This window comes from Cebidichthys violaceus, unplaced genomic scaffold (genome assembly GCF_023349555.1).
Source record: "Cebidichthys violaceus isolate CVI_PGR_0920_01 unplaced genomic scaffold, fCebVio1.0.p SCAF_10, whole genome shotgun sequence".
NCBI classification, from domain to species: Eukaryota; Metazoa; Chordata; class Actinopteri; order Perciformes; family Stichaeidae; genus Cebidichthys; species Cebidichthys violaceus.
This window is the reverse complement of record NW_027176263.1, coordinates 13,510,097-13,579,327: the sequence shown is the minus strand read 5'-3', so window position 1 is coordinate 13,579,327 and position 69,231 is coordinate 13,510,097. Positions and strand designations below refer to the sequence as shown.

The window sequence follows — 69,231 nt, the reverse complement described above, 5'->3', positions numbered from 1 at the left end:
ACCAGCAGCAAACTGTGTGCACCCAACAGAAAGTTCTCGCTCTCCCAGGAGATGATTAACGCACCAAACTTTTCTCTGACAACTATCAGTGAAAGAAATACAAACATTTTCAGAAGCTCTTTTGAACCTGTGGATTCAATTCAGCTGTAACTTCCAGTCACTAAGAATAGAGTTATTTACACTTAGGCCCTGAACAGGCCGTCCCTCATTCCTTTGTTGTGTGAGTTGAAATATTTATTTTTCTGGGGTTCGAAATCTTTACAGATACAGTACGAGGTGGCTTGGGTTTAAACATTTTAGTTGTTGCTGGCAGCTCATTATTTGCTGGCATGCACTTTGCCTTCAGTTGAATAGCCTGAAGTGTATAGTGCATTTGCAACCTCTCTAAATAATGTATGTTGGTACGGACTGGTGGTCTTACAATCTCTGTTTTCTTTCAGACGTCTACGTTTCAAACTTCTTTTTTTTTGACAAAAAGATAATCAGAGGGAGGGAGAGTGTGTGAGAGGGATGAAGAAGAACTGAGAATAGAGACAGTCGGGGAGGAAGTAAATAAACTTACAAAGAGGTGCCATAAAGTTCCACTCTGTCACACAAATGCTGCCGAGGTGGCAGAACTTGCTCAAATGCAAACGCTACCCAAACAAGATTCTAGGGACGGCAAAATGAAACTGTGCTGTGGAGCTGACACTGGCTCAGAGTGATTTGTTCTTTGCTAATGATGTTTAGATCGTTTGCATATGAGCTCCAGTCTGCTGAAAGGGATAGTTTGGATTTTCTTTTTTAAGTGGGGTTGACTGAGGTTCTTATCCACAGTCAGTGTATGAAATGCAGTAGAAGGCAGTTGGCATGCCCCCAGTTTGAAGGGCAGCAGCAAAACTTATTTTCGACATCTTAAAGAAACCAATACTAGTTTAAGTGTATGCCATATTTAGAATATTTTCACTGCTTTACCTTTCCGTCAGACAACCCTTTGTGACGGGAACTGAAGCTCTCTCCAAGGCCACAGAACTCCATTGACAAAAACAGTAATTATACCTTGTTGAACACAGCAGTTGCTGGTCTACCGCTGCCTTAGGGCTGTCTTACGTGAATGTAAAGCATACACAGTACTGATAAAGATTATTTTTGAGATGGGCCGTTCTTTTAGGTGTCTGAAATACGTTTTGCTGCTGCCCCTATCCACAGCAGTTGCTGTTCTCCTGTGCTGGTACTCCTCCTGTCTGTTTCTCTAAACTGGGGGGGGGGGGGTGCAGACCGCCATCTACTGAAGATATTACACTTACTATTGATAAATACCTCATACAACCCCACTTCAAAAAAAAAGAAATCCCAATTATTCCTTTAAGGTCAGAGATAAGTTGTTTTCAAAGCCTCTTCATATGCCGTTCACCGATATTCCCGCAGACATCAACACGCAGTATATTCAGGATGTTACCATGGAAACAAAAACATACTCTGCATGGACCAGCAGTAAATTTTACATTTGCCTCAGTACATTTTAGCGTTTAATTGGTGTATTTGTCAAACAAAACAAGCACATTGGGAGTGCACTTGCTAATATTGTTCTACTAAAAGAATGTTAATATGTGGTGGTGAGAAACCACCCCCAACTGCAATTTTTCAGCAGCTTATGAAATGTGCACTGTATGGTAGTATGTCAAATCTACACTATAATAGCTCAGTATAATTATTTTTTTATTTGTATATCTAGTGGTTTTTGTATTGTCTGTGCAATAGCTGGGAGAGGAAGCCTTGACAGAATGCAACTCTGGATATTTAATTTTCTTTTCAAGATGATCTCTTTACACACCTCGCCATCCTTCCCTCCATCTGGCTGTAGCAAACACTGAAGTGTGTGCCAATGTGCTGTTCTTCAAATAAACCTGCACTGCATTCTGCACTGGATTTGCAGTTTAGTATGTGAATATTTGCATTTTAATCGCACTGATGAACACTCTCATGCCTGCACGTTAAACTTGCATAATTTATTCACAGCTTTGTTGAACGTCCAATTCCGATTGGTCAGTTACTGCAGCAAAAAAAAAATCTCTTAATCAAAAACAATTCATAAACACCAACATTTTTTGTCAAATGTTTTGATTTCTTTTGAAAGTAGCCACATAATAAGCGGAATGACGTACAGTGAGCAGATCAGTAATATGAAATTAAATTTGGTTGGGTTTTTTGCTTGGCTGCTGTGAACACAACATTGACAATTTTATTTTGTAACACATCCTGTAGTTACGGAGCAAGATTCTCATTATTTGGTGTCTTTTTTTTCTGGCCCTCTGGTAAATGTAAGTTAAATTTTTATATCGTCTTTTATCTCCGTTTTTGGCCTCCACCGACTACTTGGGGAAATCTCCACCTATTTAGCTGATAAATCCTACGAGGTGTTTGCACGCTAGTTGCTAACTATGTCTGTGTTCAGTGGGCTTTCAGAGCTTTTCTTATTTCTGCATGCTCTGGACAAAAATCATGCTTAGAGAGTGAACAATAGTCCTAGAACTGCATCCGGCTGTTGTCTGCGAAGAAATAATTACAGTAGCTTACCCCCTGCCTCCGGTCTTCATGCTAAGCCATGCTAATCTCCTCCTGGCTCTAGTTCTGTACTTCACATAAAGACATGAAAGTAGTACTGATCTTCTCCTCTTAACTCTTGGCAAGAAAGCGAAAAAAAATAAGTTTGAACTATTTCTTAAAGAGATGTCTGCAAAATGTGCAGCAGGAAAACAACAACAACTCTCAAACTACTTGTGAGTACTGGTGACTTTTTTTTGATGCCTGCCCTTGGGTCATTTGTAACTGAGCAGCTTCGGGTGAAGTGAATATGTTTGGAGCAGAGAAAAACAAACTGAAGGTGTGAGTACTCAAAGTGGGATGGTCTCCAGTGAGCTTGGATGACTCACGGAACACATTTTAGAACTTCAGCACGATTCCATTGCAAATGTAATGTTCGCTCTTGTCTTTTTATAGCGTGTTGCTTACCTCAATCTCTGCAAGGTTAAGAAGTATTTGGTTTGTCAAACTACATTACGTCATTGTTATGACTTGATGGATTTTGTATTTGTTGCAATTTGGGTTTGAAGATACAAATTCCAGTCAATCAAGTTAACAAGCTGACAGACTGACAGATGATGCAACCTCAAGGCTATTTTGACAGGAAATCAGACACAAATGAGGAAGATGAAAGAGTTTTTTTTCCCCTTCCCCACGTAGATGTGTCTATTAGTAGCGAATCTTCATATTTGACGCTTGCCATGCTGAATATTCCTGGATTTTCTTTCTGCTCGATAAGCAGTGCCAAGCTTTTCCTGGGTATATGTGAGTAACACAAAGGTAGAGGAAGATAGAGATAGAGAGCGCAGTTCAACAGTGGGATCAAATGGGGAAAATATTTAAAGAGAAGAAGGATGTCATAAGGAGGGGAAGAAAACAGGGAAAAAAAGTGTTGTGGGAACCAATTATGCTTAATGTGCTTCTACCTGCTCCGCTGACGGTTACATTGGTTGTGCTAGCGTCTTCTTTTACAAAGTAAGATCCCCTTCTTATGTCGCTGTTTAAAATTACCCATCTTTAAAAACAAAATAAGAAAGCATGTACTTTTAATGACTCAAGATCCCTTCTGGCTATGCAGAATAAATGACATGTGACATTATTAAGCCGGAAAGTGATCGTTTATCTTTGCTCTGTAATTACCTTCTCAGCTAATGGCACACCATTGCGACATGCATGGCTGGGAACACGAGACACAAAAACAATTTCATGTAGACATGGCAAAATAAAATGAAAGGATGGAAACCTCAGGTGGAATGACAAGGCGGCCTAGCTTCCTCTGACAGCTGTTCCTGTGAAAGGAAACGCGAGGAACACCACTAACAGTTTACCCCAGACACCTCGGTCCCCTTTGGCGTCGGCATCTGTCTAATGAGGGTGCACGGGGAGTTCCTGTGAAGCCAGACATAACGGCGCTTTGATATCAGGAGGTTTGCAACTTTTCAAGGAGACACGGTGCGCAATGAGGATGAAAAAGCTTGAACGCTGAAGCGTCTGGGACGTCTAAAACTGTCTGTAAGTGTAATGTAATACTACCAATCTGTATCCAGATGCTTCATCTCTTATTCAATACATACAAATCTAAGTGAGGCTTTGCATGGAGAGCACCTTGACTGCGTGCTTCTAGTCGATATTTCTTTGTCTATTTTCCACGGTACAAGCCAAGCAGTTGGCTCCAACCAATGACTCTATATGGTGTGACTGAGAGCTTAGTGAGGGAACTTGTGGTCTTACTCCATTTAAGATAATCAATATTGCAACACCTCTTCGGTGTGCACTGGATATCTTTTCTAGTGATTATAGCCATTGTATGACATGGGGCAGGTTTAGCATGTTCGCAATGCAGGGAGAAAGTTTAAAGCCCTGGCTCTTGGCAATAATAAAATGTATAAGATTAATAGTTTTTTCACTGTAATAACAAAGTAAATAAAATATTCTAAAATGTAATAATATTAATAAGTAGCCGCTGCTGTATGTGTAATTCCAAATAGCCTACAGCCATAGCAAATAATGAAACGGTGGCCCCCAGGACTTAAAAGTCCCACCCATCCTAGATAAGAGACATCCAGACTGTAAGAGACGAAACATCAAGTAAAGACGTTTGTTCTAGTAATTTCTTGTATTTCATTATCTGCCTCTCTGTATTTGTTTTGTGTTTCTTTGTAGTTGTTTGATTGACCTTCCAACAAGAAATGTTAACTGTTACCTCACACAGAGGTTTCGGTCTGGCGGCCTGGGCCTAGTTAGCCTGATTAGTTATCTATCGATCATACTATTAATGGACCACTGTGTAGTTAAGGGGGCAGGAAAGCAATATGATATTGAGTTTGATTTCTTTAGAGTTTAATCACCTGAAAAAAAGAATTTGTGTTTTCGTTACCGTAGAGCGAGTCTTTTATCTATACACAGAGTGGGTGTTCTTCATAGAGCTGGCCGCCATGTTTGTACAGTAGCCCAGAGTGGACAAACCAAACACTGGCTCTTGGTTGGGCTATCTGCATCTTCTGTTTTTTCACGTTTTTTTGTCATGTCTTTAATCTCACCGCTAGGTGCGGCCAGACACACTGGCCCTTTAAGCAAACTACTTATTACCTTCTGGCTTTGCTAGGGGGGGACTTGGGGAGGCCATTCAGATTCTGAACACACACCTGTATATGTCTACAGCTGTATGGAGGCCGAAAGTGTTCAATTGTATAAATAATCACATTAATACATTGTGTCAAATATATGTAAGAAAGTCAAATATATTATATATATATATATATATATATATATATATATATATATATATATATATATATATATATATATATATATATATATATATATATATATATATATATATATATTAAAAAAAAGTGAATTTTGTTATTATATATTTATTACCCGTATTTATCCTAAGAGTTTTATGGAGTTGCTTTTTGTATTTAATAATGTGAATTTTCATTTAAAATGTTCAAATATGCCCTTTTTAAAAGGAGCGTTTCATAATGGCACGTATGGTGACATGCTACTTAATTAGCCATCTAAGTAGCTAGTCGGGGTTGTGAGCTAGGTGTATTCAGCATCACAGCAAAGAGACGGTGTTTACAGGAGCAGCCAACGTTTACCGGTTCATTCAGAGTCACATTTTGAATCTAAAGATGTCCTTCAGAGAATGACACACAACACTGAAGAGCAAAAAGACAGCAAGTCTTTCTCTGTGCGCTCTCAAGCCAACATGAGCTAGCTAACACGGCTAACACCGGGTTCCATACGGCTGTAGTCCCTGCTGCTCACGAAGAGAAATATTTGTTGTCCATGGTTCTGAATTATTGCAAATTACAGGGCCAAGGTAAATTTGAGAAATTATGATGCTTTAATGGTACACAAATTGGTGCCATATAGATCCTCAAGGGCAGCAGATCCCATGGCGCTTCAAAGCCCATGAGCTTCTGCTCTGGAAATAAATTGTGGATGAGTGATTTCTGAGGCTTTGCATCGAAATCCATCACGCAAATTGGGGAGGGCAAGGTCACCTTGCAACTGATTGAAACTGCTTTTGTTAAATAGATTAATAGTTCAAAGTAAGGATTGTGGTTGATGGAGTGTTGCATTATGTATGGCCATGCTAATATCCCTAGCAAGCTCCCCTGGCTCTGTGGTCGAATGTTAAAGGCGGCTAAACGTGGCAACCAAAACGCTCCAAAGACGTACTTCTACGCCGCACTTGGAGAAATATCTTCTTCTCTGCATATGCAGCAGCTCGTAACTCCCTGAAAATGAATAACTGATTGCGCTCTTGACCCTTTGAGAGCTCAAGAGATCACTGTGCAAATGGATGAATGCTTTGGTTTCAGGGTGCGCCTTTCATCTGGATTCCACTGGTGACCCAGGTCTAAGTGATGGAACTCGGAGAACACAGCCCCACATAAATCATGCATAAAACATGCGCATGGCCATGTAACCCCGGGTGAAATGCAGCAGCAGATGAATGAGGGCTCAGGTGGACGTGGCATATACCAGGATTCAAATGAGACAGGAAAAGATATAAAGGGGAGATTCATCACCTGTCGTTGGAATAAAAGGTTGAGAGCACCATGGCCTTCAAGTTCACAGCCTCATCTTTTTCACCTGTCCATTCCTCTTTGCATAAATGGGTATGGATCCCCTGGTGGATCTTCAAGGATCTTCAGAAGATATTAAGCATGTAACATGAGACGAGGACGGCAAGATATGGCAGGTGTCATCGTCTCTGGACGTGAATTTTTATTTCTTTTTGGACTGGCGGGATGGATGAATGGATAGACTGGCTTTAAAAAAAACAGTAACAAGATCTCAATAGTCACACGACCATACTGTATTCTTCTATTTTACAAATTAAGTTGTATCAGTTACATGTTTAGCTCCAAACAACAAAATGACATTTACTATTTGTGTGGGTAACAGTTGTGAACAGTTAGCAAAAAAAATATGTTTTATTTCAGTAATATGTAGAATATGTAGGAGGTGGAATTGTGGGAAAGAAAAATAAATCAAATATTACAGTAAAAATCTGAAAAATATAGGTATGGTATTGTTACAGAAATGTGTTATTTCTGCTTTTCTACTTTGTTACTCAATTTGTGACCACTGAGATTTATCATGTGACCCTTTTGTGGACCCCCATCCCCAAGGTTGGGAGCCACTTTCTTAAGAGATAAACTGGCTAATATCTGTTAGTGGTACACATTTTGTGCCATGTTAAGTAATTATATCATTAATATAATGTGTCATAAAAATAATATAACAAAAATGATAGTAAAAAATATATCTTCATATCTTTCCCTAGAGGTTTTTTTTTCCTTACCAGTGTTTGTGGCACAGTAATACTCAAAATAGAGACAGGGAACACTGGCTGACAGACAGGGAGGCGGGGCCAAATATGAGCTGCCAGGACACATCGCATTGACCTTTCGATGTTTTTAGCACCCCTGTGCAACTGTGAGGGTGAATGACAAGAAAAAAACAACAACAGTGTGAATGAGGTCATTACAATGTCCTCTGACTGTAAAACTCTTTCTGATCAAAATACTTTTTTTAAAATGTATTTTTATTTCCAACTCTCATTCAATAAATTACACTGTATGTACATTGCACATCCTGTAGTTTAAACACTGGATGTCGACTAAATCAAGTGAAATTATCGCTGTCTTAACCTCATGACACAGAAACCAGTAATTTACCTATTCTGCCTTTTCTGTTTGTTACATCTGGATATTAGACCGATTTACATCTTACGTTTACATTGCTATGGTTATCTTTTAAGTGCCATGGACAAACATTATTTACAGATTCACACATAACATCATAATGTATTTTAAGTGGGCACTTAGTCCATGTGTTCAAGTTAGAAAGTGTTGAATTAACGTAATCGTTTTTGTAATATGTGGGCACACCAAAAAAGTTGAAAAAAAACGTTAAACTGTTTGTTGTATATTTGTTTGGACAGAAATGTAGTTTTCTATGGCTCTTAGGGGTTTGTGGTCTAGAAAACATACATTTACTATAGTTTGGCCTCTGGCTCCTTATATTTTCAATACATGGCCCACAATAAAAAAGTTTGGCCAACTCTGATTTAACTTAATTAATAGAATGCCTCCAGGGTATCTATGCCTCATTGAAATGCATGCTGCCGCTCCATTCTAATACCTCGATGATCCCCATGATGAACTCTTGGTTTTCTCCTCTTCCACGCTAAGGCCAGGGATCAGCTAGAGAGCATGCAGCCTCCCTGGAAGGGAAAGCTTAATAGATCCAGGGGCAGAGGTTATTTATCTGCACTTTAAGCATGCTTCAACTGAATGGCCCGAGCCCCTCTCTATGCAACCACATCGGCACCGAGTGGCAACGGTTACGGGCACACGTGAGCTAAGATCGGATCAGCTGCTGCCTGACTGACCGCCCTTCGCGCCCCTTGAGGTGTTTTGGGCGAGAGTGTTCCCAGCGCAAAGAGCTGAGGCCCGGGGAGGGTTGTCGAGCTCCATCCATCAGAGGGGAACACCTTGGCACAAAGCTCCTCCATCCTGACTTGTAGCCCCGAAGCGTCCTTTCAGAGCGACCCGTGTTTGTCGCTCTGTGAAGCTGATTAGAAAGTGTAATAGCTTCAAGTGCTGCTGTGAAGCGTTCAAAAGGCTTTTAATGTCACGTGATTTCGTCAAGGTACCAAAATAGAGACATAATGATAATACACTTCATGTGTAGTGTGCCAATATGCATCATTCCCCTGTATGATCTCTTTGATTGCTGCGCGTATTCACTAAATGTCTCTTTGTCTCGTGTGAAGAGGTTCTAAAAAGCTCCTCCGTGGTTATAGTTGGGGCACAAAACCCTCATGCTGTAATGGAAGAGCAATTGATGCAAAGCCGACATCGTCACCATCACGACGGACATGTCGGACATTCATCTCGGGCAGCTTTGGAGACTCCAAATCAGCTGCGAGTCCACGGCGTGCGTCATTGCGCAGCGGCGCGTCCAGCCCACAGTGGTTAATGGGAATCTGCTGACGGAGCACTACCAGTTGTTCGCGCGGGCACGTGTATGCGCGGATCAGCAGGTAGCCGTCTCCGACAAAAACTAGATGGAAAATCACGTTTGCGACCACACCGATCTGACGGGAAATTGTCTTACGGCATACGGACTGTTATTTCCAGGATGCGCTGACAGCTGTGACGTGCTCACGGCGATCCGCAGTTCCAGGTAAAGTTCGGATTCTAACTCCATCACCCTGGCTGACTTTCCTTTTCTTTGTATTTTGTTTTACACGGTGGATGGCACCTGCTCGCGTTTGCTGCGCCTCGAATTTTGGAGAGGAGACGTTCGTTGTCTTCTCGTGCGCCTTTTCTCACCAGCGCGCTTTTCAATAGCGAATACAGGCTGGACAGGAAAAAAGTCTGACGATTCCAACTTTGAAGTATGGGGTGATACTTTTTTTAATTATTATTATTAATAAATCCAGAAATATTCTAAAATCCTTTCGAAAAAGGTTCGTGCGTAGTCATGAATTGGTGTTACTTAACAGCCAAACATGGTTTGCCCGTGTGAGTGTGTGTGTGTGTGTGTGTGTGTGTGTGTGTGTGTGTGTGTGTGTGTGTGTGTGTGTGTGTGTGTGTCTGTGTCTGTGTCTGTGTCCTCTCTCCTAAATTCTGCTGCTTTCAATTAAGTCTGCCTGTGTGAGCTGTTGTTGGTGCAGCAGCGCATACATGATGCTCACTCTCTCGATGTGAACGAGGGCGAGAGGGTTAACACGTCTTTGCTTAACACTTTATTCTGTGATTGATTTCCCCACAGGGCCATTCATTATTTATTTTTATTTATTTTGGGGAGGGGGGGGGGGGGGGGGGGGGGTTGAGCTCAGTTTATAATAGGAGCAACATTGAGCTATTTGAATGTTGCAGCCTTTAATTGGGCACAGGGGTGATTTTCTTAAGGATGACAGTTATTAAGGTGATGGTCAGGGCTGAGTTTAATGGAGACCCTCAGGCTGATGCGGAGACATGCATGCAGAATGAATCGGGGTTAAACCACACAGCCTGCAGACATCCACAAGCCAGTCTAACCTCTTTTAGGTAGCTCTTATCAATGGTGACGTCTACTGTGGCCAATCTTCAGCCAGCGGCTCTCCATCAGATATAGACAGTTAAGCTGTCAAGTCGACACATATACACACACACCAATGCTCCCAGGGATGCCTGCGTTCCACTGTGATAAAAAAAAAAAACCTAATCAAAATCACGACCGATGCTCCGTGATGCCTCGAGACGAGTCTCTCCCCCCCCTCCGTATCTTCTCAAACTAGATTTACCTCAGTGACGGCGCCTGCAATCAGCACAATGGGCACAGATTGTGAAGGCACGCTTAATTGGTGCAGATTTTTTTTTTTTGTTCACTCGCTGGGTATAAACTGCCAGCTGCCCATTCATATGTGTGGATAGGCCGGCTGGCGCACAAGAAGAAAGGCAGAGGAGAGAGATTTACATGTGTGGAGATAAAGGAGAAGGCTCTCTGTTATCATCAAAACGTCAGAGCCCTCTCTTCCCATCAGATGGACAACATGGAAGAATAAAAAAAAAAAAAGACTAAAGTAAAAAAGAGTAAATTGACTGGAGTGGCTGGTGCCTCATTGGACATGTGACAGCGTTGTCCTCCTCGTTAGTTGTCTCTCTCTGTATTGATTTTCCTTCCTCTTTGTTTGCTTCTTCTACCTGCTTATTGACTGCTTTCTGTGGTCTTTCGAGCTTTAATGGGAGCGTTGCCTTGTTCCACTGGAAGAACCATCCATTTGGAGCACGTCCCTTACGGCAGGTGGCAGACCTTGTGACCCCACTTTCTGATATGTTTAATTCATCAACTCAAAGCACTTCTAGACTCAGGTTAGTTTGCGGTGCAGGTGCATCGGGCCAGCAGTCGCGTCGCTTTCTTGGTTTTTGTCTCACCGGATCTTGCCTAGACTCAGTGGCACAGTGTCATGTGTCATGGCTAATATAATCTGATGGCCCGAGTCCTTCTGGTACTGTCCATTCTCGAGCTGTCACAGTGTCCAGATGTGTCTTCAGATCAACTGGTTCCCCTCAGGCTTTTCTTTTTTTTCTTCTTTTTTCCAAGGATTGCTAGTAATTACATGTGAAATGTGGCCAAAGCCCAGAGGTGTGGTCTAGAAGGAACAGATACGCTCAAGCACTTTTGTACATTTCAACCAAGGTTTTGATTTCCAGAATACACGATGAAGAAGGGCGTCTTCGCTGATTGGAGTGCCGTCTTTCCTTTCTTAACTTTGTCGTTTTTTAACTTTGTCTCTAAAGTTTTGTCCGTCATGTTATACTACAATACCCATGAGCCTTGGACGCTGTTTCTATAAAAAGAAAAAAAAGACAGATTTACTGTAGCAAACCTGTTTCCTACAAAATTACATTCCCGTACAACTAAAATGCATTCGCAATTATGTTTCGAGGGAAACTATTTTTGTCCCACATTACGTTTGCAGTTTTAAACATAACATTAACGGTTTAAATTGAAACAAAACAAAAGAAAAACACAATTTAACTACTTGGTTAGATTTAGTAAAATCCTCATGGTTTGGTGTACGATATGTATGTTTGTTGCGCTATGTAAGTTACAGACATAAATTAAAATAAATAATATATATATATATATATATATATATATATATATATATATAAACCTTATATGCAGATTGCTGTCGTAAATCTCAACATTGTAACCTTTAGCTCCACCTCGCCCTCTTACCGAAATGCGCCGTGGTAGTGGTAGTTAACCTCTCTCCCAAAGAGTTTAGGTACACAAGCGTGTTCCTTTTGATTTTTTAATCAAAGAATCAGACATTTTCTAATGTAGATGTTGATCTTTCTGCTGATGATTAAACCAGGAGAGTTTCACTGTCCATTCGAGCTACGGAAATGTGTCAACTGTTATGTAACAAAAAACAGAAACAGAAAAATGAATGGGACTTTTACTTCCGGAACCAAGGGCGCTCAAAGAAACAAGTTTGCGAAGTGTTCATTAGTGCGCTTTTCATGTGGACCCTTAACCTCCTGGCTGTAGCTATTTACCACACGAACATCAGAGCTGTAACATTCTTCCAATCACTCTTGGCAAGAAGGCAAATACCACCAAGGGTATTTCTCAAAAACTATTCCTTTAAACACAATCCCTACTTTATCATTATAACCTCCATTTTTATGACTTTTCCATCTCGTCCGATCCCTCCTCCCCATCGTCCTCAACACTGCTGTAATTGCACGCCTGCAGATCTCCTCCCCGTACAGTATGTTTGAGGGGCAACACTGCTGACTCATCCCAATAATAATGCAGAGTGATGGACACCAGAGACATGTCTGAGATGATGAGAAGTAGAAGTCACTCAGAGCACTGCATCAAGACTTCTAAACCTACAGATGAAACGGGAGGAGAGGCCTCCGCCTTGACAAAGTCCACAGGGCCCCTAATGTTTCTGAGAGACATTGCCTTGGTGTGTTAGAAAGGGAGAGGAAGAGACCGAGCAAGGAAGAAAAAGAGACTGAGAGGGTCTCTGTCGGGAGTGCTGAGGAGTACTCAGAGTAAAGTCACTTTTACATAATAAGAAATGTCGGTTAGACATGTGGCAAGAACCTTAAAGACTCAACATTTAAAACCTCACTAAGATCATTTGATGACAGACATGAAGATATTCTATGAAGATAGTCTACAAGACAGTGAAATACTCCATTACTCTATTCCATCACTCTCACATTAGCGATTATTTTTTACTCCGATGTACTTGTGGAATTTTGAAGGAAATCTAATAGAATTGAACTGGATTGAAGTTTGAGTGCTAGGAAGAATGCTTTAATATCATGTGTGTATGAAGCATACTGGCTGAAATGTCATCAGACGTGTATGTTTCTAGGTTCTTCTTCGAGGAGCTAAAGCTGTTAGAGCAGAGATGGGGCTGGGCCGATGCTGGTAGAGGAGACCAGATAATAATGTGCTCAAAATATATCCAAAGCAATCACTTGTTAAGTCAGAGACGGCTCCTATACAGGAGCACTGTTGTCAGATTGATGCTCAGCATCAGCTAATTGCCTCAGTTGAGCTGTCAAAATCAGCATAGGAAATATATTTTCTGTTTTTCTGTTTTTAAATGATGTATTTTACTATTGCACTATGTTTATTGTCACGCACAAATCACCAAGCCAAATTCCTTGTATGTGTACAATAAACCGTTTCTGATTCAGTTGGATTTGTGCATCCCAAGGGATTTGTGAAACCCGGGACTGAAGGTGACAAACAAGGCCAATAGAAAAATATGTAGCCAGGAACACAATTTCCTAATTAGTAGGCTACTTATAGATGATTCATAACATTTACGTTCTGCCATTTTATTAAATGCCTGAATTCAAATTGTAAATGTATACACTCATTTTGATTAAAAATAAATAAGAACCCACTCCAATGTTTTTGCTTTAATAAATCTGTAATAAGGCCTTTTTTAACAGCGAAACTTTTGATTTGTCACAGCAAGAATATAGTACCTGTGGAGCTAATAACATTAATGGTGTCCCTGTAAAGCTAGTGAGGCAGCGTCCTCAACAGCAGGGCCAAACTGTAGTGGACTGCAGGCATCATTAATTCAACCCATTACACCTGTGCCTCTCCAGCTATAACATGTCAAACTGTCTGCTGTGAAAAAGACCTGTCACAGCTATGCAGCACTACTGCTACTCACCTAAAGTAAACTACTTAGTGCATTTTATGCAGCTATTAGGAAAAGGGGGAAGAGGGAAGCTATATTTACTTATTGGGTAATTCTTTAATTTTTTTTTTTATCATGGTAAACTAACGTTAGCTGAAATATTTCGGCAAACAAATGCAGCTGCGTTGTAACATCACTAGCTTTTAGCTGTACAAATAACGTTAGCATGTAGCATACAAGGATGGCTAGCTAACCAGACACCATGTTTGTAGCAGGAAATTATTTTCTTTTTTCTGTTTTGGTGGCTTTTAGCTGGTTACACTTTGGTTACTTAGCCAAAATTATCCATGCCGCATTTTGGCTTGTATTTCATCAAAACCATGAAATGAACGGCAACAAAAAGCTTTTCCTGCATGGAACGCCACTACAACATGAAAAAAGAAATTCATTAGTATCTCATCTAAGTATGGCGTCTGGTTAGCTAGCCATCACTTATTTGTTTACACACGTAAACAATGGTGTTTGCTAACTTATCTTGAAAATGAAAGGAAAAATGAGAATAACTGGGGGAAGGAGTGGGTTTGGGTATTGGCTAGCAGCTCGGAGGCCACAAAGGTTACATGCTACTGACTCATTCACTATGCCAAGATAAGTACCTTGAAGAGCGACTAAAGGAGAGAAAAGCCAGAGAATTAGATGGAATGACTCAGTTCTGCCTGACACATCTTTTTATATTTCCTACTGCCCTTTTCAAGTCAGCTTAAAATCAAACTGCCAACGGTCGGAGTCACAGCTGAAAGACAGGCTTCACTTTTGAGGGCTGTTACCCGTCCTCCCACGTTGGAGTGTTCTTCATCATGATGGTCACCGAGCTCAGGCTGATGCCAGATCAGATTTAAGAGAAAAACATGGGCTGAAGAGTGGAGATGTCTGTGCGTTATTTGGAGCACTGCCTAACCTTGGGGCGCTGATAAATCCCTGCGTCATCTCCTAAAATAACAAGTAAGCAAATATTTTGGTGCTTTGAAGATTAAGGTTAAAACAGCCGTAGTCCAGAGCCAGCTTTTTATGTGCACGGTTTCTCATCCAAATGTGTTTACAAAGGGGCTGTGGTCCGAGGTTGTGTACTGCGAATGTGAAATAAGACCAGGAAGGCTTGTCTGAAATCTGTGCATAATTTATTTACTTTCTTTATAGATCAAAACATGATCCACAGACAGTGACAGATGCATTCAATTACACATGGTAGAGACAAAACCAAAAATAAATGATGGTTTTGTTTTTTTCTCATTTACTGTCCACCAGATCTTCTCACGGAGTAACTGGGGCATATACACAAACAATCATATGTCTAATCATTTTTATGATGACAGTCACAAACTTTGTGACAAGTGAAGCTTTGAGGAGGGAATTTTGTCATTATTTTTGTCTTCCCATTTACTTGTACACAGAGTCCAGATCTCAAGCTGGTTGTATGGATTCTGTTAATTTGCGTATTTTCCCCCATGCAGTTTTCCATATTCTTGCTCTGGAGTTGAAGCTAATTTGGATCAATATGTGACGGGCGATGCTGCCATCTATGCACCGAAGCATTCAAATTGTCGGTTTGCAGGTTGCTTTTCACTGCAAAAAGCACGCCTCTAGCAGCAGATCAAAATAATCCACATTGCCTACTGTACATATCATTGCATCTTTTTCAATGGGTTTGTATTTTTAAATCTTATACCATTGTTTTAGACTAGAAACCTTTTACTCTATCAAAACTATTGTCTATATACGAGGCAGGCAAGCATTTGCATTGAATGAATCTGCGTAACCAAGTAGTTTTGTCAGCTAAACCAAGTAGTTTTTTGTTTTGTTTCAATTTACAATGTTCACCACTTGTTACAAACTGTTTAAAACTGCAACCAGTATCCGGGAGAAAATAGGTAGTTGAGAGTGCAGTTTAGGTGTATGGGAGCGTCATTACAGGAGACTGGGTTGCCAGGTTATGCACTGTAATGCACTGACTGAATTGCTTCCATGCAAGTGGGTGTCATTGAGTCCTTTTTAATGCTTTACCAGGCTACATGTATAATCATTTACAATGGCAGTCTACAGTGGGGGTCCATTTTCCAAAAGTAACACATTCATATTTATTTTTTTGACATCCTTCATCGAGCTTTGATCACTCAGAAGTGATGCACTCTGGGGCGGAAGTGGAGCGCCGCGCTCAGTCATTTGCTCAGTCTTTGTGTGAGTGGTAGGTCAGCGAGGAAACCGACGCAGTGGAAATATGATGATTGACCTTTTTTTTTCTTTTTCTTTTTTTCTTGCTGATGTACAGCATTGCAAACATATTGCTTCAGCAGCAGCTGTGAATTTGAAAGGAGTTCAAATGAGTTCACATAACTTTTCTGGACTAACATGCACGGCACGTAGCCTACGTGCTTCCTCACATGAGTGATTATATCCAATGCTAAGCTCTCACAAGGGGAAAAAATAAAGATATATAAATTGTACGCTAATGCTAAACTTTGTCATAACTGAAGGCATTTGACCAAGAAACTGAAGGGGACGACAGATGCCTGACTTCCTGTTCATTTCTTAGTTTTAGTGCTCCTTATCTGCTGCTTTTGTGGTTTTATCAATATATATATATATATATATATTATATAATAAATGTTATATAATGCACAGCTGTTGAATGAGCTTATCTGCAGCGTTTGAAATCTTTAACCATTCGTGCTGCACTTCTTCAGGGATGTTATTAACTGCAGTCTGTTTGACTGTGACAAAGTTGGCAGCAAAAGGCACAAACAGAATGTTGCTCAGTACGAATCCTAATTGTAGCTGTGTGCAGAGCCGTAGCCCTGACAATTAATGTCAGGAAATGTAGTTCTGACTACAGAGCTGGAAAAACAAAACAACGTACTGTGTGGTTTGCATCTGTCCAAAGCAGCTTAGACTATACGATGATTACATAAAGATATTATAGGCTTGGTGGATAAGTCCATTGTCAGTTGTCAGTGATGATGCCATGTCTTAGAACCACACACTGCGTATTATGTAACCACAGAGGCACCGTGACCACCAACGGGTCTTACTGTATATCAAGCCCACGCCACTGTAAAGTCACTTTTATTACGCCACAGCCACAGAAGTTCGCTTTCAACTTCACATTAAATATTTTCGCAGCCCAGCTTGCCGTCCACATTAGTCGGGTCTCATTCTGGTCTCTGAAGGTTTTCTGTCCGCTTTCATCTTAAAAAATGGGAGAGAGAGAGAGAGAGAGAGAGAGAGAGAGAGAGAGAGAGAGAGAGAGAGAGAGCGAGAGAGAGAGAGAGAGAGAGAGAGACACAAGATAACTCTCTTTGAAGGAAATGTAATATGCTTTATTACTTTTGGAGCTTGCAGTGCCAGACTTTTGGTGAAGTCTGTAATAAGAGGTCATTGTGCTGCTGAGAGAACAGTCAGTACTCGAGCTAAAACAACCAAACAAGGAGCAGCGATAACACCATCGTTACCTGGCTGGCAACATCAATATTTGTGGAACTGTAGAAATACAGGGGGGGCCACAGGCCATCTGTGATGTGTGCCAACCGATTCAGGTTGAAAAGGGGGGAAGATGTAGGAGTCACTGGTACTATCTTACATCCATGCTGAAGTGCATCAAACCATCTTAGGTTTCAAAAGGAGCAAAATCCATATTTCCTGAATCTACCATCGTCTCTAAATTTTCACGTTGTTGTTGTCCTCAGTGTGCTTTTTTTTTTTCCATCGCAGATAAACTCCACCTGGTCGTCTCCACTCCACCGGCAGCCATGGCTCTCTCTGTATCTGGAGGGACCGTGTTCGCCATCCTCCTCATTAGCAGGTGAGAGAGCATGCAGAATTACAACCGCTGGGCGCTGCAGACACACAGCTGTCTCAACAGGCGGGGTGCATAATCAAGTCACGTCACATTCTAATTTGCAGCAAACACCTACACTTTGCAGGGACGAGATGGAGAGGCGCCCTCTATCTCGTCTTATCTTGGTCGTATCATTTTCTCCTCAGCCATCAATACTCGGTAACAATTCCCCACGCGTCAGACTAGAAAGCATTGAAATGTCATCGCCACATTGAAGGGCGCCGCTGAGCGGAGCAGTTGGAGCAGGATCCAGCACCACATGTATCAGTCGTCGAATGCAATTGGTGTTATAATCCCCACAGAGGCCGCACGGCAAGAATGATGGGAATGTTTTTGGTGCACATTTGTCTGTCACCGTGAAAGAGGAGCCTCTCCTCTTCTCGCAGTTTATTTTTCAAAGCATCGAACACACTTTGCACATTTCAGATAAGGCGAACCCTCGGGGTCTCGCTGAATCCTGCTGTAAGATATTCTCTGTATAGCCTGGCTCTTTTTCTTCTTTTTTTTCTTTCTTTTTTTGCACAATCAGCTGTGGAATTAGCAGGGTGCATGCCGCACTGGTATATGACGTTTACACTATTATGCATGCTTTTAGTGTAAACGTCATATGCCGGACTTCTTTTCAAAGATCCGAGGCGGATTACTTTAGCTTTTTAGCTTTTTTTTTTTTTTTTTTGATCGGGGTCCCCCAGCAACCCAATACATTGGTATTTTTTAAAAGCGCTGATTAAAACAGAAAACAAGGATATGATATATACAAATTGATTGACTCTGTCACGAGAAGTTGGAATCATAGAATAAAGCACCTGAAAGATATGACAGCTGCAGTTGGTTAAAAAAAAAAAAAAAGTTCCTATGTGGATGGGATAAGATTATAGATCTGTTGGAGATTTAGTCGATGTGGTGTCATAAACAAACCTTAATGTGGATTTGGCAAACTGCATAACAAGAACATTTAAAAATGGCGCTTGCTTAACCCTGGTAGTTGCTATTTAAGGAGAAAATCCTGTATGACCTCTAATTCTGTTTTCATTTCCAGATCTATACATTATTACCACAAATACACCAATGTAATAAATCAAAATCCTGTCTTCTTTTTTTAATCCGGTGTGTTTAGTAAACTAATCGTGTGTAATGTAATGATGGAAATCCAATGATTGCAAATGGTAACAAACAACACAGTGTGAAATTGATATGAGCTGCGTGATATGAAGACCCTGGGAAAGTAGATTTATCATGGCCTGGAGCCCATCAGCACACCCTGTCAGCATGAGGTGTTCAGCTCCGGAGGCTTGATAGCCTTGGTGATTTAGTGATTAGGAAAACGCCGCTCGCCCTCTGCCAGTGGAATACAAATGGGCTACAGCCATTTTCACCAGCATACGCGGTGACATTATTGACCGAGCGGCTTTATGAAGACGACCCATGACCTCGACAATGCTGAAACTGCCAGGACCCTCACCTCGCAGCAAGCGAAAGCTCGTAAAGGGTCAAGAGAGTCGCACATTAATCCAGCAGAAAAGACTCACGGGGACATAAAATGCCCCGCTTGGACTCGGTGGAAAGACTGATGTCCCGCTTTATGTTGAGGATACAGTATACCAACAATGCAGCAGAATTAAATAATGACACAATGACAAGTGCTTCAGTGTCAATCCAGAACCACCTCCTCCTCCTCCTCTCGTGGTCCTGTGGCGCTCAGTGAAAACCCTGGAAGCATCGGAGGCAAAATACAAAAAAATAAATAGATTCATTTTCATATGAGGCAGTCAGCCATAATATATATTTACTGATTGTTGTCTAAACATTGCAATCGTGCAGCCAACACACATTTATTTTTGTCCGTGTTGACTCTCCTGCTCTAAACTTAGCTAGATGTTCACATTGAGGCTGGTGTCTTTTGCAAGACAGCTAAAAATAAAAAGGTGAGAGAAAGATGCAGAGAGACTTGTGGGACGAAATGTGGCTTTTGTAATATCTAATGCGCCTTTGCTTTGTTACTGTTGCTACGCCTGTCGAGCTTGTTTTTCCTGTGAAGTTCTTGCACATCTTTTATGCAGTTTACAAGGTTGCAGATTCACCGCTCTCAATCCTTTGCCATTTTCTAAACAATTGGTAGAACAGAGATGGACACAGGAAACAAGGATCAGGTTCAAAAGCAAAGTCTTTACTGAGAAACCGGGAGGTGAAACACAGGGGAACAGTCGAAACAAAGCAAACGAGCAAGTCATCTATAAACCCAGGCAGCAGCGTCAAAGGATTGATTTCTATTTTAATCTCTCTCAATAGAAGCTTAGTAACATAAAGTTACCACATAGGACTGCATCTAGGAAGCGATGGTTTGACAGCACCGGTTACAGAAAGCATGGATAACATGAAGCCTATTACAGGCAGATTAAAGGCTTACAGTATGCTTTTTTCTTGCCTTTACTGGAGAGACACTACTTAGTCCTGTATAGAAATCTATTCCATGTCAGCTTTGAAAAAAAAAAAAAGTTTTATTGATTGTCAGTGGAGAGATTAGCATACCCCTGTGCTCAGATGGTTACGTGACTGAATTATCTCAAAAGGCAACATGAGGAGAACTAATTGGCTTGAGAGTTTACTATACCCTGCACTTTGTTTTTCCTGTGTCAAAAATGGAATACGTAGTATTTTTAGTGTCGCTTATTAAGATGATTTTTATCACGCCTCTGATGAGTTGGGTGTGGAATAAAAGGAAATTTGGGTTAGGGGGAAGCATATTATTTTCACCAATAATAAAGAATCAGACAATGTCTCTGCAAGCAGTTTGAAGCTATGTTGAACTGTGAGCCTCCGAGAGATTGTACAAAAAAAAAAAAAAAAAAAATGAGATTGGACTCCAACATGTGCGTTGGCACGTTGATTTGGAAGAATGATGCTCAATTTGACTCTGTCTGACAAGTTAATGCTTGAGGCTGCTCACGCTGATGTCACTTGTCAAGGGTTACCAAAATATAACACCACTGACGTGTCGGAGGCGATCCCACGGCCCATTTAATGCCTGACTGAAAGCCAAAACACACATAACATCTGACTTCAGCTCTCATTCTAAAGTGGGTTAAAACCTCAGCCACGGTTGTTGCCGTTATTGCAGCTGTTGTCATAGAAACGCTAGACAGCCGATGTTGCTGTATCCAACGGTGATTTAACTAAAAGCTTCCAGGTTTGTGAGAAAATAGAGCTGTTTCTGACAGTTGAAGAACTTCCTAGACCGGTCAAAGAAGAAGTCTCTAATAACGAATATTTGAGCTTTTTTACTCAAAAAAAAAAGAATCTCCTCAGAGTTAAATAAGGAGGCAATTGAGGTTCTTTTTAATTTCACAAGATCCTCTTTTGTCTTTCCTACAGCGACTGTAAGAAATTCCCTTTTCCTCGCCTATTTTGAAATCCATCATTTATCATTTTCTGCAGCAGAGCGAACTGAAAACCAGTTTTTCATGTTCATTAAGTTTAATTGTAGCTCCCCTATCTGGAGCAATATCTCGTCTCTGTTGGGTTTCTCTGCCATTTCCATTTTCACAGCGGCTTGTCATGATACCATTGTCACTTTTATTTTTTTCCCCGCTGCGAGACATTTTCTCGTTAGAGACCTGATTATTCTACACTGTTCAACTTTCTCAACCACAGGGCTGCGCGTGTTTATTGGCCTCTTTATTTCTGTGAGAGCAACTCATAACAGTTTACAGGGGAACAATACAAACACTTAGCCAGCGCTCCGATCTGTGAAAGAATAGGGAAAATACATTTTGTTGTTTCTTGATAGGGTTGAACATATTCCTCTGTCTTCTTTAACAAATTATATTAATGCATGAGGAGTTGGTTTCACTCCCTGTTGCAGATGACAAATGTGACAGATGTTTTTGGGGCACAAGATTTGAAGTCTAACATTCTAGCCATAAAAGTAATTAGAATTTTCTGAATTTAATTGGCGTACATAATCCTTTTTCGGACTTTGTTTTCCCTGGCCACTGGTTCCCCGTCCATCTCAGTATCCCCAGGAATTATGTTCATATTGGACAACTCAGCACCTCACAATTGTAATATGTTCAGTGCCAATGTAGGAAATGGTGTGCCCATAGTCATTTTGAAAGTCAGGTTGGCGAGTAGTGTTTCGAACTTTCTCGTTGGAGACCGGAGTTTGCAGCTGCAATAATTGTTTGCTTATTTTCAACCTACCCCAATTGTTGCTAAACTTAATTTGCCGCAATCACCACCTTTCTCTAACCATAACCATACTATTGCCCTGTGCAGATACTGTAGGAAGAAGGAATGAAGCAATCATTGGCATTGAAGATACAAAAAATAAACCCTCATTCGGACTCAACTTTTTCTTATCCTCATCCTGAAACTCTCTTACTTTCGTCTTTGAGGTTTGGTTCGAAGTGTTCCAATTTGAATGCTCTCTCAACCAGACAAATGCGTCATGAATTGCATGTTTCAGCCGGAGGAATGCCGCCCGTTCATGAGGAGATGCGTGCTCTTGAGATTTCATCATTACCATAATCCACGACCTTGAAATCGCCATTAAGTGTTGAGTGATTTTGAAGTTAAGTTAGTGATGTTTATGACGTCTTTCCTGTACTTAAGTGATTTTTTTTATTTCAAGCCCTACCACGAGACCTGTCCTAAACCTCACTAAGTGGTTTTAGAATCACAGAAATATTAGACATATACATATTAAAGCCTACAGTGGGTGATGTCACGCTGTCAGGTGTACCACAGCGACCTGCACGACAGTTTTCTCTCACTCTGAGCTTTACGTTCTTGTGGGGAAATATGCCATTCAAAATTAAATGTAAAAGTATATTGGGAAGTCACATTTCCATGTTGCATTTAAACTCCAAATTCAGTCAGATTATAGCATTGTGATTTGAAATCAAACAGGCGTTTTTCCATTTTCTGCAGATTGCCTTAAATCACTCATAAGTGACACTTAAACTGTATGAGCGGCTCTTGCGTGTCATTGAATGTAATTTCTGGATTTATCTGCAGAATTGTTGTGATTGGGGTCGCCTGGTCCCCTCTTTCCTTTTTACATTCGCTTATTGCATTTAACATATGCTTGCTAGCTGGAATTGAATACAAGAGTACCCTGGTTAGTAACCTTCATCTCTGACCTATAACTGGATGCATGCAACCATACCAGAGCCTGGATGTGTTTGTTTTTTTTCTTTTCTTTTTGTAAATTTAGATAAGCGAGTCAATACCTATGGTAAAGTTTAATGAAGTAAGCCCGAACAGTATATACAGTATCTGTGCATGAGCTCCTCCAAAGCTCCGAGGTCCATTTCATATTACAAGACTACAGAGCCGGAGCCGTGGATAAGGCTCTTATTACCACGATAACGCTTTGTAGTGTCATTTTAATTAATACTAACCCAGATCTTATTTTGATTTTCCTTTGAGCTCTTAAAATCTCACAGCTCGTGTAAAAGAAGATTTAATAAAGAAAGCACAAGCTCGCCCCAAAGAGGGGTGTTAGCGGAGAGCTAAACTCAAGATCATAGAGGTTTGCTTTGTACCTCCTTCACCAACAGAGCCTCTAAGGGTGAAAAGCTAAAACGATGAGTGTCATTTGTTCAGTTGTCGCATACACCACAGCTTTACAGGCTGATGATCCCAGGATATAGTTCAGGAGTAAAACAGCAATTGAATCGTTATCTGAGGGCACACAGGAAGTTCAAGCTGTGGAATTTCATTCCCGGTTCACTCAAAATTGAATAATCAGTCTGAGCAATGTTCTTGCTATGGTCTCAAAGAACTCGTTGAATTTACTCATTGAACACAACACCCAAAATGACCTCAATAACGCAGCTTTATTAAAATGTCATGTAATTACTGTTATTACATTTTTAAACTTACTGTGACACATTAACAAAATAAGTATCTACTGTCCAACACTGTTGTGTATAAACTTTGTGAGAATGGACAAATGTCCTACAAAACAAACCACCAACTCTTGAGAAAGTTTGGGAAAATGATTTTATCAAAAAAGGCTTGAGCTTCTCAAAGTTCAAATATCCTCAACTTTATTCAAAGTCTTATTGCAGTATTTCAAAACATAGCACTGTCTCCACAGTGTCCGTGTTGCTCTCTGTCACTTGTATCCCGCTGTACAGTACCTTTGAACATTTTACCCTGATGGCATCACGGATGTGAGTTTTCCCTCTAGTTTCCATTGTCTGCAGGTTTATATTCCAACAAAGCCTTTCTCTGGCTGATCTGACTTATTAGTTTTTCTGGCTGAAGTTTCTGTGAAATTAGCTGGTAAACTAGAATGGGGCCCCCATGAAGAAAATGTGTGTTGGTACAGGTTTTGATGAATGCAGTTGCCCTTTAACAAGACAAGAACATTAAAAAAGTCCCATCTGATAAAAGTGATACAAATGATCCTCACTTTCTGGCTCGTTTACCAAAATAGATTGTTACAGGTGCCTGGTGTCCTCTTTTAGTGCATTCAGAGTGAAGAATCACTCTGGCAACATATTGCTCCAGAGGGGATCATCCCTATGTTCCCGAGGGCACGGGTGTCTCTTGACAAACTGACATGGTAAGTGATTGGTAGGGGCTACCCTGGAGGTGGATGCAGTCTAAATGGTGAGAATCGGCTCAGCCAATGTGGAGATATAAATGTCCAAAGTCAAGGAAACTGCCTTGCCTGCAAATTTGAGGGTGTATTGATCAGCTGTGGTCAGGTTTAAGGAAACTGAATACATGGAACAGCAGTAAGTAATTAGGTTACAAAAAAGGTACATTATTCCATTACAGTTGCATAAAAAAAGGCATAATCAGATTGATGCATTAAATATGGGGATTATTTGCAGGATTAGGATTTGAAAATAAAGAAGAAAAACAGACAATGTTATACTACCTACTGCCTTGCCTTACCTCCTAAAAATGATGTTACCAAACAAAGGAACTGCATTGTGAATTACGTTTTGAGGAAAACATATTTGGCTTTGTCCGGCACACTCTCAGTAACTGGCATGATACCTCTTCCACAATAAGGAATCCATTGAAGCTTTAAAAAAACAAAAACATATTTAACAAAATGATGCAGTTCTAATCCCTGCCTAAAAAATGAATCTGCACAATGATAGTAGGTTGGTGGCTTTTTGAGAATATAATTAGAGTCTTATTATACTCGCCCTGCAGATATCTTCATTCTCCATACCTTAATGTTTCAGCCCTGCAAAAAAAAAAAAAAACTCTATTAAGTGCTGCTTGATTAACTGGAATACCCTCCGGACCTGATTTAATGTGCTCTCTGACGGATGTGACGAAACTGCTGCCAACTCTCCTCCACTGTTGTGTTGTTTGAGGGACTCACTTTTGACAGCCTGTAATTAGAGAGCCCGGGGTGATGGAGGTGTTGTGACCCGGAAATTTAAACTTCCGTTCGTGGTTGGTCTTCAAATATTTCTATCGCCCTTTAAAAAATATAAAAATGCACCTTTTGTTATTCCATGGTTAAGTCTAACATGCAGTGCCGGTGTGTTTTGCATCCATATTTTGGTGCAGCAGCTCATATTAGCTGTTTATTTTTAATAATTATCAACATTCGAACACATATCAAGATGCTGGTGTGATGTTTTATTTCATATAAGGTTGGATAAAAAATATCCCATGAAACCTCACTGTTGTCAGTACAGTGTTATTGTTGTTTACGGCACGATTGTTCTGAATTTGGCACAAATCTGCATGCCATGTGTGGACCGGTTCGGCGAAGGCATCCATTAGCACGCTTGTTACTCTGTTTCATCTGGCGTCAATGAGAAAACAGTTAATTATCCCGCTGATGGGATTTTTCTGGATGGTTAAATTTTTCTTCATAACTAATGAGTTTTTTCCTCAGTAATGACTTAACTCTGCATGTAATGGGCAGGAAGAAAACGCCAAATGTACTTATAGATTACCCACAGAGGCATAAAATGTGTCTCCCCCTTAATGAAAAGCCGACTTGTTGATCACAGTCTTGGCAGGATAATGTCAAACAGTTTCTGTCAATATAACTTCAGTGTTATCTTTTAGTCCATTTCATTAGATTTAGATACTTTCTGCAAAATGTTGACATCAAATTTTGGATTCTTTTAGAAGTTTTAGTTAAAAGAATAACTTTTGTTTTTGGGAGCTTTTGTTTTGAAAACACCAACATGACAAACCTTGAATTTGAACAGCTTTTTGATAAATGTATACATTGAAAGTTCACACCTCTTTTTATTGTTACTACCTTCTGACCGTGTTGCATTTGTGTTTGATAATTAGTGCTTGCCGTCCTGCACTTTTTCTGTAATCAGAACAGGCTTAACTAAATTTCATTGCCAGAGTTTAGACTAATGATGAGAAAGATGAGAAAACACAATATGAGCTTCTCAATGGCCTGACCCAACTGCATCTGGAACACAGCTGAAAAGCAGGCAAATTTGAAAATTGTATCTGATTGTAGCACTACATGAAAGACCAAGGGTTCACCGAAATAATTACACTTCATCTTGACGGGAATGTGAATGTGTACAGTATATTCTGAAATTTGAGAAAAGCTCAGAATATTGCAAAAAGATTTTTGTGCTTGACAGGGCTGAAAAGGTTGGTTTATTGATTTAAAAAAACAAACATGTGGCATAATGAAATTGAAAGAGACTTGGCAAATAAATCATGACATGCATGAAGCATGTGATTTAAATGTTGCGCAAGCTTCCGCTTCACTAAAGTGACAACAACATCAGCTTTGTGTGGAGCGATGAGACTGTACGCTTGCTCAAATTAATACATGAAAGAAACATGAGGCCATATTTCATACATCTACATTGTTTACCGCCGTTTGAGGTTCAACCATAGAATGTAGTGTGAATATAAGCAGTGGACATAGTCACTGTGACCTCACCCATTGGTTTGTGTACTACCATTTTGAAGCTGTGAGTTTGCCTTTTTGGCCATTGCCATCTTGGTTTTGGGCCGTCGCCATCTTGTTTTTTGGTCCTCACCATCTTGGTTTTTGGCAGTTTCAATCTTGTATTTTTTACAACCAGAAGTGACACGAGAGGATAGAGCTAAGAACAACTGAGCGCTGAATAAGACATTTTTAGATGAGCAAAAAAGTTACAATTAATTTTCATGAACTGAAAACACACTATGAAAGGGTAAAAATGTTAAGATGAAAACACGGACAACTCCCAGACTGGACAACGGCAGCGTCAATCACAAGGTAGCCAGTACCCTGCTTTGTCATCTATTTGACTCTAAATGAACCATAATCTACAAAATGAACATCATGCTGTATTGAAGAATACTTGAAACTAGCGATTGAGACCATAAACTCATGTTTACAATGTTTACTGAGGTAATAAATCAAGAGAGAAGTAGAGTCATTTTCTCATAGACTTCTACATACAATCAGACTTCTTTTTACAGCAGAGGAGTCGCCCCCTAATGGCCATTCGAGAGAATGCGAGTTTAAGGCCGCTCCACATTGGCTTCACTTTTCAGACCTGGAGGTTGCAGCCTTGGTTTGACTGGCGCTTTTTTAATTGCATTTAATCTTGTTGCGTCGTCTTCTTCTGCAATGGTTTATTGGCAGCCGAATGGAGAATTTACATCACCAGCTGCTTATCTCAATTGACCAACTCCTAATACTTGCTAAACAGTAATGGATGGAAACGCACAGTAATTTGCATTTTTTTTTGCCAATTTTCTGAGAGTCTGTAGCTTCCCAAGAGTTGCTAGCATGGCAATAGAAGAAAAATGTCTTCGCTAGCAGTAATGTCCTGTTGATGCACTGGCATCCATACAAGCATATATTAATATTGTCCTCATCTTGGTTCTGTGGAACTTGGATAAATTGTTTGGCCACTCATGAATCCCTTTCCAAGTCTTCTCTAACACTGCAGTCCTGCGAGTGTGACACTGTCTCTTATTGAAACAGGTAAGGGACGAGCCCCGTCAGTTCTCACACAGCGTTTGTCCTCATTATTCTATATATATATTATATTATGAAAGTCTGAGTTTACTTTGTGTCAGTTAAAGCTATTTTCCTAAAAGGCATTCAAATTTGCATCAGTGTTTTTCCAGTCAGAGGAAAATTGCATTATCTCGCAGTGCCGGCTTTCATTTTCTTTAGCATTGATGGGAAGCAGCAAGGGACCGGCTCGCCTGCATGACAACTAGCCACCCCGCCGAAGTTGAGCCACTCAGGAGACTGTGCGCACATTCAGTCAATTACTCATGGCTGACTCTCAGACTCACCATTACTGCACAAAGAGAGGTGAGCAAGAGTTTGGATCTATAAACATCAGACTGAAAGCGGGCCAGCTGATTTAATGCCTGCTGGATTTGTCTCTCAGCGGGATTCCAAAAAGCTGTGTTTAATCACTCCGAGAAACTCGCTGAAGAACATTTTGTCAAACCACGCACCGCTTGTTGCTAAGACAGCCATATGTCTCTTATTTTTCATCATTTTGTGTTTTCCATTTTTTTTCCAGATGCAGTTTGTGCAGTACGGCGGCATATACCAACTGCTCACAGACAAACGATACAACTTTGCAGCTCGTTGAGTGACAAACCGCCTCCGGAGAGCAGTCTCGTATATAAGCGGCGGCTGATGCGCGTTAACAACACAGTTGACACACGGACATGCTGTAAAGCTCACACGAATAATCCATCCAGTTTTGCCGCAGCACCGATTCAGGACACCGCTTAATTTCTGATCGTGCCGGCGCCATAATTGATTAAACGCCGCATGGACACGAGAGGGCATGACAAGTTGATAGTGCAAAGTGAGCAATACTTCATCTTAATTGGCTTGGGGTGATGGAACTTCATTGACAAATCTCACTCTCAGTAATCAGCAGAGCCGAGTTTCCAGGCCTGCATGTGTTATTAATGAAAATGAGGTCAGAATAATATAATGGAATGACCAAAAACGCTACATCTATATCTGTAAAGATTAAGAAGTGGTACTTTAGCATGAAAGAAAACCTATCAGGATTGTCAAGCATACGAAGTCTTGTAATCCAGGCAAAATGAAAAATGGTAATGATCTTTTTTTTTTTTTTAATTACAACTAACTTGCCAAGATTATTCTACACAGGCGCCTTCTTTTTAATGACAAGCGCGACCCAAATGTTCAACTTCTCAAATGTATTTAATGAAAAGATGGTGCAGTTTGAACCTGAGCTGAAAATGTCCTCTGCAGTCGTAGAAGTAGGGAGCTCTCTTGTTCCCGTCAGTCCCCGTCCCACATGTTTCACGTAAACCAGTAAAACTGATTTGTTTGTCTGTAGATTTGTCCTTTTGTAATGCAGAATGACCGCTTGCCTTAATTCGAGCTGTGGTCTGTTGTTTGATGTCATCCGACATGTCTTCAATTCACCTACTCATAGTGTCATTTGACAGAGGGTTAGTTTTCAGTTTATCCGCTGCGGATTGATCAACAAATGCCGCTTCAGTTTTGAAGCCTTCATGCTTTCTTGTGCCAGAACCTCGCTGCACAAAACACACTGAGGTTTTTGTCCTCTTTTGTCCTCAATGTAAGAAAATCCACATCTCATGTAGTCGGTGTCCTACTTGCGTTTTGCTCAATTAGCATGAAAACAAAATTTCACAGTTCTTCTATACTGTGAAATGGCGGGTGTGTATTAGTATTACAAGGCATTAACGCCAAATACTGTTTAGGAGTGTGAATAACTCTGCTGCATAAAAAATCCCCTTCAAAATAAAAGCAAAGGTCGCGACTCACTGCTTTAAACAACTGTCAAAACTACACCGTTCATCCTACTCAGAAGCTTTTCAGAAGCTTTTCATCCACGGTCCTTGAACACATCATGTGTGAGGAACGCTTCCGTCAAACGCTTACAATTGTGATATTTCATCAAATGTCTTTAAAACCTTGGCCCAAATAAACATTTTGCTTTAGCCAGATCCTGTAAAAGAAATTCTGCACTCTTCAGCGCAACTAGCAGGCCATGATTGACTCGCCTGAGACCAACAGTCACGTGACAAAAATTCTGTGAAACTTTGACTGAACCGCAGGCTGCTGAGCACAGTGCATTGAGAAGAGGACAGGAGAGGCTATATGTGAGGTTGTAAAAATTAAAATAGTTCTGTCTATACAGCACATAGAGCCTCCATTTTTTTTCCCAACATTGGTAATGCTTGTGGAAATGTATAGATTCCATTGTTTCCAATTTTTGCTAAATAAATTATAGAACAAATTCAACTTCTCTCTGCTTGTAGCCATGGTTGTGACGTTTCCGTGGAGGTGCAGGATTCACATATTCTGGTAAAAAATGAAGACAGAGATTAAAATCTGACTGGAGGAAAAAAAAAAGAAAAGGCCCCAAAACTGCTGAGGATATACATGAGACGATAGAAGCCAGAACCATCTAAAAGTGTACCATCAACATTTGCCGATTTGCCTGAAATAAAGTCACACTTTTTTTTATGTCACAGCTCCCATTTTTTTCCTGAGATTCAAACTTCAGTGGGCTTATGGAGACAGTAAATGTTCTGTATTTGGCAGGGGGGAGTTCTTCTATTCTCCCATGTGTAGGGGCTTAGGGAGCTGCCTGGGATAGCATGAAAGGGAGAAACAGCTGCTTTTATCCACGAAAGCCTTCGACATGAACTCAGGAGGAGGTTTTTTTTTTCTTTCTTCGGTGCCTGGTTGCCTGCGTCTGCAGCTCCGAGCCCGGAGCGGCTGCCGAGGGGTCTGAGGACGCTTTGGAAGTCCCTGATGAGCGAGAGAATAATCTCTGTCTATGAGAGCAGCAGCGACTTTCCTCAAATCCCATTTCACAGAGGCAAAATAAAGAAGAATATTCTCTGAAAAAGAAGAAAAGAAGAGGTTTAATGCAACCTGACAGGCAGAGCATCCAGTGTGGGGGAAAACGTTTCCGGCACGCCTTGAGGATGGAGCTAATGCTGTGTGTTCTACCTGTTCTCTCCGGCAGCCTGTCACTAGACAATGGATGCCTTGTCAGACTTATGGTCTACTGTACCGAGGAAGCAATTTCTATGGCTTCCCATTTGATCTGCGGCCGTAAATTAATACGCAAACGTCATTAGCTGTCACGTGAATATGAATACGCTTGATTCTCTGCCCTTGAAGGTCAACTAAGGGTTGTACCTCATACCATACATGACTTTATTTAAATCATAATGGAAAAACCCACATAATTAGAACCAATCCAACTCTGCCATTTACTAATATAGGGGAAGAAACAAAACTAAGTGAGTCTATATAACTGATTTGCTTGCAACAAATCAAACTTTTCTCATGCAAATCTGTTGGAGAACCTGTGCATGTGCCACTCCAGGGGCACCACAAAAAAAAAAAAAAACATATTCCTTATGCCTTATTAAACCCAGCCATGCTCAGCTGATTTGCACAATTCTCCTGAATGGGGGAATATTTCCATCAAATTGCTCCCTGTGCGCATACAGAACACACATGTGTTACGACCGGTGCTACTTTTGTGGCATGCGAATGACTGCGGGGATTCCTGCAGCAGAGGGGGGGGGGGGGGGGGGAGCTGAGGGAGTTTGAGGAACAGGGAATGACTTGAATCAATGAGGAGAGAGTGAGGAGCGGGTTGGAGATGAACATACTGCCAAGCCGGGAGTAGGAACGGGTAAGGGGGAGGAGGGAGAAGGGGGTCTATGGAGAGCGTTACTCAGCTCTCTGCAGGGGTGGTGTTCAGCTGAATTAATCTGTTGTGAAATGTGCAAGTGCTGCCCGGGCTGACGCCTTGAGAGATTGGGACGGAGGAGTAAGCGCGGGGGGTGGGGGGTAGGGGTGGGGGGGGCGGTTATCTGTGGAGGCTATGTCATGAAACAGGATCTGAAAAGGCGAATTCCCCCCACAGGGTTGGAGTCCTTCACTCCAAGCCACCCTGTGATCCCTGTACAGTATTGGTCTGTCTGAACCTATTCCTCCACCCACGCATCCACCGTCATCAGGCAGGCCTACGGCCCACAGAATGTAGAGCACAGAGGCCATCCTGCGGTGGTGGAGGTCGTTCATGGCAGGCCAGATGTTTTGTGTGCACTGTGTTCTACTCAGTAGTTCACTTATTAAAATAAAGGAGGTTTTTTTTGGTTTTTACATCCATATGTCCTAGCATTAGCTAACCCTGCTACACTGGGTATTAACCAGCTAACTAGTGCATGTGTTATGAGGTATCATTGCCTGACATATGCACTGCTTTTTTATCACTTAAGGTTACTGTCAGGAACTTTTAACTGATTCTAAAACTAATTTTAATACTGATGCCTCTATATGACCTACATTAGTAGACAAGCGCATCAGCGAGAAGGTTGCCTATTTCTATATAGTTATTCTTAATGCTTGTCACCGGTGCCACCGGGACCGATTCTGGCGAAATCAGACGTAATCACGCAGGTTCACCAGAAACTCCTACAGCTCAGATTCCAGCAAAGCGACCAGCCCGCCGCGGACAGACCCAGATCCGGCTTTTGGCCGCCGCCTTTGACATGCAATCGGAAGCTCCGGCGGGAAGAGGAATGCTCCACAACCGGCGGCAGCGAGGCAAAGCTCTGCTCCTGGCCAGAAGAGGAGACGCTGCTGCCGGTTATGGAGCATTCCTCCTCCCGCTGGAGCTTCCGATTGCATGTCAAAGGGACAAACGGACCAAGGCCATATTGCTGAGAGGTCTTCTATAGCTCGGAGACACTGCCGCTTTTTGTTCACAGGGACCATCAAAATTAACACAAAATGAAAGATTTTGCATATCGTGGTGGATCCAGCCCTAACTAATGGCATGTTTAACATCTGGATTAAAGTAAGCTTCTTTTTTTACAAAACTGAAATGAGAAGATCAAAATCAATCTCATGTCAATGCATTCAGTTTTGAGCTGGAGCCAGGAGGCGATTAGCCTAGCATAAAGACTGGGAGCTGGGGGGAAACTGTTAGCCCGGCTCTCTTTTTGAAGTTCAAAAGCTGACTGATATTTTGCTAAAAATAGGCAATAGACTCCTTTCCCATTGCCAGTAGACGAGTATGCGAGTACCTCTGCTTCTAGTCGTTATGCTAAGCTAATCATCAAACTCTTGAAAAGAAAAGCAAATGAAAACATTGTCAAAATGATGAATTATAATCTTTCAAGCTACGCAGTATTGGATTTTGCTTTTTCCACTGGCCACCTGTCCTGTTTTAATTGGTTTCTTCCTTTCATTGGTGACTACTGAGTAATTATAAGTGTTACTGGTGTTTTCATGCTTATTTCTCATACAGTATAGCCAGCAGTCATATGACGGGTGTAACAGTTTGACTAATTATCTTCATCATGGCGCAGTGAAGCAACTCAGACATTGATTGTTAACACTGTGAGAGAGAGAGAGAGAGGGATGGGGAGACAAATGAGAGATGAGGGGAGAGATTGTGAAAGAACAAGGAGAGAAGCAGGAGCACAATAAGCAAACCAAAGGGCTCATTACCGAGAATAACAGAAGTCTCTGATCATGACCGAAAGAGACACACTGATCATTGTCTCCCGCTGGCACTTCCTTCCCACAGAGTTCAGGCGGGCCAAGAAGAAGCGACCAGCGAGGACCGGCCAATTAGCACGTTAGAAGACATTGTTTACATCCACGGCATAATGCGTCTGTGCGGATTATGTATCTCTGTTCCAAATGCCATGACGGATCAAGCACTCAGAAATCTGCTGCTGCTCGCGCCAACATTTCCATTTCAGCTGGGAATCAAAATGCTGATCTGCTGCATGTGTTTGCGTCCATCACCCTGGTGTTTTTTTATCACTGCGCTTCCCGGTGATCACTTGTCAGTCAAAGGGTTTCGCTGGCGTTTAATCACGTATTGATTAGTAGTGGTGTAACGGACCACTGTCGATCCGTGATACGTACGGATCCCCCCTTGCGGTTCGGCACACATGTGAACCGCGGATTAATTGCACAGTTTAACGTTAACCATCACAGTGTGAAATAAAGTTTTACTCACAATTGTTAACCACGAAATTCAGTAAAATATGCGCTCAGGATATAATTTACGCTTTTCTAGTTGCTGATCTCTGATAATGTTACATTGTAAACAAGCAATCCCTGTTGAAATTGACCGGAGGAGAGCTGGCAATGTTAGCAGCACCGCTAACTGCTAACAAACAAAGGTTAAGTTTGGTTACATTTTTAAGTGTTCAGGCTCTGTTCAGTGAAAATGAGTATTGAGCGAAGGTAAATTATAACGTCATGAGGTTTTCAATGTAATCTCGTAAAAGGTGGTAGAGATGAATTACGAGTTGTTCAACTTTCGAACACTAGCTCTAAGCAGCTTATGATACATCATTAAAACTACAAAAATGACAAGATTTGTTTTAATCAAACATATAATCTTTTCTTTCCTTATAATTTGAATGCTGTGTTTTTATGAAGAAAAAAAACACTGTTAATTACTACAGCAAAGTAAAAGGATAATATTTAGAATGTTTTATTGTTTAACTGACTTCAGAGCAGTTGAAATGATTTTTGGGACAGTGGCAAAAAAAAACTCTGGATCCTTGTGGACCAGCTGCTATAATCAAACAACAAAGGGATCTGTATCTGCCAATATAAACCATCAATGTTCTGCAATTAGTTTGAGCGGCAAAAATAGAATAGTATATTTGCTCCCTTTTTTCTTTTGTGCTGATCCGATCCGTGACTCTGATCCGTGATTCGATCCGAACCGCGAGTTCTATGATCCGTTGTACCACTATTGATTAGCTTGTCTTTAACGCCAAATGTAATGTTAAAAAAAAACGATGCGCCCGTCCATCCATTTGACAGATGGAGCTCGCCCCGTTCAGGGTTGTGAGCGGGCCGGAGCCCATCTCGGCGTGCGACGGGTCAGAGGCTCCCTGGACAGGCTGTCAGTCCTCATGGGCAGAGAGACACACTCGGGCGTTTTAAGTGTAACCTGCATGTGTTTAGTTTGTGGGTGGAAACCCAGCTGGTGCCGTCACATGATGAAGTGTGAGGCGATGCTGCATAATCTGCAAGTAGACATATATACACATAGTCATACCCTGCGTAAGCTACTTTACTACTAGTGTACATTCAAATATTCCCGCATTAGCCTATAGAATATACAGTATAATATGGCAGCTAACGTACAGTTCCTCTCGGGCTAATATAGAGGCACACATATACGTTTATATATTTTTTTGTGATTGCATTGAGAGCGAGCGATAGCTTGTGACTTAGTATGGCAGAGGCCCCTCCTCAGCTCGGTTGAGGGCATTCAACGTGTCATCTTGTTATTCTTGATAGGCAGCCTTGTGGGCAGGAGTGTCAGGTGCTGTCAGCGTGCATCCTGGGAAACGGTGCACTCCGCAGGCTGCGCTTTCATCTGGGTTGGGAGAGGGACCCTACAATACATAAATATGTGTGTGTGTGTGTGTGTGTGTGTGTGTGTGTGTGTAAGTGTGTGTGAAAGAGATGTTGCCAGTCCCAGTCACAGCCTAAATGTCCTCTTGAGTTCACCATCATGCTGCCTTTGCACGAACATAACAAGGAGGAGTTGATGATATTAGTGGGATTCTGGGAGGATTCAATATCCTTTTCTTATTATTATTTTATTGTTTCCCCATTGTCAGGGCTCAGTGGATAGCGACTGTTTTGGCAGGTAGGAGAGCTCAGGTCTCATCCCCGTCTTCAGGTGAAGGTTTAGACAGCCAAAAGTTCGAGAGCCTGGGGATTTGCAGAGATGGATAGCGTGAGAGGAGCCGGAAGCTCTTAGCACACATTCTGGTCGGAGACGCGTTTCATTGTCAGACCGTAAAAACACAGACGAACATCAAATATGAGTAGCTCTGTCGCTAACAGTAAGTGCTAAATAAATTCCGTTTTCTGTATTTGCCTTGAATGCTACTCCTTTTTTTTTTTTTGTAATCAAATTCCCCCCTCCCACATGTTTTATTTTTTCCCATTTCTCGCTGCTTCTCTCATCTCTGCCACTGCAGAGAAACATCTAGAAAAAGAAACGCACACGAAACCACTTGTACAGTTGCACAGATGCAAAACCATTTTGTGAATGTAATAAGGGTCACACAGGGCGACCCAGATTGATAATGCAGCATGCCGGAGGCAGAGCGCTGCCACGGCCGGCACTAACATGGCTTTCCCATCCAAGTCTGTTGCCTGCTGAAACAACAGGCTGCGAGCCAAGTGAGTGAGACTTTATGCGGCATAGCAACAGTGAGCTGGGAGCGAGTTACCCCACAGTCTAAGCTGATTTGACACAGTCAGGTGAAACAAGTTCAGAGTCTCGCGGAGGAGACTTTTTCAGTGCCTTTTTTTATCTATTTTTTGGTAGAAGCCTGTGCGGTTAAGAATTTTCAGCTCTCAGGCCATGTGGTGGATTCACAGCCAGGCCCCTCATGGGGAAGACGTGAAAAGTGTAATTCATAGATCTGGACACTCACTGTGACGTGATTTAGTTAAGATTTTTTCCAATGTATTTTTTGAGTGGCTATTAATCTGATTCATACATCATTGTACAATTCTCTATTTCTTTCTTTCTTATTCAAGCTTTAGCAGTGACTTCAATTTTTAACACATAGTTCAAGTGGTGATTTCAGGAAGGAATGGCGTTTCAAAACAAAATAAGCACAGGCAGCAATCTAAGGTTGAATGTGTAATGAAATTGAAAAATGATAATTGATATCTTTAACATCACAAATTCTGTATTCTGCCCCTGGGTGAGTCCTGTGTTTGTTTGGTCCATCCACCACCCCTCACTCTGGCCTTTAGTGGACCCTCTTGCTCTTATTACTACGCCTGTTACTTTGAAAATTGAATATTGACGCGGATGGGTTTAAAAAGGACTTAGCTGATATGCATCACATACCTTTACAGATGCTTAAGGGGGCCTTGTGCGTCACTATGAAGACGCCGAGGGGCAATGACCAAGCATCGGGATTTGATGACCTGGAAGTAACACCTGGCTGCCTTGACTAAATTTCCCATGAGGTTAACATTCTTGGCTTTGTTTGAAATGTCTCGACAAATACTGAATGGATTTTGATGAGATTCTGCACAATTAATCAAGGTCCCCAGAGGATGAATCCCAACGAGTGGCAACCTAGCTTTTCATCAAACGCTACTCCAGTAGCAGGTTGACGTTTCAGGTTTTAAATTCTTCAAAAAGCGTTGAATGGATTGCCATGACATTTGACATTCCTGTTCGCCTCAGGCCATAATGAGGCTAAAATATCACTTTGTCCGATACGATAGCGTATGACTTCAAAAAGTAAAAAGTAGACACTCTCAACATTTTCGCAAATGTTAGCATGCTAACACACTAACCTAAGCCTAACCTGTTAAACATCAGTATGTTAGTATTTGTATACCTGTATATTAGATACAGTTACTATCACTGTGAGCATGTTGCCATGCTAACATTAGCATTGAGGTCAAAGCACTGCTGCGCCTCGGTACAGCCTCACTAGCAGTAAGTGCAAAGGCTGTGTCTCCCTACAGAAAGCAAAACTTACATGGAGCATTTTATCATCAATAAATCATTGCATCCATCCTGAGACATTTCTATAATTAACATATACAAACAGGGTCATCACCATCAGGAAGCAACAGCGTTCTACAGGGTCAGAAATAGCAGGAAAGCTACTGGATTGTAAAACTGGGGCGACATTTAAACTACTAATCATCTCGACTCAAAACGATTAACTTGTTTACTGCAATTAACGTGCCGAAATTCATTTTCAGTAACACGCTGATGCTTTAAAACACGTAGCACTTTCTTCACCCTAGTGGCGATGAATGACTGAATGTGTTGGCATTTGATGAGTCTGATAAGAAAAGCATCTCGCCTCTGTGTTCTTGCTCTCCTTGTCACTCATTTGACGACGGCAGCGCACAAGTGACAGAGGGAAGCTCTGGCAGCATACAGAGATGAATGTTTTCTGCCTCTGCACATGGCCCGATCTGTCTTGCCCTTCTTACATCATGGCACGTGCCCCAGGGCTTTCTCCACAGAGCAGGCATTTCCGTATTTAGAGCCCGATTCATACACACACACACACACACACCACTGGGGAAGGCGCAATGAGTGTTCTTTTTCCCCGCCGCAATTGCCAGCAATATAATCATCTTCCCACACTTCAATGTGCCTTTAAGGATAGCATTGAGAAACAACGGAGGACGAAATATCTCATGAAAGCGAATGGTAATTTTAAAGGCATAAGTGAATGGCAAAAAAAAAAAAAGCAGAGAGAAGGGTGGTTTAAAATATCCTGAACCGGGTCAATTTGAGGTAACCAAATAATTAAAAAGCAATGTTTTTGTTCTCCTCTTCCTGCTGCTTTTCAGTTGCCATTTTAATTTCCCACCTTTTCTCCCAGCCAGCATGGTTTCTAATATTTGCAATGGAACTCAATCGACACCCTGCAGATTTCTGTGAACAGTGAGGCGCTCGTGGAGAGGAATCCGCCTGGTAAATGCACGACGGGATGAGGAATAAAAAATAATTTTCGTCTGTGTTTTTTCCTTTACCTCCTATCGCTCTTTCCCTTTCTCTCTCGCTCTCTCTCTGTCTCTCTCTCTCTGTCTGTCTTTGTTCTCAGGTTGTTAGAGAACTCGATGCTCAACGCAGAAGTGAAGGAGGGAGAGATTCTGCCACCTACCATTCATAGGCTGATGAAAGGATACAACAAGTACCTCAGGCCTTTCTTTGACAGTAAGGAAACTGCAGACACATGCAGCCACGGAAACGACAGAACACGCCGGGGAAATGTGTGTTTGGCAGAAAGCGAGAGGGGTTCAAATCACAATTTTATGCTCGCCTGTCCCTTCGGAGTAATATATGCTGACATGCATGCATTTCAATTTACTGCATATGTATAAAATTATATGAGATGAAGTTTATCTTTGATATTGTCCCATAAATCCTTTGGAAGTAATGAAATGGTAATAAGGAAACACAAGCAGAAGAGCACAAGCAAACTCTGGTACAAAGCCTGTAAAAGAGTGCTTTATATACTTAAAATACTAATATCTGTATAAATGTGGACATACAACGTTGTGAGCAGCTTAACCAAGATCAGGGTTGCTAATACGTGTCATGATTTAGATTCCAATTTTCAGCGGGCGACTAATTTGCTTTCCAATAAAGAAGCAGAGTCTATCTCAGTGTATGCTCTCAGAGGAACGATGTTATGTCATTCCACCGCAAAATCCCTCGCCGCCGTTATTGTTCTGGGCTCTGAGGAATCCGCCACAATGTGATTATGGTTTGTTTACTCGCTGTTTGATCTGTGATAACACCTCGGACTTGTACCAAGGCGAATGCCATTCAGCATAATCACCGCTCCTCCCGCCTTGGAACGCGAGCTTGGCACACACTGGCGGGCAGAAGCACCGCAAACACACACATTCACACACCCACGCACATGTATTTGCATTACGCTGTGAGAACTCACATTGATTTTATTCATTCCCTAAATGCCTCTCGAGATATGGGACAGCTGTAGCGCTGTCAACACACGTCCCTCTCTGGTGCTTTGTGTTTTCATTGCATTTCCAGCCACACACAAGTTTGAATATTTTCAACATTTTGGTGCAAGGTGCAGGTTTCACTGCTCGTCACTGTCATCCTCTGGCCAGACAGCCGCAGGCACAGCCAGCAGGTTCGCTCCGTGAAGACAGTTCTGCCCCCTGACTCAAAACTTAATCATTAATTCTCATGTTGAAGAAGTAACCTGAAATGATTAGTTCGATGTTTTGGTTTATATGCTTATTCGTTTTCTTGCTGAGAGTTAGATGTGAAGATTATGTTGCTTTTTCATATGTCAGCGGACTAATTTGCCTCATCTTTGTAGATCTTTAGACCGCTATTGAAACAGTGGGCTAAAGCAATGTTTTAGTTCCTCGAAAAATAGACCTGGGACAAAAATTACCTGAAACTTCTCGGTGGAAACCAGGCAGCAACCTCTGGTTCTGAAAAGTGAAGCCAATGCGGAAGTGCCTTATACTTGCATTTTCTCTAATGGCCAGCAGGGGGTGACTCCTCTGGTTGCAAGAAGTCTGGTTGTATAGAAGTCTATGAGAAAATGACTCTACTTCTCACTTGATTTATTACCTCAGTAAACATTGTAAACATGAGTTAATGGTCCTAATCTCTAGTTTCAAGTCTTCTTCAGTACATCATGACGTTCATTTAGTCAAATATGGTCATATTTAGAGTAAAATAGACCATAAAGCAGAGTATGTTTAAGGACGTAGTTATCTTGTAATTGACAGATGTCTACCACAGCGTTGTCCTGTCTGGGAGTTGTCCGTCGTTTTAGAACTTAAACCCTTTGACAGTGTGTTTTTGCTTCATGAAAGAACTGTAACATTTTTGTCACCTAAAAATGTCTCATTCAGCATTAGGTTGCGCTTAGCTCCACTTTCTTGCAAAAAAAAGTGACGGCCAAAATGCCAAACTTGTGGCTTCAAAACGGCAGTTCACAAACCAGTGGGGGACGTCACTGGGACTACGTCCACTTCTTATATCAAATCTATGGTGGAAACACAGCTTTTGTTAACACTGTTAGCTTGGCTCTGTCCAAAGGTAACTCAATCCAGACTGAAGTGTTTGGTTTTTACACTACATCAACATCTTTTGTACATAATTCAATAAAACGGATCCAACATGTTATTAATTGAGCTTTAGAGGTGCTGGTAGGTGGATTTTTTGCCTTTGGACAGAACCAGGCTAGCTGTTTTCCACTGCTTTCAGACTATTTGCTAGGCTAAACTTAGCAAAGCGGATGCTAACCGTGGCTTCATATTTACAGAACAGACATGAGAGTCATATAGATCGTCTTATTTTATCTCATCAAAAATCAAATAAGCATATTTCCCAAATGTCTTGATTTTATCTTTTTTTATCATTTGACATGTAAAGACATAAATGTAAAGAAATACACAAACACTTATTTACAGTAGCTCCACTTGCATGCGACACCTGCACACACACCTAAAGTAGGCACACACAAAGATATCTGCAGTATGACAACAGACTCATTAGTCTCTCACAGAAACGAAGATTGATAAGAGAGAAGGAAAATGGGAAGATGAAACATAAGAGAGCGACAAAGTTACCCCTCTTTGATGGCGAACCATCGAGAACTAATTCCCTCAAGGGGCTTCACACTCAACAGACTGCAGCTGCTGATGTGCCAGCAATGTGGGGTCTTTAGCGTTTTAAATGTGCTGTCCTTAAAGAACACTTATACAACACTGTACAAGTGTACTCAATATACCCTGTTATGTCATATAACTCACCCAGTCACATGTACAGTCGTAGCCATCTGTATGTATGCATGGACGCTCACAGACATATATTCAATGGTGGGGATTATGTAGTGTGTAGATGACACGAACAGCAGTTTATTATTGGTTTCTCCTTTGTTTCTAGATGGTCCTGTAACGGTGGGTATGAGCCTGGACATTGCCAGCATTGACACTATCTCAGAGATCAACATGGTAAGACAATATGTTTTCTTTTTTTTTCTTTTTTTCAATGCTCAAATATGTTCAACTTTGGGTAAAAAGCTTCGCTAATCACTATCACTTTTTTTATCAGCCATCCAATCCCATTGGAGGAGGGGCGGGACAAGTAGTCTTCTGATTAAACCGGGCTCTGTCTAAATAAGCTCTTGGATCAAACAATCGTAGCCGGCCCGCTGAGATGTTTCCTCAAACGCAAAATCTCCAATCCTTTGGTTTTCCAGTAGCCTCAGCTTTAACTGCTGTATAGCAAATGTTTGCATGTTGACATACAAGATGATGAACATAATAAATTGAACCTGTTGAGGAACAGCAGGTTAGCTTTGTTAGAGCATGTTAACATAAGACTCGTAGTCCCGCTAATACAACCACCACATGGTGCCAATGTCAGATATGTGATTATTCTACATTTGGTGGCTTTAAAGAAAATAAGGGGGGAAAAAATGATATAAAGAACTAATTCATATAATCTTCAGCTCAAAAGTTGGCCCATGTAGACCAAGACTCAACCAAACCTGATATGCACATACAGTATAGCTTTGATCTCCATAACAACACATGATGTTATGGTAGCCATTTTTGCGAGAGATAAACTTACATGGGTAAGCCTTAACTTAAACAGTGTCAGGATGATGGCCTTCGTCCGGGGCTGCGGCCATTGTACTCTCAGCTGGTTGCCACACAACAGAAGAAATGGACCACGTACCTACATGTGATGCAAAAATCTTTTTGGGAATTGATGCACGAAATATGTTCAGTGTCCTCTAAACCAGAACAGACTTGCTGATGTGAAGCAATGCTGTGGATTACTGTTGCTTTGGGCACAGAGGGAGCTTAAGGACCTGACCTCATTAATACCCAACAATGCAAAAAGAAAAAAAAAAGTCACACGCTGACTAATGAAATGCAGGCGTACAAAAGAAAGCTTGGTTTGCAAAAACGTCACTTATTTGTCAGCGTATTTGTGACACGCTTGTTAGATAATAATAAATGAATAATGTATTTTATTTGTAATGCACTTTTCATTCATAGAATCTCAGAGTACCACAGAGCCAGTACATAGTACATAAAGTAGTCCATTAGCTCTGTTGTGACCTCTGACCCCCCCCCCCCCCCCCCCCCCCCCCCTCCCCCATCCCGCAGGACTACACCGCCACCATATTCCTCCGCCAGCGCTGGACGGACGAGCGCTTGGTGTTCGAGGGCAACAAGAGCCTGAGCCTGGACGGGCGGCTTGTGGAGCTGCTCTGGGTCCCCGACACCTTCATCGTGGACTCCAAGAAGTCCTTCCTCCACGACATCACCGTGGAGAACAGGCTGATACGCATCTTCCCCAACGGGACCGTCCTTTACGCGCTGAGGTGGGAATAAGGCACAAAGCTCGGGGCTTTATTGCTTGTTGCTTTGGTTTGTTTGCTCGAACAGATGACACAAAGGAGGCAAAGGGAATGGAGGAGAAATTGTCTGAGGGAGGAAGCGCGGGTTGAATTTGGAGATAATACGATTGCAAGGCTGGGGGTTGTGTCAATTCTATTACTTGGGTATTGGATCGTATGAATGCGGGTGAGCATGTGATCTGTCAATACGAAGAGAGGTGGGCCATCGAAGCAACGGCAAGTCCCGTTTCGCGCCTTCCCCAACGTTGATTGCTCTGTGTGCGAGGTGCTTCGCATCTGACGAGCTCTTGGCGAGCCTCTTGCCTTGACTTTCTAATTAGACGTCGTGCCAAGCAGACAGGTTATAGGTAGAAGGGTTATAGATGATCCAGCAAGTGGATTTGTTTGGCTCTTTTAAGCCCCTGATGATGGGATTCACATATCCCACCGCTTTTATGTCGCACGCTTTAACCTCAGCCTGCCTCTGGATTGTGTGAGAGCTGTCCGTGGTGCTGATTTGACTTTGCCCCCCCCAAACAGTCTGTTGTTGCGCCTGGATCTCAGCGGTGCTGAACTGCATATGAGTTATGTTGTCGTTAAACAACGAGAAAGAAAGGAAACGAGCACATGGGAGACATTCTCACTAGTTCTAATGGCAACTCTGTAACTGTCATGGGGGGGTAGAAATGCACGTAGGCGGCGTGTTAGAGTAAATTGGGTTGGGTATTCAGGTCTCGCCTCAGTCTGGCCTCACAGTTAATCATGTCTCCGTACGCTGTAAACACCAACAAGGCCCTGCATCACTCTCTGGAGCGCAAACATGCTCGTCTGTGACTTTTTATTCATGCTTTCATTTCTAACAAGTGCGTGACATTGTTATATGCAGTGTGACATGTGTTGATTTATGTCGTGTGTATGTGTGTGTGTGTGGTCTAGTCTTCACAGACCTTTGCCTCCGTACAGAGAACTGCACAGATTCCGGGCTTTTACCCTGATAGAGGAAATGTGGAGGAGGGTGACGCGTCACAGTCAGAGAGTCGAGCCTAGTCAGAGAAAAACAAGCTGGAAAAGAAATACAGTCAGGTTAGGGATGGCCACTCGGGGGAATTTAAAGCTGTGAAAAGGGACAGACTCGAGAGTGAGAAATGTGATGTGTTGAGGACAGGACAGCTGTGGTAAATGTTTCAGCGCTGCGCCGGAGGGGGGGTACATGAGAAAGCACTGAGGCGATCGGAGCTAGAGGTGGAGCAGTCAAAATTACCGTATTCTGCTTTTGTGGTTTACAAGGGTCCAGTTTGTGTCTCTGATGAAAAATATCATGAAGCCAGAAATCTGATATTGTTGAAGGGGCCTCTTCCTTTTATAAGTCAATGTGCTACAGCTTATTGGTGTAGAGAAGTTTAAACAATATGAATTATTCAATACAGAAAATCAGTGTCCCTTTGACTGGTTATGAATTGTGAATATGTATGACATTTCAAATAAACTATTTTAATCCTAAGTGTGAAACATGGATTGAAGTTATACTCAATCTACCCTCCCTAATCACTCCATCAGCCAATAGAATGCCTCGAGAGATGGTGTGTCATGGCTGCATCACATCAATCACCAGAGCTTCATCACACTGTCCATCATTAGATGTATCAAACACTTCCATGACTCAATATATTGATGCTTGCAAGAGCAAAGCCAACAGAAGATGCTCTATTTCCCCTACAGTCGTGTTCACAATATAAATATATGCAATTTGGTAATATTATAAAGAAAAGATATATAATAGTATGTGAATGAAATACAGGTTTAATCGTTTCTGTTTTATCCAAGACACAGAACTGAAGCTGAGACCAAGTCTTTGGCTAACACTAAGCCAAAATGGCATTCTTAGAATTGTGATGCCCTTGACACCAACATGATACTGTGAGAAGCTTTTTCATACATGCGGGCCCAGATTTACAGCATGAAAGCAATGCAAAGCCTTACAAATGATATATCTGCAGTCACGTGCCAGAGAAGTCTCAGTCCATAGATATTCACCAGCCGGTTCTTCACATCAGACCTTCAACCAGAGAGCAGGGAAATAATTCACAAATCTGCTCTGTCGTTTGATGAATAAAGGTATACATTGCAACCAATGTTCTGGATCTATTAGCAAAGAAATATATATAATAAACTATATTCACTATAGGCATTATCGTCCGTGGAATGTCCCTTTTAATACTTTTACTTTAAATTTTTTTCTAGGATCACCACCACCGTGGCTTGCAACATGGATCTGACCAAGTATCCCATGGACAAGCAGACCTGCACGCTGCAACTGGAGAGCTGTAAGGACACTTCGCACTTAATAAAGAGAATCCCAACTGTGCAGCTTCAAGCTGTGGCAGTGACTTGGTGGGTGGGCGCGATGTCAAATGAATCTGATCAAACCGAAGGATCAAACGGATCCCTTTCTCTCATCTTCTAAACTGCTGGTGTGTGTGTGTGTGTGTGTGTGTGTGTGTGTGTGAGAGAGAGAGAGAGAGAGAGACTGCATGCTTATTTCACACAGTAGATTAAATAGCAGGGGCAATTCCGGTCACCATGGAGTATAGTCCTGTGTGGGTTCGTCTGTCATAAATTACCGTCATGAGCGTTTGAAAATTGTCCACCCTTTACAGGAACAGCTAGGCAAGTTCCCATGCTCCCAGTCTTTAAGCTAAGCTAAGCTAATGGGCTCCTGAAGAATACGCGCCATGTGATTTGGCAACCTATTCTCATACAGTGGTTCGTATGATGTCTTACGGAAAGATACCGCTCATTTTTTGCGCGTTTTTCCCACAAAAGACAGGAACGCGCGTTTCAACGTCCGCATGTTACATGTCTCACACAGTCTTTTCAAAATAAATGGTTTTATGCATCAAAACTACTTAGTTTGGTTTCGGAAAAGATTGTCGTTTGGGTTAAAATAACCACGGAAGTGCTGTAACTGAAGTACGCAAGTTTTTTGCGACAAATAAATAACCGTTGACAAATTGCGGATTATACGCATTCTTTTCCGTAGGTATAGCTGGATGAGAACAGCCTGGATTTGGTGAGGAACCAAGCGTGTGTACACATATATTTGTATTTGTTTACAACTGAATTCCACAGGGCACCTCTAATGCACAGATATCAATCTTCTAACTTTCAGCCAAAATACATGTTTCCAAAAATGTCGATATTAGTCCTTCAATAATCAAGAAAATTATTTTTTCTTCACATTTTACAAGAGGAGTAATTTGTCTTATTTTGACATGCTGTCAATGGTTTCAAGGGGATATGCAGTGGCAGTATGTTTATAAGTAAAGCAAATTAAGATTGAGCAACATGGATGGATTTTTTTGGGGGGGTCTTAGCAAGGGGTGGAAGGAAGAAAATCTCTCTCCCCCTTCCCTTCTTGCTTCCTTAGCCTTCATCCCTCATCTGCCGTATTTGCTTCCCAGCTTGCTTTTGCTCTGTGCTATTAAATGACAGCCAGCCAGGCTGAGCTAAGTCTGATCCCTGCCAGAAGCCCACCAGGACCTCGGTGCCAAATAAAACATTTAACGGCAGCTCCAGTCAACTCTGGAGCTCACTTAGCAGACAAAAAGACATCTGGAGGTTAAAGTTAGGTAACTGAGAGGATGATGGATCTTTCAATAATTCCAGGCTAAATATCTGCATCTCTCTCTCTCTCTCTCTCTCTCTCTCTCTTTCCCACCCTCTCCTACATTCTCTCTCTCTCTCTCTCATCCTGCTGCTCCATCTCTGCTGCTTTTTTTCTCGCCTCTGTCTCTCTCTCTCTCTCTCTCTCTCTGACTCTCTCTCTCTCTCTCTTTCTCTCTCTCTCTCTCTCTCTCTCTCTCTCTCTCTCTTTCAATCTCTACTTCCTTCTTTGCTCTGTCTCTTTATGAAGATGCATATTGAAGGATTTATTTTTTTCTTTTAATGCTGTGCCAAAAGTGGATCCTCCGCACTGGAGGAAGGTTTAAAAGAGAGCGCCGTCGTGGGAGGGGGTGTGTGGCGCGTTTAGATCGGGATTGCGGTGAAATATTTAGTGCGTTCTGACGGCAGCAAAAAAAAAAAAGAAATGTCAGAGGATAGTTGCAGTCCCTTGTGATCTTCTCCTCAATGTAACTTTTTGTTCCTCTTTGATCGTGGATATGGCTACTTGTTTTCAAGGGGCGAATAGAAAGGTCGTGTAACTCGCCATTTGCGTCTCTATTTTGTACAGTAATGTCCGGGCTTTAGGTCAGGACAATGATGAGTTCTTTTAGTAAGGACAACGAGAGAGAGAAAAAACAACTGAATCTACAGGACCTCTCAGCAGCTAAGTCACCACTGCCCTTCGTTTGGGGACTTTGCTCCCAGCACCGTGGCTCACCATCGGTCAATAATTCATGACTCCATACAGGGTTTAAATCTGTCGCGTTAATGAGCATTTCCTGTAGAATACACAAGAGAGGTGCGTTATTCCAGCTCCGGCTTACGTTTCTTATTCTCTTGCTCCCTCTGCAGATACATGAGAAAAATACACATAAGAGGTTGTGAATCACACCTTTTTTTTCTTTTTACGCTGTCCTCAACAAATAAAAATCTGTAATTATTATAGAGCAACATTGTACCATCAATGTGTAGCGCTGCCACACTTTAGCCACCGCATCTCTGACCATATTCATTCTGAGTGCCGTCTCATTCCCGAGATTTATTTGGGTTATCGGGGCTCTCGAGGGCCTAGTGTGCAATATGCATGATTAGTCTGTTACGGCACGAGGCGAGAGTTAAGCTCCTCATCAGGACCCCCCCCCCCCCCCCTTGAAGACGTGAACACGAGCGCCGCAAATGCATTTCCATTAGCAAAGTCCTGTTGGATCTCCGCGTGTCAAGCTGTGTTAGAGCGGAGACCGTTCCGTTTCCACTGTGACTCTATGACTCCATACATGAAAGATTAACGCTGTGTTTTAGAGTCTTTAAAGTGTCGTGTTGTTTTAACAGCTAACGGTCGGTGGGGACCTTAGCCATTAGCTTGTCACGGCTAACATGACATCTTAAGAGGGGACAGGTGAACGGGGTTAAACTATTCAACTAATAGATACCACTATGAAACTTTGAGTACTTACATTGAGAAGGTTTTTTTAAATTATATATTTTGAATATGCAAATGATGCATTATCTAATTAAATATGTGCAAATGTGCATACATTTCCAGAACAGAAATCTGAACAGTGGATAAAGACAGGTTCAAAATTCTTGTTTCATTTTATTGACATATTGGAGTCAAAAGTTTTTACCGAGGGGATTTTGGATATCTCATTTTTATCACTCCATGAATCAGAAAAATACTGTCCACAGCCATAAAAAAGAAACCATGTTTTTAGTAATAAAGTGTTGTTTAAGTTGGTCTTTAAGATATGTATTGTAAAATGACATACATTTTGAAGACACTAAAGGTGAATAGGGTCAATAATTGAACTAACAGATATCACTGTGAAACCTCCTCAGTTGATTTTAAAATGTTCAGTTTAAATATGCAAATGAGGCGTTATGTGACGATGACTTTTGGTGAATTCAGGGACACAAAAAGACAAAGTGTAGCAACAATAAGACCTAAATGTGGAACGTGTTTTCTCTCCACAAGTCTGAAAGATGACACGTTGTGGAAGCAAAAATAGCCCAAAATCTCCAAAAACTAATTTTGCCTGTAGTGTCTCCCCTTTAACTCGATTTTCCAGAGTTTCCGAGTTCCCCTTTGCTTTTTGCCAAATGCTTCTCTCATGCTGATGAGAAGCATCAGAGGGAATTTACCACCCGCCATGGGTTGCAATCCCAAACAAGTCAGCCATGAGAGGACCAGACTTTAGCATAGCTGGAGCCGTTAACATTCACAGCTGTTCCCTCAATTGCTGGTTTGGGGTTTAGCAAAAACTGTTAAAGCTGTTTCTACATCATCATCATCATCATCATCATCATCATCACCAAATTATAGCAGCTTTCTAAGCTAATGTATAAAAGTGCTCGTCATGTTTTCCACCTGCACAAACACTGAAACTGCTCCAGGAAGAAGTAAATGTATTTGTTCCATCTAATGTATAACACTGACGCATTATCACCTCATAACGTTTTTATAGTGAACAGCTGTCATGGAGCAACATTAGCGATCGGTCGAATATTCACCGTCCTTTCTAGCAGGCCTGGTCGACTCCTGCGGGACCTTTCTGCCTTTTTAGCCGCTAAATGCTCCACCATGTCCAGCAGCTAGTCGCTAACGACGCCTGACTGCTGTTTGGTGCTCGGTAGGTAGTGCAGCGGCTTAATCAAAATTTGGATCTGAAAATAGCTGCCTGCTGCAGCTAGAAACAAGCTTAGGAAGACTGATGTAGAATATAATTGTATTACAGTCAAAGGAGTTGATTTATGGAACCACTGTAGGGAAGAAAGTTTAATTAGATATTTAAAAAAAAATAACACACTGAATGGATATGTGATGGGTGGTCGGCGGGGGTAAAGGATATTCTTGTTTTAAATATCTCATTTCCATTTGATTTGATTGATGTGATCGAGGTGTGTCTGGTGAAAGTTTGAATAATAATGTTTGATTAATACGTTTACTGATCAAACAGTAAGTATTCACTTCTTCCTACTCCTTTTTCGGTTAATTATGTTGTTCTTGAGAGTTTGTTGTACAGTCTTTATTTGCTGGGTGTTCTTGTCTTTTTTTCTTATATAATAGGCTTATATTGTCTTAAATGTTCAAAATTAAAATCTAGTCTTAATGAGAGCGATGAGTCTGAAACAAAACAGTAAAGTTGCGGGCCATAAAACCGAAACCAGTGAGCAGACTGGGTGATAATTCTCTGTGGGTTCTTTACTACAAGCATATTAATTCATACTTATTTCAGCCACTTTTAATTTGAAAAAAAATGATATATATATATATATATATATATATATATATATATATATATATATATATATATATATATATATTGATGAGTGCAGCTTTTCCTGTTGTAAAAATGTAATTTCCATCTCTCCTACAGGGGGTTACAACATCAACGATGTCATGTTCTACTGGACCCGAGGAAACGAGTCCGTCAGCGGTTTAGACACTCTGCAGCTGGCCCAGTACACGGTGGAGGACCACTACACGTCCGTCTCAGAGGCCGTTTATGAGACCGGTAACGAGTTACTCCCAGGGCTACACTAACGTTTTAACGGCAGCCGTTAAATGTCATTTTCTGTTATTAAGTACCGTACGCTGACGGACTTCTGTCCCTCATCTCCAAGGCAATTACCCGAAGCTGGTCTTCCACTTTGAGCTGAGGAGGAGCATTCTGTACTTCATCCTAGAGACTTACGTCCCCTCCAGCCTGCTAGTTGTCCTCTCGTGGGTCTCCTTCTGGATTTCCCTGTCCTCCGTTCCAGCTCGTATCTGTATAGGTACGAAACAAAGCCTTCTTTTTGAGTCCGCCTTCTTTCTCTTCTTCATCAGTCATCGGTATGATCACTACGACACAGAGACACTTCAGCAGCACAGATGTTGCTTTGGGTTTTGGTTTTCGAGGGCTGACGGTTGAAGAGAGCATCCGTGACACTGTCGTTATCTAGTGGCGACATCCGAACATAGATGTTGCATTGAATTAAAGTCACCGCTATACTGCAGGGGGCTTCAGGGGGGCACAAAGTTCTCGAAACAAAGAAGACTACAAAATATCCTACTTCATGGCACATCGGATGTGAAGGGCGTGATTTCAGAAGGATTCTTGTGTTTCTGTCTGCAGCTCTGTCTATTTAACTATTACACTCTTTCTGTCATTCTTTTCAAACGTACAGTATAACAAACTTTCTCTGTGAGTGTCAAAGGATAAGGCAGTATTTATCTTATTGTCCACAGATCTCATCGAAAGACCAAAACCCAGACACGACTTCATCCTTTTTAACAAGAATTGCCTGTTTATCAAATTCCCTTAATATAGTTTATTCATCTATGCCATTGACCTCTATTGTTACCAAAAATACACAGTAATCACACAGTAGATTTTATTCACTGACTAGTTAATTGGGTGGTTGTCCCCAGGTTTGAAAACCACTGACTTTTTTTTTTTTTTTTCCAAATCTCCCATAACGTTGAATAACCATAACCATGAAAACACGAAAAACAAGAATCCGTATTTCACCAGCGTCTCTGTGTGTGTATTTGTCTTGTGTGCCAGGAGTGACCACAGTACTGACCATGACCACTCTGATGATGGGAGCCCGGACGTCACTGCCCAATGCCAACTGCTTCATCAAGGCCATTGACGTCTACCTGGGCATCTGCTTCAGCTTCATCTTCGGAGCGCTCATTGAGTACGCTGTGGCCCACTTCTGCAGCCTCACTCACCTCGACACGCACTTGCTCATGGTGAGACCCTCCTGGATGTGCTGTCTTATTGTTAAGTGTTGTGGTCACGGTCATTGTCCTCACAAATGGTGCTCATTGTCATCTTCATCGTCATGTCGTCACGGTGCTCTTTGGGGTGAGTAAAACAAGTCTCTCTCAAACGCGGATGTGTCGCGTTCTTGTTTCTGTTCGTAACTCACCCTTTTCGTCGGCTCCCGTTTCTCTTGCAGTACGGCCACCACATGCACGACCTGGACGACGAAATGAACGGCATCATCACCACCATCTCTAATCACAACAGGGCCAAGAGACGCAAGGAGGCCGCCGCCGCCGCCGCCGCCGCCGTCGCCGCCGCGACCCCGACCCCGCCGCCCGCCTCCCTAGAACTCACTGTCAGCCCGTCCAGCCCCTCGGGCAGCGAGCCTAAGCCCGAGGCGGCGCCCCCGAAGCGCACCCACTGGTGCCTCACCGCCCTGGCCACCGTCCGCAAAGTGCTCCGCTCACTAAATTGCTGTCACATAGAGAACCCCCACCACATAGACAACTACTCCAGAGTCACCTTTCCCCTATCGTTCGTCATGGTCAACCTGCTCTACTGGACTTATTATCTGTACTTCTAGCATTCGCTCGAGTGCAGCGCGTGTCCCGGAGAGAGGGCGAGACGGAGAGTGGTGTGTAGACGAGAAGTGTATTCTACTGTATGTATGTACAGTAAGCGTTATTTCGGTGTGTTTTGAGACGAGTGTGTACAATTTCAGCATTTGGATTCATGAGCGGAGTAGCATACTCACATATAGGGCTGTTTCTGAGGGAGGGGAAAGAGAGACGCCTATGATTACAGCTCCATCTTAAAATATTGTGTATTCAAACTCATTGCTTAAAGGTTTATACAGCCGGTAAATAATAAAAGCCTGTCCGACACAGACTGGGCGAAATTCAATCGACACTGATACACCATGAGATGAAATGAACGTCACTTAAAGAAACAGATCGCCCAGTCTGCATCTTTTTTCGCCATGGTGTGTTTCGTTTCTCGTGCAGGTCGTTACTGTCGGACACGCAGAAGATGGAGCTGTAATTTAAAGCGCCATGACGGAGGGAGAGCGAATCCCACTTTGATTCTCTGTTGTGATGGAATGATTATCGACACTTTACGACTTCATCTTCCATTTCTGCCTGCAGGTACAATATTTAGAGGGAAATAGCAAAAGTAATGGATAGGGGAAGAAGGATGAAAGAAAGAGACGAGGGAGCTGGAAAAATAACTACATGGAGAGTGAGTTAAAAAACTATAAATCAGTCTCCCAGGGACATTCTGCTCGCTGCTGAAATCTCTCTTTCTTCTGTGTCCTTCTATGAGTTATTTTTAATTCACTGAGCAGTGCTGTGTCTCTTTGCTTGCATTTATTTTTTCCTAGACACTATAAATGTAGTGGCCTTTGATCCCTTCAGTTGTATTCTGGAAATCTGGCCACCCTGAACAGTATTAAGGCACTTGTCATCCCACAAATGTGCTCCGAAGTTTCACAAGGAAGGAAACGAAGCCACAACATGAGAATACGTGGCATAAATATGACATTATGAGATTAATAATCATGTGATTAAATAGAGTGAAATATATCAATCACAAATTGTGAAATCATTTTTCCAATTATTAAAACTCAACTAGTTATTGGAACATTTTATGTTTTTATCATTTTTATTTTCATTATTTCATTTAATGTCACTTTCCAAACCTTTCATAGGGGCATTTTCCCCAATCACACTTTTAATTTCATAATGCTAAGCTTCTCATATCAGTGCTCAATTAAAGCTGACATGATGGTGAAGCAAGGTGAACGGCATTAAAAAGTGACATTTTTAAATAAAATGTTTTATAATTACCTAAAAAAAGAACTCCTTTAAAACTGTGATGAATTGTATAATTAAACTATTTCACAATTTATTGGTCTATTTTAGGCTATACATTTCACTTTATTTATTTACTATTGTGTATTGCATTTTGTTGTATTTATTTATTCAATATTGAACACTTTGTGTCGCAATATGGGCAGGTTAACCGGTACCACGTATTAGTGATATATACAGCGCTATTTATGGGCTGCCGGTCGTGTTTCTCACTGTGCTTTTGTAAAACATCAAGCAGTAGTCAGACCAAGATGTGTTAGACATTGTAGAGTGATTTGAATATGAATGAAATTGCCAACATATTTCAACAGGATGTCATCATCTGTGCATTATCCAAATCTGAGAAAGAAAAGCGTTGGATGTGCTAGAGGTGTCACTTGTCTCCTCAGCTTTTTAAGCCAATGTCATCTTCTGCTGTGTGAGTATTTCAGTTCAGGACAGTGTGTTCGCTACCTGTGACGTGAACCAAAGAGCCAAAGATTCCACTTTGATTTCCTCTTTGTTTCCCTTTTAGATCAGATTTGAAATGCATTTTATTTCAAATGTTAATATCATGTTTGTTATCGATGGGATCATTTTGAAATAGCATGCAGTCAACCGGCAGATGAACGTGACACTTTACATTTCAGACAGAAACCAGGATTCAGTTTCAACAACAGAGATGCATGTTTATTTATTGCTGTATTCTATATTACTGTGACATACATACACTCACTCACTCCATTTCAATTTTAAGAACTACCATTCGACGTGTATTGAACATAAGCTAAATTGGTAATCTATTCATATTCCATCGCCTTTTTGAACTGATTATGTTCAAATTTTATCTGCATCGTTTCTCATGTTTTAATCGACCTTTTTTTGAATATGTCATCAACTTACAAACGTTTTGATTGCTCTCCTTGCCTGACGATAATAGAAACGTAGGATTTACTTTGGTTTGTGTTCTTCCCGCATGGTTATCAAGTGCAACTTTTGTTTACTCTGCTTTGCTTGATTTTGTTTAAGTTTAATATGACGGAGGAGAGTAAAATCATGAAATGCTCAGCCGAGGCTATTGAAAGGATTCAACCTGTAATTGCCAAGGATGCAACTTTCATTTGGGATCTCCAGAAGTGCAGGATTGTCAAACTTGTGTTCTCATTTCCAGTTATTCGAATCTTATCGAAAGGACGAGCGATCGGTGATGGTGATGTTCGTTTGCCTTTCGAGCTGTGTACCGCTCGGTGGCAGTCGGTGAGCACTGACCCTTTTGAAAAGTTTATGTGTTAAAACACAGACTATCGGGTTTTACACAAAATAGCGCCACGGTTGTAATTTTGATCGTCTTCCAAGTGAATGGTAGGAGAAACGAATGCCGATACGGAGCCAGAGAGCCACAAGAGCCACAAGAACCACAAGAGCAACAAGAGCCACAAGAGCCACAAGAGCAACAAGAGCCACAAGAGCCACAAGAGCAACAAGAGCCACAAGAGCAACAAGAGCCACAAGAGCCACAAGAGCAACAAGAGCCACAAGAGCCACAAGAGCAACCACGTAGAACGTCTTTTTCCACTGGACGATTGAAGTTGATCCACACACGCAAAGCTCAAGAGCATCAATTGTCTTATGGCTCCTCCAGTCGCAACTACATTACCAGTGCTGGTTTGGATGTGATAACGCGTTGCAGAAAACGGAACATTATGGGCAACATTGCCAGAACATAATGTGGAGCAACTTTTGGGCAACAGAAAAATGGCTACCGTTGGACCACCCTTTCTTTCCCGTCATGGTACGTGTCTAATAATGCCTCAAGGTGACGTTGGCTACCAACCTCACAGATCCTGGGACATGTTCATGTGAAATGTATTTATATACCATGCTAGTATAGGCATCGGTTTCGCTTAATCTGTTGTAAATGAATACTAACACTGTGCATGTTTATTAGGTGTATGAATATGGATGATAGCAATAAAAGAGGTTTAACGTGTGTACTGGTTTATGAGTTTGTGACATTGGTTCCTATCATAATTGAGCAAAGCAGGTTTCAAAGTCTGCTAATTGTCCCAACATTTGCATTGAGAAGTGCAGCGGGGTTGGACCATAGTTTGCCTGCAGACATTCCAAATGTGTGTGTGTGTGTGTGTGTGTTTCCAGATGCTGGGGCAGCAATGTCCCAGTGGGAGTGGTGGAGAATGTGAGTTCAGTTAGCTCTGAGTCAGCAGAATACCAAAGGAGAGGATGATCTGAGGTCATCATACCCGCACATAATTGAAAAGAAGCAAAGATTTTTTCCATTACCTCGAAGTATGTAATTAAAGTGAACTAACTACATTTCTTCTCATTAAGATGGTGAAATAAAAAAAATGCAGCTCTGACTGCAGCAGTTAAAGAGTCTTTATAGCTGTTTGTGTTCTTGGTCAGTCTATTTAGAGTAACCCCTGGTTACACACGCCGCACACGTTTATTATAGGCCAAACAAAGGTCAGCATCACAAGCAACATAGTGTAATTAGATTTTTTTCTCTGGATGAACCTTAATTGTGAAGTCCAGACAGCCTCACACTGTAACCTCGAGTCAATAACTTTGTTGGCAAAATTGAAAAAGAGGAAAGTAAATACTGGTGCAACAACGCCTCCAGCCTTCACAACCCTTATGCTGTAAATCCCGATCCTCAGCTGATTCAATCTCATTCAGAAATCCCTTTTAGAAGAGATCATCGGTGGGGCACAGCACATACCAAAGGTGCAGGCATTCACCTTCTCAGGTATTCTCCACTGGAAATCTGTTATGCTCAGCTTTGATCATAAATGGACTGTCTAAGTTGTCCCTTTACCATCTCAACGTGCGTAGAAAGGTATCCCTGGAATTCTCTCCTTCTCCTATCAGCTGCACAGCTGACAAAAGTGCAACACCTGATAGTGTATATGCATACGACAATTACAGGTAGAACAATGCGCCGCAACATGTCGTCATGAAATTGACTTGCAGCCAATATCAAGCCAAAGCGCCACAATGTAACCCCTCAACAACATACAGAGAAAGCATATCTCAGTTAGATATTTGGTTCCACCAGGTGCATAGGACATTCAGCCAACATGCTACATTAACGCAGCAGCCTAATAAAACATGAAAGTAGCAGAGGACTTTTATTTTGACGAACAGCGACTCATAGCCTGTAAATTTATATAACGGTGTTAAATAATAGAACATGAGGCAAATTGGTGTAATCTGAGATTAGAACACGTTTTTTTAGGTTACCTATCTGGTTGACATGTGAACTCTTATTAATCATGCAGGAAGTACTAGTAATTGAGGAAGAGAACGAGGCAGAGGAACAGGTAAGAGTTGATATTAATTACTTTAGTCAGGATTCCCATGGTCCATGGTCACGGTAACAGGAACATAACAACAAAATAAACACATTTCCTCCACAAATTGATGCAGGAAATAAAGTATTTGACTCTTAAAAATGCATGGTGGAGGACTCATAGTAACCCCCCCTTAAAGCTGAAACATTGCTAAAGATAATGAAGAATTGCTATTCGGGTATTTGTGTGGACACATTGAACCCTGTGGTGAGGAAATAATGTATCCATGAAACTCAAACGCAAAATGGTTGGAGGTTCAGAGGCTTTGGAAAGCCTTACATGAGAACGTGGTTGAAATTACAAGTGCTAAATGAGACGTAAAATGTCATCAAACAACCAACCTCATGCACCAGTCCGCTGCCCGAGACTAAGCTTGGTTTACGTTTCAATTTGCAAAACTCTTTTGCGGAGAGATGGAGACTCTACAGGTAATGTTGGTAGAATCTCCTCCACCACGTGACCGGAGCTACAAGCTCCTTAATTTCCCAATATTTGAATTTGCAAACTAGCACCTCATGTTAATTTCACCAAAAAAGTCATCTGAGTACTCTAAAGAGTTGTTGGGGATAACGCGTTACAAAGTGACCCCAAACGCTGCTCACGGCTCTCTTTTTTGCGTGTGGTTGGGTCCACGACTTCACAACAAAACTAAAGTCAGGGTACTAGCTAGCTAGCTAGCCAACTTTAGCTAATATGTTTCACCAATTAGGTCAAGAAGTCTGATGAAATGCCATTTAATGACCTGGGTCTGGGCTTAAAAAAAACAAAACACGGAGAAGTCGACACATTGTAATTGCTTTGGTCAACGTCACAGACGTCGCTCCGTGAGTATTTGTAACTTCTTCTTTATGTGCTACTGTCTTTTTTCACCGATTTGATCCATCGTAAACCATAAACGGCGCAAAACCATCATTATTGCTGCAGTGTCTGTAGTCTTCCGAAGCTGCCAGTTGCTTTGGAGGTCTGGACAGTGAGCTGTTTTTTGACGTCATATGCAAAGAAGCCGTTAGCATTGTGTGCTAACACTGTTCCGAGGACTGAGCATTTATTTTGAACTTTAAATGTGCGGTAAGGACATCAGTTTGCGTTCAACTGTACAATTTTGCACGAGGAAACTCACTTGATCCAAAAACAGTTGTAAAATACTGAACAATGTACATGGACTTCAGGGTCAAACCATTGCTAAATATGGAAAATTGGATATGTTATTTAAAAGCACCCATGAAGTGACCAATGGTTTCTGTGTGAAAACTGGTGAGATGGTAATACTGCTGGGCCTGTTACCCTCCCCACAGGACAACTGCTGTGACTGTGGTGTGAAGGAGAACGCCAGACAGCGAGTCATCGGTTGGAAGATTCGGCGCAACCGACACCGGTACGGCATCGGTCTCGCTACAAATGTCGCTCAGGAATGTGAAAATGTGAAGCCATTTTTTTTTTCCGTTGAATATCGATACCAATCATATGGACAGTAGCAGAAGGTAGAGGCCAACTACTAAGTCTAAAGTCACTGAGATTATTGACACAGAATTGACAAGAGAGTTTGTTTGTGGATGATGGATTCTGATGAAAGATTTCTGCACAGCCATCCATAAGCATACCTGTGTGCAGTGGTGGCGTGAATGTAACTAGGTACATTTATTTAGTAATTTAATATTCTTAGCACTGTACTTGTATACAATTTTAGGTACTTGTACTTAATATTTCCACTTTATATACTTCTACCCCACGACATTTAGTAGGCAGATATTGTACATTTTACTCCAATACATGTATTTGATAGCTTGAGGTATTTTGCAGTTTTAGATTAATGATACAAAATATATATGATTCAAAATAATTATGATAGTTTCTTATAGATAAAGCTACCTGGCAGTATTTTAGTCCAAAGTGATGACAATGAATGAACAATGATGCCTCACTGACTATAATCCAGTCATAATATATATATTGCCACTTTTACTTCAGTAAAATATCTGAATACTTTTGTGTCCTGCCATATTGCCCACATGTTTTGTGGGGGTCATGCAGAGAGTAAAAGGCTTGACGTGTCCATAGCCGCTATTTCTGTAAACAAGTCCCTCTGCAAATTCATATTTTTAAAACCGTTTTAACCCTTTTGAATGCCATAACGTGCAGAGCGCGCTGTGCTGCCACGAGTCTCCACAAGATGGCGGTGTGGAATCACGTTAACCATGAGCCAATCCACCGCAGTGCAAAGCAGGAGAGAGAGCAGTGAGAATCCCTCACGTGTCGACGCACTGAGGACGTATCAGGCCGTTATCGGACATTATTGACTGTCCCCCTTTAACGTTTGAAGTGGATTACGTGTGTGTGTGTGTGTGTGTGTGTGTGTGTGTGTGTGTGTGTGTGTGTGTGTGTGTGTGTTCATGTTTATTTTTTAACTCAACACTGTGTTGAGTTAAAAAATAAACATGAACTGTTTTCATGTCTGTGAAATGTTTTACAGATGTCGACATTTAAACTGCAGCATTGGTGCTGGTAAGGGGACACAATGTTGTCAAAAGATCACCTTCACTCTTCGCTGTGAACAACAGAATGCGGAATCCAGAAAAACAAATATTTTGGTTTAACTTTTACCCTGACAGTAGCAGACCAAAGTGTTGGAAAATCAGCTGAAAAGGAATGACAGATATGGATAAAGTTGAGAAAACATTGCCATATGAGAGAAAGTTGACACATGGTACTTCCTCCTAATAAATAAATCATTCAAATATAGGTTCAAACATGAAATTAAAACAGCTCCTTCAGCTAATAACGTTACCCACTTCTTACGTCTCTTTCCCCGTCAATCAGATTGCCTTGTTTTTTGCAAATGTGGACCATTGGGACCATTGCCCTGCAAATTGAATTTAAATCAAACCTTTTAATCACCAGGCGTTTAGCACACTCTGTTTAACACTCTCCCCAGTTTTTCTTGAGAAGCTTTCAGAGGCTCCCTGCCAATACCAATGAATCCTTATATAACTTGAGTTTAGGTCAGTGCATATAAGTGATTCCGTTTGGTTAGAATAGCAAAGGAGAAACTTGAGGAACCTGTTTTGTAACATTGTACTATGGATTGAAAGGATCCTCTTCTTCATCTTAAAGGTATCAGCTGTGTTTCAAATCGTCACCACGTGTTTCACCCGTAGACTGTAGAAGAAGTGGACGTAGTCATCGAGACGTCACCCATTGGTCCGTGGACTTTTGAAGCCTCGAGTTCGGCATTTTGGCCGTCGCCATCTTGGTTTTTTGCAACCAGTGAACAGAAGTGACGTAGAGACGCCGTAAACGGCTCTGGTAGCGACATGTCAATCACAAGGTAGCCCCGCCCTAAAGCATACCCTGCTTTATGGTCTATTTGACTTTAAATGGACCATCACTTACCAAATGAACATCATGCTGTATTGAAGAAGACTTGAAACTAGAGATTGAGACCATAAAAATCTACCAAAGTTTACCTGAGATAACAAGTGAGAAGTAGAGTCATTTAGACTTGTCATAGTTGGAAAAGCAGTAGTAGGAAATAGGCTGTTGCGTCAATAATGTCCGCTGTCGCATAATTACGTAGCCTAGTGTAGGTGCAGTCGGGTTGTCTGAGCACAATACGTGAGATGCGTCACTTCCTGGAACTCCTCTTTGCACAGAATGAGAGGCTAACAGTATCTACCGAGTAAAGCATTTGGTCCAAGTCAAAAAGGAATCCAAGAAAGCGTGAAATAAATGTCCAGGTATTACTGAGCAAACAAGACTTTATCTTCAGTCTTTGATAAACATGTGTGTGACTAACATTAGCGTTTTAACATTAGCAAAGTGTGGGATGAAATAGATTTAGTCACGTTGCAGATTTAACTGTAAAAAACGTACTGCATAACATTTGTCAGTTGTTGCTTTCCAACTGAATCATATTATAAAAAGAAATTCTAGAAGAAATAAAAAAAAAATGCATTAATCGTCACACAAATAATTACAATTAACGATTTATTTATTTTTATTTTGAATCACTCTATGCCACACGTTTTATGCTTGTTGAGTTTGCCTTCGCCACGAGACCCAAATCCATGTTGTTGATTCAATCGGCCGCTCATCACAATGATGCGATCATTGGCAAAGGAGTGTCAATTAATCTTCACACAGTCTCGCTCTGCTGCACAGATTTATTTTAAAATAGCTTCCTCTGAAACTGTTGAGCAGGCCGACCTAATGTAACGTTCAAGGCAGTTAATGAATGTGTGGGGGGGGGGGGCTCGATTTGATTTGATTTCGGGAGGCAGGGGGGGAGACTTTGTTTCTTTGCCTCCAGGACCGAAATCGACGCTCACCTCGGGTACACAGTGTACATCTACTACCTTTTACTTTATTGTTAATATCGCCATCACCTGTCTGCTCTCATCGCATCTACCGTCTCTCTCTCTCTCTCTCTCTCTCTCTCTCTCTCTCTCTGACTCTCTCTCTCTCTCTGACTCTCTCTCTCTCTCTCTCTCTCTCTCTCTCTCTCATGTTTCCATCCAAACATTGTCATGTGAATTATCTGATTAGGAAAGCTGGATGGAAGCAACAACTCCCAACATTCCCCCAGAGCTGTCAAACGCACCGCTGCACCCGTTCGGGAGACTCTTGAGTCCAGAGGCAGTAAAGGCACCTCTCTGTCTCGTATGAAGCTTAACGTCAGCTTCAGCTTCATATCAAACCGTCCAACAGCAGTGAGATCGAGACAGCCGAGCGCTCTTTTACCACATTCTCCTGTAGTCACTGTATTTACCCAGCGGATGAATGCGCACCTGCAGTAACTCACGTTCTCTTTGTTGCCACGGTTATGCAAAACGATCGGCGTGAGGTTTAGATTATGACTTGCGAGAGAGGCCTAACTGTGAAGGCAACATAATTTAATGCTTTTAATTTGTCTTCAAAATGATACTTGAAAATATAACATTGACTGGAAGAGGTAACGTTGCAAATACACTTCATATTGCCTTGTGGTTCACAATGCAAGCTTCCGTTGGTGTGTGACGTCAGACAGCTGCTTCTTCATGAAGTCGGGGTAGAATGTAAAGGTGGGATCTGCGACTTTGCGTTCCATTGCACGTCATCATTGGAAGGTGAACATTTTTGAGTTCTCAGCATCTGTCATCGACGTGACGATAATGAAGCACGGCTCATGACACATTTGGAAAAAAAGACGACTGTCGCATGGGATCAAAGATAGCAGCAACGTGATGAGTGGCAGAGTAACAATCAGGCAGAATATGACCACCTACCGGGTCGCTGCGTGTGAACTGAGTAAGCAAAATCCCGCGCTGTGGTTATCTCCACGATCAACCACAACAGTCTTATCAGATGTGGCTCTGCGGCACCGAAATCTTATCAAATGCGTGTTCCCCCACTCGCTTGTTGTCGTGTGCGGCCTCGGAGCATGGACAAACCTCTTCCACCTGCACACACACTTACCTCTATCTCTCCCCCACACACACACACATGCAAGTGGAAGTTTGTTTGGTCAGGTAGCTTTGATCCCGGATGCGGCACGCTTTACTTCCCTACAATACCCTCTCTTCCTCCTACTCTGCGTCTTTTTCCTCTTTTAGCGGGACACTGTCTCAGAAGGTTATTTTAGCGTGGCGGCTGTGGCCCCAGCGGGGAGATTTCGAGCCCGGGTTTACGCTCTCGCTAAGCCTATATTCCGTTCAGTGCGTCTCTCCCCCGCCTCTCCGTCTGACTGTATTTCCTTTTTTTGTGTCTGACCTCGGAGATCTCGCTGAGCGCCCCCGTGATGAGTCATAGCTCAGTCTGGAGCCTCTGCATCACAGCGGGGAGTCGGGAATACAGAGCAGCTCCGGCCTTTTTTAGCAACACGCGCACACATGCACGTGCATGAAACAAGGGGGAGCAGGGAAACTGATTGGAGGGCAGATTCACAGGTAACATGACATGCATAGACACATGGGATAAATAGGAAAGTGTGTGTGTGTGTGTGTGTGTGTGTGTGTGCATTTCAGAGTGAGCTAGAGAGACATCGCAGTAGAAGGAGTGTTTTCAAAGATGGACGTATTTGACAAGGTGTAAGCTTATGAGCAATACCTCCCAATTGACAAAAAATATATATATATTCATGGACACACACACACACACACACACACACACACACACACTCGTGGACATTGTTATTCATAATAATGCCTCTTCCCCTGCAGCAGATTATCTCATTGTCTCACCCTGATTGATCCCTGTGATACGCAGCACTGTGACGTTTTCCGTGATCTTACTCACTTTTGTCGGGAATCGTCGAGAGCCCTCCAACATCCCTGATTAATTTCACTCGCCGCTGTGATGGAAAATGCACCACGCCACCACCTAACAACCACCGCTACATTAGTGCCGATTCCGCCGCCGTGTAAACATATCCCTCGCCCATCTCAGCGTTTGAGTTTCATCCCTGTGTGACTAAAGAGCGTGTTTTCCGTTCTCCCACCCCTGCACCTCCCGAGACTGCAGTGGGATCTCAAAAAGAACAGCATGCTGTGATGTATATTTCAGCTACTTCCCCTCAGCAAACCCTATCTTAAAACCCCCCATTTTCCTTTTTTTTTCCTCCACCCACTCTTTCTCCTCTCGCGGCGGATGTAGTCGTGACAACGACCCTGGAAACGGTTTAAGTTGGTAGTGTTTGTGCGGCGGCTCTTTTTTCATCTTAAACAAGTTTCCTGCTGCTCTCCTGATCAATGACTTGGGTTTGAGCTCTGTGACACTACGCATTCAGAAGTGAATAAAGGAGTGAAGAGATGAGAACTGTCTCCAATCTACCCAGCTGAGCCTCGCTGGGAGTTTGAATGCAGGCGGCCTCCAGCGAGTGAAGGTGTAGAGGAGTCGTGAGTCCTTCTGGTCCCTGCACGACACACAAGGCGGTCCACCATTAATGCCAGGAGGTCTTCTCTCAGTTGCATGTAAAAAATAAAAAATCAGGTGTATTTGTACGTGCAGCGTGTACATGTCCTCTGTTGTAGGACACACACCGCCTTGTGAACTCACTGTAACAATATGCAATATGACTGCACTGTAGGGAAAAAAGCAATAAGCTTAAAGCTCCTTGGATATCTGCCTGCGCCTGTCTTAGCACCTTAGCACACACACACACACACACACACACACACACACACACACACCTGAGGACCAAGTTACAACCCCAGACAAAAATGTGGCTTTAGGTAAGGATTTAAAGAGGCGCTCCAGCAATTTGGTATTGCACTTTTTTAAAGTCGTGGGACTTGCAGGAGAGATTTAAAATAGAATAGACTCAATTGAAGCAGCAGAGACTGAAATATCCTCACTGTTAGTTCCAGTGATGGATTTGCGTCTCGGAGCCTCTGGTCATTTTTGTCTTGGACCGCACCAAATGACTGTTCTTCATCGATTCATTATTTTGTTATTTATTTTATTACTTCCTTTAGTCCCATAATCTATCGACTAATTTATCCATTGTTCTCAAGATTCTTTTTTTAATTCGTGATTAATATAACAATTCATTAACACTGAAATACGTATAAAAAAACTTGTCTGATCAGTGTTTTATCAAATCATCTTCTCTTAAAAACAAACAAACGTATCAAGATAATAGACCCTATTTGCCAGATGCTCATCTCATCTCATCTTCAACCGCTTATCCGGGATCGGGTCGCGGGGGCAACAGCTCCAGCCGGGGACCCCAAACTTCCCTTTCCCGAGCCACAGCCAGCTCTGACTGGGGGATCCCGAGGCGCTCCCAGGCCAGTTTGGAGATATAGTCCCTCCACCTGGTCCTGGGCCTCCCTCGGGGTCTCCTCCCAGCTGGTCGTGCCTGGAACACCTCCCTAGGGAGGCGCCCAGGTGGCATCCTCACCAGATGCCCGAACCACCTCAACTGGCTAGTTTCCACGCAAAGGAGCAGCGGCTCTACTCCGAGTCCCTCACGGATGACCGAACGTCTCACCCTACCTCTAAGGGAGATGCCAGCCACCCTCCTGAGGAAACCCATTTCGGCCGCTTGTACCCGAGATCTAATTCTTTCGGTCATGACCCAGTCCGCATGACCATAGGTGAGGGTAGGAACGAAGATTGCCCGGTAGATAGAGAGCTTTGCCTTGCGGCTCAGCTCTCTTTTCGTCACAACGGTGCGGTAGAGCGACTGCAATACCGCCCCAGCTGCTCCGATTCTCCGGCCGATCTCACGTTCCATTGTTCTCTCACTCGCAAACAAGAACCTGAGGTATTTGAACTCCTTCACTTGGGGTAAGGACTCATTTCCTATCCGGAGTGGGCAATCCACCGGTTTCCTGCTGAGAACCATGGCCTAATTTACCAGATCCTCATTTGCCAGGTCCTCATTTGCCAGATGCCTGATCAGAAAAATGACTGGACCTAAAATTCAAAAGGATTGATGTGACACACAGATGAATAGAATCACTGTATGTGATGGCAACTCTTTCCCTGATCTGGAGAATCAGTATTTTAATTAAGTACTTGACTTAAAAGTCAATAAATAACAACCATGGTGTGACGTTACTATTACATTACGGTCATTTAGCAGATGCTTTTATCCAAAGCAACTTACAATTCAGTATCTATCTACACACTGTAGATGCAGCTACGGGAGCAATTTTGAGCTTGCTCAAAGACATGAGACAAGTAGAGCAGGAGCCGGGGATTGAACTGCTGACCCTCTGATTGAAAGGCAGCCCTGCTCTCCACTTACCCACAGCCACCCCACTATGACGTCAGAGGTGCAGAAATTACTTTTAACATGGGGCGATGAAGAAACATTTATAAATGTCGGAATGCGTGCTTTCACCAGACTCAGCCTTCTCGCGATGGATGTTACGCAAATCAACGTCTTTTTGTTATTGATTACGCCGTCGGTTCGTCCAAGCTCTAATGATGTCATCAGCAAAAATATGATTTCCTAGATATGTTGCTCGATGTGTGTTTGAGAGAGAGAGTGAAGACCGTTTCTGTAAGTTATCAATAACAGTCATTTAAATGTCAACGAAGCTTTTGACTATTTGCTAAGCCCTAGTTATGGTCGGATATGATTTGGATTGTGATAGTAAAGATAAAATAATAGCCTAATGTTAACGGGACGCAATGCTAGGATGTTGTCGCACCAAGCAAAGACACTAGGACTTTTAAAAAGAAGCTGTGGTTTTGATAAAGTACATCTTGCCATTAAATAGATTGTTTTTTAATGTTTAGCTATTATAGATAAATATATTCGCTCTTTATTTTTAGAAATATTTCTTCACAGAACTTAAACTGTGTTGCTGTCGAAACGCTTAAATGTTCTATTATGTCAAAGCTCTGTTAGAGGCTGAGCCATGCTGCCCCCCCCCCCGCTGTTCATATTGCCTATTGCCGATTTTGAGTAGCCACGATTGGACGACGTGTTAACGTCTTCTTCTCTCGAAGCAAAAATTGCATCACCAATTAAGGCGACATGATATCCTGTTTCCAGTGAATATCTCCATGCTTTGCATTTCTGCAAAAACTTGATCTATAAAGGCATCCGGAGTCTTAAGACTTTAAATACCAAGACATGGGTAATTGACTAAAAACGTCTTAAAAGAAAATGTAAATGAATTTATAATACAATACTACATTAGAGCACTAGAGCAAATGGATATTTTTTTGCGGTCCTAGCAGACACATCCCCAGCACAAGCACACACACACACACACACACACACACAGACCATTACTTCCCATAAGGCACACAGTCATTGGCTTCTATTTCCTGCCTCTAAGTGTTGTTCCCATGATTCATAAGAGGCAAACTGGAGGGATAAAAACAGTCCTCCAGATGAGTAGCTTTCAGTCCGAGGGGCTCTGTGGTGACTTCCTCTCGAGTGTTTACTGAACAGACCCTGATCTGTTTGATCCCCTCATCAAACTCTTAAAGTTTGATTATATTTAACTAAGAAGATCCTTTTTAAAGACTTGAGGAATAAAAAAAGGCACACAGCTCAAAAGATGCTCGAAATGGTTTTGATCAGCCCGTTTCTGGGTTTCTTCTTCATTCGTCAGGGAACTTGAGTGTCCTCGACAAATATGGCATTTTTCCAGCTTTTTATTTAAATTAAAAGCTTTCCTGTGTAAAGTGAAAACTGTGGTGGTGAGACATGGTGCCATGATTAAGATCAAAGCAACGCGTTTTAAACAGAGGAGTGTTTTTCGTGGAATTTCGAAGCCTCCAACTCTTATTTTCATACGATTCAAGCACATATTCAAGGTTGCTTGAGGTGACAGTCTCTTTCACGCCTATGTAATTTTTTCATAAAGAACCTTTCAAAATGGCTCCTTCCATGTGAGACACCGAAAGGTGTGAAATGTCAAGAGACATACAGAAAAGCCCCCAACAACACAGAAAGCAATTCCACACCTGTGGAATTCATACGTCTTTGTTGCCCCACAGATGCTGCTGAAATTGTCGGTGATCGCAGCACACGAGGGGGGTGAGGGCAAAGAGCCTCAGCAGCAGTAGCAGAAGAAGAAAATAAAAAAAAGCTATGTTCTTGAAACCTCTTGTATCACATTTCATCGGCAGTCCACTCCGTGTGTTGGGCTGGAGAAAATGGAGGAAGTAGGTTTTGATGGCATACCCCTGTAGAGTAATCAGAGGCAGTGGCTAAGCAGAAGTGACAGCAGCGGTTTTGGGATTAGGGTCAGTAGCCGCACACAGCTCGGCTGCTGAGAGAGAAAGGGAAAAGGGAGGCGGGGGGGGGTGTGTGTGCCAGTGGGCAGGGGCCAGCTGGTGGAAGGGAACGGCCTCAAGGCCCACGGGTTAAATCACAAAAGTTTAATTCCTGCACCTATCAGAAGTAACACGTCAGCAGCTCGGGCTGATTAACCACCCACTCACCACCCACTCACCCGGAGCGGTGGTGTGGTTTTGAACTTTGCACTCAGGGCCCCGCGTTAGGTCCCAGGTGTCAGGGGACCTTTTTTTATGAAGTGAAGACGATGGCAGGACCCTGCTTCACCGTGGACTCGCCACGTGACCCTGTGCTGCTCGTTATTAGGGTGCCGCAATCAAACGTTAATGCTCCTCCCGGGGTTTGGATAATGCTCATGTGACGCAGCCATAAATGCTTCATATTTGGCTTTCAGTGACACTCGTGACGGGTCTAAATCCTTCTGCAATCAGTTTATTTTTGGGGATGGCAAAAGCTCAAGTTCAAGCAAATGAAAAAGAGTGGACCACTCTGAGATCAGAAGCAGCACTAGTGTGGTCGGTATTAGATGCCTCCTCCTCCGCCCTACTTACCCCAAAATGCCTATTAGTCTTTATTTTTGTTATCTATTTTTTATTAGATTGCGTTAGAGGACACTGACTCCCTAAGGAAGAAGAATAAACTCTCGTCCTGCGGTGTAATAGACATGATGGGATGAAATGAGGGAGACAAAGAAAGAAGCATTAACACACAGGAGGAAGTGAGCCGGTATCTAAAGAGTGAACGCAATGAAAGCCTTGACGGGCTCCAATATATTCACCTGACATAACCCCACACAGGCTCGGGCAATTTGACAAGATTATGACTGGTTGGCCACCATAATGGTCCGCCGGTGTCCTTGTTGAAGTATGCAACGCCTGTTGGCAATTTTGTGTTGTATTCAGTCTCTCGCTCTCTCTCTTTTTCGTTTGGTTTCTCTGTGCTTCACCGCATTGTTATAGCGTTTCAAGTAACAACACACAAGCGTTCGTCCTCTTTAGTGTTATTGTGGTTATATAAATGTAATTTATGGTGCTGTTAGATTGCTGCTAGAATGCCCAGTCAATAGAGGAAACAGTTTTTGACCACAATGGAAATGTAGTTTTTCAAAAGGCTAAACGACAACAAATATGGATTGGAGCCGAATAAATCTTAACATAAAAACATGTCGTGAATTTTAGATATAATAACATCTTTCTTTATTTCAATACCTTTTCATTTTCGGACTACGCGCTGAGTTAATTACAGAGAAGACGACGCTGCGCCACGCCGCTCGCTGTGCGTGTTTCAGAGTAAGAGAAGGTAGAAGCTGGTGGACTATTGCACGCAATGTTTCTGTAAGTTATTATTAATAATAATAACAATGTCAATGTTATGAGTGACGCTTCAAACCATTCGGCACAGCCCTGGTAATTACCCATGTAGCCCTAAATCCAGCAGGAATGATGTCTGCTCTCGTCATCCACAACAAACAGCCGGACCAAAATTCCTACCACGGTAAGTGATCAACCCTCAATCATCAGGGGGTTTAATTTATAACACTAAAGGTTTGCGTACGTGCAAAGGAGGAAATGCACGTATGCCAAAACATATTCACATTTATAAAACCTTGCGTACGCCCGCCAGTGCACAATTTCCTTTGATAAATCCCAAATCAACCTGTAAATGTTCAGGTTCACGTCCCGCCCTCGACACGCCCACATTCAACCATTAATGGTCAAAGCACCTTATGAATGTTGACGCACAGATATTTATGGTGAATTTTTCCGTTTACTTAGTCCTAACAGTGCCACAGTATCTATCGTGCAACATCACACACCATGAGTGTCACTGTAGTGTTTATGTTCACAGCAATCAGACTGACTGCTTAAAAAATGGTCGCGACAATCGGTGGTAAAAAAAGCCATGCTAATATATTCTTGTGTAAATTTGTGTGCAGGGACTTTATCTGCGGTTATTAAACCAGCTCTGTTCCTCTCCCTGTTAACGTCATTGTTGGGCAGTGAATGAATCCGTTAGTATTCTGATCATATTGGGATCATCTGTGTCTTCATTTCAGATGTGTGTGGGTACATTTGCTAGAGTGCTTTGTCTCGTAGTGGCGCTTCACATTACCGCTTTTAATAATCGCCACGTCTCTGAACATATGAGACATACTGGTTTTAAACTGTCCGTGGGAAGAATGAACATATAAGAGTCTGTCTATTCTTGGTTAATGGCTCTGGTCTCTCTGACCACTTTTCTCTTTTTGGAAAACGCCATGTAAAATAACTTAAC

At 42.0% G+C, this 69,231-nt stretch overlaps 1 protein-coding gene across 1 annotated transcript; it reads left to right on the top strand.

Annotated features, from left to right (window-relative positions):
- The first annotated feature begins 8,912 nt into the window (after positions 1 to 8,912).
- Positions 8,913 to 54,835, top strand: LOC137884739 (gamma-aminobutyric acid receptor subunit pi). Its single transcript, XM_068726725.1, has 10 exons — positions 8,913 to 9,276; positions 17,534 to 17,624; positions 38,274 to 38,386; positions 41,111 to 41,178; positions 42,346 to 42,563; positions 44,820 to 44,902; positions 49,616 to 49,753; positions 49,863 to 50,015; positions 50,789 to 50,979; positions 51,189 to 54,835. Exons 2-10 carry the CDS (start codon positions 17,572 to 17,574, stop codon positions 51,576 to 51,578), a joined length of 1,407 nt encoding a protein of 468 aa, XP_068582826.1. The 5' UTR covers positions 8,913 to 9,276; positions 17,534 to 17,571; the 3' UTR covers positions 51,579 to 54,835.
- Positions 54,836 to 69,231: the final 14,396 nt, after the last annotated feature.

Excerpts from the sequence above, each read along its gene's own strand:
- LOC137884739 (XM_068726725.1), top strand. The coding sequence starts at position 17,572 with ATGGCTCTCTCTGTATCTGGAGGGACCGTGTTCGCCATCCTCCTCATT. Across the intron at positions 42,564-44,819 it reads ACCGTCCTTTACGCGCTGAG|GATCACCACCACCGTGGCTT; the intron begins GTGGGAATAAGG and ends ATTTTTTTCTAG. Across the intron at positions 50,016-50,788 it reads TCCAGCTCGTATCTGTATAG|GAGTGACCACAGTACTGACC; the intron begins GTACGAAACAAA and ends CTTGTGTGCCAG.